This window comes from Staurois parvus, unplaced genomic scaffold, assembly GCF_062004578.1.
Source record: "Staurois parvus isolate SC_StPar_1 unplaced genomic scaffold, SC_StPar_1.0 ptg000105l, whole genome shotgun sequence".
NCBI classification, from domain to species: Eukaryota; Metazoa; Chordata; class Amphibia; order Anura; family Ranidae; genus Staurois; species Staurois parvus.
This window is the reverse complement of record NW_028317901.1, coordinates 2604727-2676815: the sequence shown is the minus strand read 5'-3', so window position 1 is coordinate 2676815 and position 72089 is coordinate 2604727. Positions and strand designations below refer to the sequence as shown.

The 72089-nt window shown below is 43.5% G+C and overlaps 1 protein-coding gene across 2 annotated transcripts; it reads right to left on the bottom strand.

Moving 5' to 3' along the window:
• Positions 1–41687: 41687 nt before the first annotated feature.
• INSYN1 (inhibitory synaptic factor 1) lies at positions 41688–66194 on the bottom strand. 2 transcript variants are annotated; one of them, XM_089671383.1, is made up of 4 exons: positions 65840–66194; positions 65060–65333; positions 51238–51727; positions 41688–42791 (listed from the first exon to the last, which is right to left on the bottom strand). In XM_089671383.1, exons 3-4 carry the CDS (start codon positions 51391–51393, stop codon positions 42201–42203), a joined length of 747 nt encoding a protein of 248 aa, XP_089527509.1. In that variant the 5' UTR covers positions 51394–51727; positions 65060–65333; positions 65840–66194; the 3' UTR covers positions 41688–42200. The 2 variants fall into 2 exon arrangements, with proteins under 2 accessions (XP_089527509.1, XP_089527510.1); XM_089671384.1 differs by lacking the exons at positions 65060–65333; positions 65840–66194 and adding an exon at positions 50807–50918 and having other exon boundaries at positions 51238–51357.
• Positions 66195–72089: the final 5895 nt, after the last annotated feature.

Genomic DNA, 72089 nt, shown 5'->3' with positions numbered 1-72089 from the left:
CAGGAATAAGGGTAGGAGTGTGGGGGGAGCGGGGAGGGAGAGAAGGGGAGAAAGGGAGGGGAGGGAAGAGGGCAGCTGGGCAGACACAAATGGGAGGTGGAGTGAAGCCAGTGGTGATGGGAGGCAGTGTAGATACAGCCCAAATCCTAAGCAAGCTGTTCAGACAGAGCCCCAGCATCTGACCTCGGAACATACTGAGGGAGCTGGAGCTAGGCAGCTATATCATGATATTCCACCAGGGTGCAAGTGGCTGTGGGCGGCCAGAACTAGAATCCTACTATCTAATTTCATTAGAGAGGCCCAAGATTAGGTAGCAGCCATTAAAACTTTTTTTTATTTTTGGATGTGCAGGTGGCTGGTCCTCATCCACCATCTGCACATCTGAAAATATAAAAAAAGTGCCATGGCTGCTACCTAATCTTGGGCCCCTCTAATAATATTATACAACACATGCACATATTGTTGACTTACTTTTATTCTTTCCATGTGCGCAGTGTGTGACAAAGCACATTGGACACCCTTCCCTCGGGCCCTATGTGCCCCGCACACGCTGCACCCTTGGATGATACGCCACTGTATAGTCACAAGTGAACAATGTGCAATAACATGCACTATATACTCATTACGGCATGCAGCAGTTGATTGATGAGCCATAGAGGTTTCATTTTGCAATAGAGATGGCTGCTTATAGGAGCAAAGCCTAAAGTGATAGATGAAGATAAATTCAGCAAAAGTAATGACAGCTCATGTGATTTAACAGAACTTCATGTTCTACATCCTGCAGATTAAAAAAAAAAAATACTTACTATGGAAAATATAGTAACAAAGAGCATATTTAAACAATATGATAAGGTTTGGAATCCAGAGTCATCTTCTGACACCCATGATAAAATTGGTCAAGTTGGTATTTGGCTGATATTTAACATAGCTGATATTCCAGTTAAGATCAAATTAATCTACTCATAAATCAGAAATGAGAGTCACTTGATCTATCCAGAAAACCTGTTTCATTTGCTGTTGTTCCCCCCTGGGATAAGCAGTACTTGCAGTGCCTGCTGGCACCAATAATTTCCGTCCCCTTCTCACTCAATTCACTTAAACATTAATTTCTGGCCAAGTCCCTGAAGTATTGGCATACAGAATTGCCTGAAGGCAGTCAGATTGTGCATGGATGGGTAATTACAGGCTATAGGCACCCTTATACACAAGTATAGCTGGGTCATACACAATACACTCAGAATTTATCAATTGTTTAAAGATATATCATTTCAGAAAATTAAATTGCCATAGAAGACATATGCTGTACATCTGTGTTGGTTGTGTTGAATTGGAGGGAGTTGAATTCCATAATTTGAATTGTCTGCTAGACCTTTACAGGTCTTCATGTTTCTTGGGTTCAGGAGCAATGACACAAAATACCCTGAAATCCATTCAAATGTTACACAACAGTGCTTGTTGGCATTAAAATAATTTTAGAAAGCACTCAAGGTTGTATTATTCTTATTAAAACATATTAAAATATGGGTAGACACTATGGGGTTGATTTACTAAAGCTGAAGCGTGCAAAACCTGGTGCAGCTGTGTATGGTAGCCAATCAGCTTCTAACTTCAGCTTGTTCAATTTTTTGGCAAAAAAATCTGGAAACTGATTCGCTACCATGCACAGCTGCACTAGATTTTGCACTCTTCAATTTAATAAATCAACTCCTATGAAACACATAAAAGCTAATATGTGTCCTGTAATAAATTCACAACCAAAGTGTTATGGAGCTTGCCCTGTACTTTACAGTAGTTTATAAAGATGGATGCTGAATTGCATCACTGGGTGAAATATAGTGTAATTTGAAAGAACACTTTAGTTCAAGTTTACGTATGTGGAATTTAAAGTTATCATTCAAGTAGCCCTATATCGACTTAAAATGCTGTTAACAGACTTGCTTGGCTTGATAAATAGTGGTAGACTGAAAACGTTGCCTGAAGGGATACTTTTTCCATGATTGGTACCTCAAGTATCTCAGGATCAATAATCTTGGCTAAAGGGGCGTATCAGCTGATCTGATCTCTGATTCTTCCCTTTAACCACTTGCCTATCGGGCACTTATACCCCCTTCGTGACCACGCCAATTTTCAGTTTTCAGTGCTCTCACACTTTGAATGACAATTGCACGGTCGTGCAACATTGTACCCAAACTAAAATTTTATCATTTTTTCACACAATGAGAGCTTTCTTTTGGTGGTATTCAATCACCACTGGGTGTTTTATTTTGTGCACTACAAAGAAAAAAGCAAAAAATTTGTTTCTATTATAAAATTTAGCAAACAGGTAATTTTACTCCTTTACTAATGTGCGTTGATGAGGCAGCACTGATGGGCACTGATAGGCAGTACTGATGGGCTCTGAAGACACAGTGTGACATTTGCCGCTTATCGGCAGTACTTTCCTCATGCTCTGACAGCGTGAGAAAAGTGCTGCCATTAATTGGCAGCTGTATTTACTCCGTGATCTGCTGTGTCATTGGACACAGCTGATCACGTGGTAAAAGGCTCCTTTGATTGGCCTTTTACTTCAGCATTGTGGTCAGCTGTGTCCGTAGGACACAGTGATCCCAGACAGCGCCGGTTGCACACCATTGGGGGCGCACGGAAGGGCGTGTTCTGGGAGGACATCATATGACGCCCTTCCAGAACTGGACAACCGCGCTGTAGCCGTCTTTTGGTTATAGCGCGGTTGTGAAGTGGTTAACAGGGATGAAATAAAGCCAGTCATAGATGGAGTGACTTTCTTTCTTGCAACCACGGGTTGCAGGAAACAAAATCACTCGATTCCCCCATCAACACAGTCAGTGTTGATGAGGGAATACCTCCTATGGAGACATTGTAAAATCGCATGTAAAATCTGACAGGTTGGTTGTGCCCAAGTTGATCGATTACCTTGGGTACATTCAGCTTGCCCATACATGGTTCATCTCTCAGCCGGTCCCTGCTGAACCAGCCAAGATTCGAATAATCTGTGGCTGGCTTAATTAAATGTCTAACGTTTAGACCAGCACTAAGGAAACAAGGGAAGCATTTTTTCTCATAAATTCAAGTATTTAGCCCCTTTTCTCAATAATTCTAGCTGATATATAGTAACTATGGCAAAAAGATTAAAACAATTGAAACACTAAGTAATGTCCAATAATGTGGATGTTATTGAAGGTCTGCAAAAATCTCCAGAGAATATGGCAGTGGTGCTACAAACACCCTACCAGGGGCGGACTGACCATTCGAGCACTCGGGCACTGCCCGAGGGCCCGGGGTCAGTAGGGGGCCCCATGAAATGCCCGTGGTTCCTTTTCTAGGCTTTTTTGGTGTGCTTTGAGTTTGGGCAAGGACACAGGGGCCCCATGATCCCCTATTGCCCGGGGGCCCCATGACTTGTCAGTCCGCCCCTGCACCCTACCCAAAAGATATAACTGATTTTCAGAATGTATTACTCAATGCAGGTTATATGTGGCAAACAGGGAAGTTGTGTTAAGCCACTGAATGAACTACTTGAAACTAAAAATGGCAACAGTGAACAATGTGACACATCATTCAATGAAGTAAGGTAATTGGTCATATCAGAAAAATGTTCTTGTGTATTTTGTGGAGCAATGAGCTGTGGCATCCTAAAACATCAATAGTATTTACTGTTTACTCTGAAACACAACCATTCACAACTAGAAAAGATTCTTGTCTGAGCAGTGAAAAATGTAATTATTTTCTTTTAGCAAGTTCACACATGCAGATGGTCGCCAACACTTAGCCCCGGTTCACACTGCTGCAACTTATCATGCGATTTATGGCATATTAAGTCATATGACAAGTCAAAGAACATTCACTTCAGTGTATGCCGTCTTGATCAATGCAACTCAGGTTGCAACCTCAATAAAAAAAAAGGTTCCTGCATGAGAGTACATCATCCCAGTGTGGTCAGTTTTCTGGCTCTGCTAGGAGCACAGCCTGCCTGTCTTCCAGTGGCCAAGACTTGTGCTGACATGCCTCGCTGCACAGCTCTTCACTGGGAAGATCAGTGTACTGATTTCTCCTTGCCTCCTGCTGACGTCCCCTGCGGTCTCCACACGCACACACACTTGTGTATCTTTACACAGCAGTTTTGCCTTACATTTCTATTTTAAACTGAATGGATTGTTTTACAAGGTAAGGGCTCACATATACTATACGTGTTAATGAAAAGGTAATTATTTGTTCATTTTTTGGCTCAAGAAAATTGTTTGCATATGTGAAAGGGGGATTAAAGCTGTCCATACACAGATTAAAATTCAGCTGATTCAACAAGAATCGGCTAAATTTCATCCAGTGTGTGGCTGTCCCTGTTCTAAAGAAATCAGTCATTTGATTGACTTCTGTCAAAAAGGACATGCTGAAAACCTTTCTTCTACCACACTGCTCAAGCAAGTTGCAAGTACCAATGGCAGTAGTGTGGTCAACCCAATTTAAAGAGTTAGGAACTGCAGAATATTGGGGTGCAGTGAAGAGGCTCTGCAGCGTAATCCCCTATTTTTAAAGTGAACTGTTAGCCAGGACAATTCGGTTGGTTGCAGGCAGGTTGGTAAGCTGAACTGGGAATCTTTATCTGTTGTTTGCCATGCATCGCCCTTCTATGTGCTCCTTGCTGAAAAGGCCAGTTATAGATTGGGGCAGTTGCAATTTGTTTTTACTGTTGATGATATGTGCACTGGACACCTTGGCTGCCATTGTGCTATATGCTGGGTGTCCAGTGCGCCCCTGTGCCTTTAAGGAGGGGTGCGCTCCCTTGCAGGCTTACCTGCCCTAAGTCTATCCATTATTATACAAGCGCTTTTACTATGGGGTCTCTCAAAATTTATAGAGATGGGAACTGAAGAATATTGGGGTGCTGTGAAAGGCCCTGCAGCTTATGCATGTATTTGCAAATGTGTGCAAACTAAACCCCTGTTTTTAACGTGAACTGTTAGCCAGGACAATCTGGTTGGTTGCAGGCTGCTTGGTAAGTTGAAGTGGGAATTTTTCTCTGTTGTTTGTTGATAGCTACACTTGTTAGGGGAGCGCAGGAGAAGAAATGAACGGCACACTTAGTTGAAGTAAAGGGATTAATTGAGAGCCTGCTGCTGGAGAGAAGAATTGGGAGCAGAGAAGTGGGTGCAGTGTTATGAGAAAACAAGTTTTTTGGGTTTTTTTGGTGTCTAGGTCCCCATGCCAAAGAGCTGATTTCCAAAGACCACACTGACAAATTAAGATGGGTTACAGATTAGTTGTGCACCAAAATGAAAATTCCCAAAACCAAAACGGACAGTTTTTATAAATGTTTTTTAAATGTAATTAATGTGGCTGGTGTTTTTGCATTGAAGTTGCTAGGGGGCGCTTTTGCATTGAATTCTATGGGACACAATTTTGCATTGAAGTCACTTAGGGGGCATTTTTGTAATAAAGTCTAGGGGACGCGATTTTGCATTGAAGTCTATGGGATGTGATTTTGCATTGAAGTTCATGGGTAGCAATTTTGCACTGAAGTCCATGAGAAGTAATTTTGCATTGAAGCCTATGGGACGTAGCATGCCACAATTTTTTCTTTCTATCAGCAAAATGCCGATAACTCTATTTTCGGCCGACAATTTTTGGCGGCTGATATATCGGGGCAGGGGCGGGCTGACAACTCATGGGGCCCCCAGGCAATAGGGGATCATGTGGCCCCTGTGTCCTTGCCCAAACTCAAAAAAGCCTATGAAAAAGGTACCAGGGGCATCTCATGGGGCCCTCTACTGACCCCGGGCCCGTGGGCAGTGCCCGAGTTTCCAAATGGTTAGTCCGCCCCTGTATCGGTGCATCCCTATTACAGATATCTATTCCATGTTCCCATGCAAATTTAAATGCCCGTACCTTGTAGATAACATCCTAGATAGACTCATCCTTTATCTAGGAATGGCCTTCATCTTTTTGATACCTGCCTGAAAAAAGCAAAGGTCTGCACTTCACAAGTTGCTTACGTAGTGTAGAAACATCTATTTGTCACAGTCATATTTCTACAGTATAAATATAGCAACTATAACAGCATTCTTGCTTTTCCAAGAGCATGACCAATAGGTTTTGGCAGCATAGTTTGTGGATATTATTAATAGCTGGTGGATTATGGTCAGATGGCACCTTTACACGGGCTCTAGAGATTTATTGGCAAAGTTTCTTTGTTGCAAATACAACTGCCTGTGCTCTTTGTCAACCCGTGCATGTGATAATGCTTTTAATGCATAAAATATAGATTTTATTTCTACAAAAAAAAAATCTTCCAAGGCCATTTGCTTTCTTTTTTTAGTTTCTGGGGCAGGCCAAAAAAATCTCTACTTTTGTCAGAATTGTTTGCAGTGGATTCAGATTTATCTTCTGCTCTTCATCCCAATTGCCATACAAAGCTTCAGACAGAGCTGCTTAATGAGGAATGTATTGTGATAAATACCTTGCCATGCCTAATAAGAGCAATAAAGCCTTTTTTGATACTGTGCTGCTGACATGTTTCAAATTGCTGCAATTTTCTTATCATGAGGCTTCACACCCACTGATGTTATGGTGTATCTTATGTATTTCATTTCTTTCAGCAAATACTGGTTTTTGTACATGCTAAACAAGATGCTTAATGTTTTCTGGTTCTCTCCATAACTTTGCAGAAATTAAAGTTATGCTCTATCCCAGCCTTTCTCAACCTTTTTAACATGGAAGAACCTTTGAATTAACTTTCCGGTCTCAGGTAACACCTGCTAATAATTCCCATGTATATCTACAGCTCACAGTAGAATTAGGCCCCTTTCACACAGGCATTCCATATATCCGTTTTTCATCTGTCCATTTAGGGATGAAAACCGGACACCCATATATTTCTGTGGACTAGCGGATGTAAACGGATGATCATCTGTTTACATCCGTTAATGTCCGCATCCTTTAACATCTGTTTTTTTTAACAGAATAAACCCTATTTTTCTTCCGTTAAAGAAAAACGAATGAAAAACAGATGTAAACGGGTGAAAACTGATTGAAAACGGATAAAAAACAGATGTAAACTGATGAAAAACTGATGTGAACTGATTTGTTTTTTCTTGGAAAAAAATGTGGCTGAACTGATGAAAAAAATGGAATGCCCGTGTGAAAGTGGCCTTAGTGTGATGGCCAGTGGGAATAATGATCCTTACATTTGTGGTACGTGGGCAAAATGCTCCTTACATTGGTGGTTAATGTGAAAAATGGCTCCTTACATTGGTGGTCAGTGGGAAGAATATTCCTTACATTGGTGGTTAGTGGGAAGAATGTTCCTTACATTGGTGGTCAGTGGGAAGAATCCCACTCTTACAGCTAGCTGAAAAGATCAATGGTGTCAGTGGGAACTTATCTGAGAGGTAGAAATTGCTCCTTGCTCAAGAAACCCCTAGCAACCACAAAACCCTGGTTGAGAAACACCACACTATTTCCTGTATGGTTGAGGCAGCTATGCGTATGTCATCTGCCATCCTGTGGATACTTTGATGTTGGATTTGGTTCCAAACTTTAGTTAAAGTGGAGCGCATTCCAAAAGGAGAAGTTCTATTTTAAGAACTTGTCCCCCGCTCCCCATTAGGAATTAAATACTTAACAAAATACATTGTGACAATATTGTTACAATGCATTTATGAATGAAGCCTGCAAATAATGGTTGCATGATTCACACAGGAGAATTTGCCAGTGCTCCTGAATCACAGAGTAGGACCAGGCTGTGAAACTGACAGAGAAGTCTTGCACTTACCTCAGGATAAGCAGGTGCATCAGCGGCAGGTGCATTGGAGTGCCCAAACTTGACACTGCGTTTCATCTGAACATCCATACAGGATTTTTTAAAAACGTACGCAGCCTATAGATAAGTCAGATTTTTCTCTGAACCGCGGGTTGAATGAAAAAAATCTTACCCTATTTCCCCATCCACAGATTTAAGGTGGATGGGGGAATCCTCCTGCTGAGCTATTGTATTCTGACAACAGGGAGACTTCCCACCATCAGAATTCCCTGATCAGCATTGCAGGCTAAAAACCTGCAGTGCTGATCGTGTGGGGAAAATCCAACAGGGTAGTTGTAAAGAAGTCTGGTTGACTTCTGTACAACCACAGTGCCCATACATTGGTTGAAATTTGGCTTGTCCCTGCTGAGCCAACCAAATTTCAATCGCTTCAGTTTCAGCCATTGCTTTAGTGCTCTCATTGATTTTACAGTTTGAAGCAGTTTTGTGACCTATGAGATCAGCTTCTCTTTCTAAGCAGGAATGATAATTCTGATTCTCAGGCACCCAGCGCTACATCATAGTAGGAAGGGTCACATACTTCCCCATACATAGTAGTAGGTGTTTTAATTCACTCTGGCTGGTGAATGGAGCTACAGGGGAGAGAAAAGAGTATAGATACACTCACCAGCCACTTTATTAGGTACACCTTGCTAGTACCAGGTTGAACTCCCTTTTGCCTTCAGAACTGCCTTAATTCTTTGTAGTATAGATTCAACAAGGAAACATTCCTCAGAGATTTTGGTTGATATTGACATGATAGCATCATGCAGTTGCTGCAGATTTATTGGCTGCATATCCATGATGCAAATCTCTTGTTCCACCACATCCCAAAGGTGCTCTGTTGGATTGAGATCTGGTGACTGCAGAGACCACTGGAGTACAGTGAACTCATTGTCATGTTAAAGAAACCAACACTCCTCTCCTTCAGCCTTGCTATCACTGAGGAGGTCACCAAGGTCTTCTCAGAAGCCCGCCTCACCACTTGCCCCCTTGACCCTATCCGCACACAACCTGGGCACCCTCCTCCTCCATCCTACGCTTCCTCACCCACATCTTCAATCTCTCCCTCTCTACTGGCGCATTCCCCTCCCCCCTAAAGCACGCGCACATCACCCCCATACTCAAAAAACCCTCCCTGGACCCCACCGACCTGAACAACCTTAGACCCATCTCCCTGCTGCCATTTACTTCCAAGCTCCTTGAGCGCTTAGTCTACAATCGCCTAAGTGCCCACCTCACTGACAACAACCTCCTCAATCCACTACAGTCTGGCTTCTGTCCCCTACACTCCACCGAAACCACCCTACCCAAAATCACTAATGACCTGCTAACTGCCAAAGCTAATGGCCACTACTCAGTCCTTTTACTCCTTGACCTCTCCGCGGCCTTCGACACAGTTGACTACCCCCTTGTCAAGGTCCTACCTTTTCCCAGAGGTTATGTTACTCCATGTGCTAGCATCCATCTTGGATTTCTGCTGAACATGGTGGGAAGCTTTTATGCCTTCAGGTCTCTGAGGTCCATCCCCCAGAGGGGTGTGGCTGAGTACATATAAGCCTGTGATCCGCATATGCTCTTTGCACTGGTGTCTTGGTCTTGCTACAGCTCTGTGTATATGGTCATGACTCTTCTGGTATTCTGACTCGGCTTGTGACTAAGACCATTCTCTGTGGTTTCCTTCGATCTGACCTTCCGTTGCTGAACCCGGCCCGTGACCTGTGGTTCTCTGTCTACTGTTCTGTACTGTTTTGTCCCATTGTTGTCGACCCGGCTTGCCTGACTACGCTATTGTCATTCTCACCAGCTACACGCCATTGGCGGCGGCCATTACCGCAGCTGGGGTGTCTCGGGGGCCGCGACCTGGTTCCTGGCTGCGTCAAGTCCATCCCCACCATCAGGGGCCCTGGTGAAGGGCAGCCTGGGACTTAGTCTCCGCTCCCTGAGGGACTTTGGTCTGTTGGTGGTGGTTGTCGTCAGCCAGTGCGTTACCCTGCCACTAGGCCTACCTGTCCGTTCCACAGCCCTGCCCTGACACCCCTCCTCCTTAATAAACTACACTGCTTCGGCATCAGAGACTCCGCTCTCTCCTGGCTCTCCTCCTACCTATCCCAATGCTCCTTCAGTGTTACCTATAACGCTACCACCTCCTCCTCTCTCCCCCTCTTTTGGGGTCCCCCAAGGCTCTGTCCTTGGGCCCCTTCTCTTCTCCATCTACACCTCCTCCCTCGGCAAATTGATACACTCCCATGGCTTCAACTATCACCTCTACGCCGATGACATGCAAATTTACCTCTCCACCCCTCACCTCACCCCTTCAGTCTCCGCCCGTATCACCCACCTGCTGAACGACATATCAGACTGGATGTCGCTCCATTTCCTCAAATTGAACCTTTCCAAAACCGAGCTCCTAATCTTCCCCCCAGCTCACGCCCCCCCCACCCTCTCCATCATGACCAACAACGCCACCATCAGTCCCACCCCGCAAGCCAAAGTCCTAGGTGTCACTCTAGACTCAAACCTATCCTTCCAATCCCATGTCCAATCGTTGGCAAACTCATGCAGCCTCCACCTCCACAACATCTCCAAAATACGTACGTTCCTAACCCCAGACACTACTAAACAACTCGTTCACTCCCTCATGATTTCACCTCTGGACTCCTGCAACTCCCTTCTCACCGGCCTACCTCATCACAGACTATCCCGCTTCAGTCTATCCTAAACTCAGCGGCCAGACTCATCCTCTTCTGCCACCCCCCTCTGTCATTCCCTCCACTGGCTCCTGATTGCCCAACGCATTAAATTCAAACTACTAACACTAACATACAAAGCCATTCACAACGCTGCCCCAAACTACATCACCGACCTGATACCCAAATACCACCCAACCCGTAATATTTGCTCCTCACAAGACCTCCTACTTTCTAGCTCCCTGGTCTCCACCTCCCACGCCCGACTGCAGGACTTCTCCAGGATGTCCCCCATCATCTGGAACTCACTACCCCAATCCATCAGGCTGTCACCTACCCTCCTCACCTTTAGGTGCACCCTGAAAACCCATCTCTTCAGGGAAGCCTACCCCACCCTCACCTAACTGCTGATCTCCTCCACTCCTCCTACCACTCCATCCCCCACAGCCACTTCCTCCTGTACCACTTTCCCCTCTCTCCTAGATTGTAAGCTCAAAAGAGCAGGGCCCTTGACCCCCTCGTGTATTGTTTTGTTACTGTATTGTCTCATGTTCTGTCCCCCACTATAATGTACAGCGCCGAGCAAACCTTTCTGGCGCTATATAAATACTGTATAATAATAATTTGAGCTTTGTGACATCATGTATTATCCTGCTGGAAGTAGCCATCAGAAGATTGGTACACTGTAGTCATAAAGCGATGGACATGATCAGTAACAATACTCAGGTAGGCCATGGCATTTAAACGATGCTCAATAGGCACTAAAGAGCCCAAAGTGTGCCAAAAAAATATCCCCCACACCATTACACCACCAGCAGCCTGAACCGTTGATACAAGGCAGGATGGATCCATGCTTTCATGTTGTTTATGCCAAATTCTGACCCTACCATCTGAATGTTGCAGCTGAAATCGAGACTCATCAGACCAGGCAATGTTTTTCCAGTCTTCTATTGTCCAATTTTGGAGAGCCTGTGCAAATTGTAGCCTCCATTTTCTGTTCCTAGCTGACAGGAGTGTGGTCTTCTGCTGCTGGTTCGATGTGTTGTGCGTTCAGAGATGGTATTCTGCATACCTTGGTTGTAACAAGTGGTTATGTGAGTTACTGTTGCCTTTCCATCATCTTAAACCAGTCTGCCCTTTCTCCTCTGACATCAACAAGGCATTTTGTCCACACAACTGCCACTCACTGGATATTTTCTCTTTTTCAGACCAAAACCCTAGAGATGGTTGTGCGTAAAAATCCCAGTAGATCAGCAGTTTTTGAAATACTCAGACCAGCTCATCTGGCACCAACAACCATGCTACATTCAAAGTCACTTAAATCCCCTTTCTTCCCCATTCTGATGCTCGATTTTAACTTCAGCAAGTCGTCTTCACCACGTCTAGATGCCTAAATGCATTGGGTTGCTGCTATCTGATTGTCTGATTAGGAATTTGTGTTACCAAGTAATTGAACAGGTGTACCTAATAAAGAGGCCGGTGAGTGTATAACCAGATTGCAGAGGATACATGGACAAAACTCAGGTTCACTTTCAGCTCGTAGTAGTAGCTCAGTCAGAAGTCTGTCTGAACACTACTAGTGTTTGGAACTATGCATGGACAAAGCACTATGATCAAATGGATATCTCCACTAATACTGGTTTCCTAGGACTGTAAAGTTTTCTGAATTCACTTTTTCTCAGCAGCAGGTGCTAGGTGTCTACAGCATGTTCATTGCATTATAAAGCTGAAAGCATTCTTCACCTATGACTGACAAGCATCTGGTATATCTGGATCTAGCACGCAACAAATTACCATGGAGGAGATCATTTAGAAAAGCTTTTAGTTCCAGCTGTGCATTTCTACCACCAACTGGGGGCATTCTGTTATGCAGCAGCAAACAGGTTCCAAAAATCATTTTCCCAAATCTGCCCATTTGAGCATTCCTATTACTTTTACCCTCCATCTCTACATTCTGTTTACAGCTTGGCATACCTACTTTGCTTGGAAGCAGCTATAATCACACATGATGGCCGAACCCCAGAAAATATACTGTAGGGCAGGATTAGCTATACTTAGGATCTCCAGGAACTGCTAAATATAAGCAAGCGATGCTCCTGATTTCAAGCATCGCTTATGATTATCGGCCCATTTCCCACATGCTGGGGGATGATAACAATTGTCTCAGGCAATTAGAGGTGTTTATCAATGCACAGGGAGGTTTTTCAGCTGGTATGAGAGGGACCAGATCCTTCACTATCTTATGGTGAAAGAAAATTCAGTTCAGTTTAAAAAGGAAATTATGTTCTGGTTTGTAAGTGCACATTAGAAATTATTATTGAAAAGTTTAAAATGAAGTATCTTTTGAATTTGCATTACCATTTTACTTCCCTGCTTTTTGTTCTTTTAAAATAACATTTCAGCAGATATGTAGATTTTTTATAGAGAAAGAAATTATCAGTGAAACACAATCACTGTAAAACATCTCTCAGCAGGAAGCACAGCTTGACCTTGTGATGGCCAAATATACAGCTTTAAGCTGGCTACATAATATACAATTCAGCTTTAGCCACACGTAAATGGCAATGACAAATTTATTGTCTTTTTCAGAGCTACAGCAGGAGCTTGAATGTTTTTGATTTGTTTTACTAATTCATTATTATATTAGAGTATGTTAAAGTGGTTGTAAATCTCTGACATGAAATATGAACAAATTATATCCCTCTATAGTGTGTACTTGCTGTAATCCAGAGCACTAAGTATCATTTCTCTCTGCTGCCTCCATCCATTGCTATCTAAATGAGTCACTTCCGACAAGTTGTCCTGACAGCTGATAAGTAAAAAAGGTGACAGTGGAGGGAGCTCCAGCACGCAGCCTGTGATTGACAGCCTCAGCTTTGTGTGCTGTGTGAAGGGAGGTGTGTCCTTTCTCTCCAATCAACTCTCGCTGAGATTTGCAGAGTGTAACTTAAAGTGTTACCAAACCAAGGACAATGCATTCACTATATCTGATCTCCCACAGTACACAGAACATGAAAATGCAATTATTTTAGTAAATATAAACTGCTAAATACCTTTTTTCATCAGCAGTTAGGGCAGTCTTGTGATTTCTATCAGTGTCTAGCAGAGCACTGGTCAAAGCTTGTAGGAGGAGTTTTCATTCTCCCCTGATTATCCTATGAGCCTGCAGGACCCCTGACCCTCTGTTTGGACAGTGCTGATTGGCCCTGTGCTGATCATATTTAGTCTCCCAAGAAAAAAAAAATATCTAGCAATACACACCAAGCTGAGCATGTTCAGCTTGCCCCCAAGGCTCTGTTCTATCAGCAGATAAGAGTGGGGATAGTAAAAGAAGGGCAGGATCAGAGAAGACAGGATCAAACATCCTTTTTACACAATGCAGAGGATTAACCCCTTAGGCCCCACAGTGAGTATAACGAGCATGCTTTACTGCATATACAGACTGATTTTACTGTTGTGGGTTTAGTAACACTTTAAGCTCTCCGCCCCCTGCCTTCTGAAAGCTGAGAATAGTTGCATAAATTCTGCACTTTGAAAAGCTATAGAGAATACATGGCTACAGATAAACAGGTACAACTTTTGTGGGAGGATTTGCTTCAGCTCTGTGTGTCTCTTGAGACTAGTTACTTTAGTTGGTATATGGAAGGGTTTGTAACCACTTTAAGTCATTAAGCAAAGGAAAAGAGTCTGCTGGCTGTTATTAGGGAGCGCAGACAGCCAGGGAAAGAGAAACAGCAGCAGTGAATAGCTGTGTGGGGGAGGTGCTATTGTCAGCCCAAGCCTGATTATTGGAGGGGAGCAGGCTGAGTTCTCGGCACAGCCAGAAAATTGACTATGCTGTGCTCTCATGCCTAGCGTGGTCAGTTTTTAATAGGTAAGCGGGGGGACTGTTAGGAACACCAGGGATTTCACACAAAGGAAGCAATACAAAGAGAAAAGGATACTTTTCTCATACAAGTACATTGTACAACAGGCACATATCAAGAATATGAAATGTTGGGTTTAAATATTCTTTAACCACTTCACAACTGCGCTATAGCCAAATGATGGCTACAGCACGGTTGTCCAGTTCTGGGAGGGCGTCATATGATGTCCTCCCAGAACACGCCACTGGCGCTGTCCATGATCGCTGTGTCCTACAGACACAGCTGATCTCATGATGAGGTAAAAGGCCAATCACAGCAGCCTTTTACCACGTGATCAGCTGTGTCCAATGACATAGGAATTCACTGAGTAAATGCAGTTGCTAGTTATTGGCAGCACTTTCCTCACGCTGTCACGGCATGAGGAAAGTATTGCCGATAACCAGCAAATGTCACAGAGGCCATCTGTACTGATAATCAAGGCACTAATGATCAGTGCCCAGCAATGCAACCTACCAGTGCCCAGAAGTGCCACCCATCAGTGCTGCCTATCAGTGCCGTTTGTCAGTGCAGCATCATTAGTGCCACCTCATCAGTGCAGCCTATCAGTGCTGCCTATGTGTGCCACCTCATCAGTGCAGCCTATCAGTGCTGCCTATCTGTGCCACCTCATCAGTGCAGCCTCATCCATGCACATCAGTGAAGGAGAAAAGTTACCTGTTTGCAACATTTTATAATAGAAACAAAGAAAAACTTTTTTTTCTTAAAATTTTTTGCTATTTTTATGTTTATAATGCAAAAAAAAAAAAAAAAAACACCCAATGGTGATTAAATCCCATCAAAAGAAAGCTCTATTTGTGTGAAAAAAAGGATACAAATACAAGTGGTTAAGAATTAGAGATGAGTGAATCGAACATGGCGAAGTGGAATTCATTTCAAATATTGGGAAATATTCGATTCGCGCCGAATCCGAAAATTAGCCAACTTTGGATGCACGAATCGAATTTTCCCAAAAATGGCGGCGACATGTGTGGCGACGGAGCGGGGATCTCTGGGAAGGCGCGCAGACAAGGTGCGCTGACCCATAATGCATTCATTCATGACATGTGATCGCATTAGCCAATCAGCAGCCAGCCAGCCAGCACTGTGTAATGGTGGAGCTATAAATTGCGGCCATCTTACAATTCTCCATTAGCCTGCGGTCATTCAAGAGAGACAGACCTCTCTGTATTAGGGACAGAGTTAGGGCCAGAGAGACTTTAGGGCCACAGAATCGTTACTTAGGGACACAGAATCGTTACTTAGGGACACAGAATCGTTACTCAGGGACACAGAATTGTTACTCAGGGACACAGAATTGTTACTCAGGGACACAGAATTGTTACTCAGGGACACAGAATTGTTACTCAGGGACAGACACAGAATTGTTACTGAGGGACACAGAATTGTTACTGAGGGACACAGAATTGTTACTCAGGGACAGACACAGAATTGTTACTGAGGGACACAGAATTGTTACTGAGGGACACAGAATTGTTACTGAGGGACACAGAATTGTTACTGAGGGACACAGAATTGTTACTGAGGGACACAGAATTGTTACTCAGGGACACAGAATTGTTACTCAGGGACAGACACAGAATTGTTACTGAGGGACACAGAATTGTTACTCAGGGACACAGAATTGTTACTCAGGGACACAGAATTGTTACTCAGGGACACAGAATTGTTACTCAGGGACAGACACAGAATTGTTACTGAGGGACACAGAATTGTTACTGAGGGACACAGAATTGTTACTCAGGGACACAGAATTGTTACTCAGGGACAGACACAGAATTGTTACTGAGGGACACAGAATTGTTACTCAGGGACACAGAATTGTTACGCAGGGACACAGAATTGTTACTCAGGGACAGACACAGAATTGTTACTGAGGGACACAGAATTGTTACTGAGGGACACAGAATTGTTACTGAGGGACACAGAATTGTTACTCAGGGACACAGACTTGTTACTCAGGGACACAGAATTGTTACTCAGGGACACAGAATTGTTACTCAGGGACAGACACAGAATTGTTACTCAGGGACACAGAATTGTTACTCAGGGACACAGAATTGTTACTGAGGGACACAGAATTGTTACTCAGGGACAGACACAGAATTGTTACTCAGGGACACAGAATTGTTACTCAGGGACACAGAATTGTTACTGAGGGACACAGAATTGTTACTCAGGGACACAGAATTGTTACTCAGGGACACAGAATTGTTACTCAGGGACAGACACACAATTGTTACTCAGGGACACAGAATTGTTACTCAGGGACACAGAATTGTTACTGAGGGACACAGAATTGTTACTCAGGGACAGACACAGAATTGTTACTCAGGGACACAGAATTGTTACTCAGGGACACAGAATTGTTACTCAGGGACACAGAATTGTTACTCAGGGACAGACACAGAATTGTTACTCAGGGACAGACACAGAATTGTTACTCAGGGACACAGAATTGTTACTCAGGGACACAGAATCGTTACTGAGGGACACAGAATCGTTACTGAGGGACACAGAATCGTTACTCAGGGACACAGAATCGTTACTCAGGGACACAGAATCGTTACTCAGGGACACAGAATCGTTACTCAGGGACACAGAATCGTTACTCAGGGACACAGAATTGTTACTCAGGGACACAGAATCGTTGAATTAAAGAGTATGTCAGACAACACGCAGAGGAGTGGCAGAGGAGGCAATGTTTCAGGAGCGAGCAGACGTGGCAGCAGAGGAAGGGGTCGAGGCAGCACTAGTTGCAGCCAGAGGCCAGTGCTCCCGGTGTCATCCAGCGGTCGTGTCTCCACCGACAACCCTGCCGTCATTGATTGGTTGGCTCGGTCGTCTTCCTCTTCCCAGGTCACCTCTGACACCTACAGCCAACGGTCGGTGGGTACGTCAGACACAACCGTTAGTTGGCATGGCCCGGGAGCAAGCCCACTGAAATCACGTGTCCTCTACTTGCCCCTGTCCTTTGGTGTTCCCTCACCAAGCGAAGTATTGCATGCTGTGGGCTCAGCCCCACTGTACAGTGAGGAAGAGCTAACAGAGGGCGGTCAGGAACGGGGGGAAACATCCGCCTCTTCAGCAGCCAGGCGAAGAAGTACTGGCGAGGAGAGTGGCTCGGTAGCCGGTCTAGAGACAGGTCTGTCTCCTGACCCACACGCAGCCGAGGGGGCTAGTAGTGAGGCAGAGACCCTAATTGATGATGATGAGGCTGATCGCACTTGGCAGCCTCGTCGTCATCTGCCAGGCCCGTAATCTGCCATGGGCCCCCGTACCGCCTCCTCATGCTGCTGCCAGGTCCTTAATCTGTCATGGGCCCCTGTACCGCCTCCTCATGCTGCTGCCAGGTCCAGAGTGTCTCATGGGTCCCTGTACGGCCTCCCATTGCTGCTGTCTCCATCGCCACACTCTGCCATGTGCCACTTTCAGGTCTCCTCACACTGCTGGTGGGTTCCATTTTGTCATAGGGTGCTGGCAGATTACGGGCCTCCCATTGCTGCTGCCAGGCCCGTAATCTGCCATGGGCCCCTGTACCGCCTCCTCATGCTGCTGCCAGGCCCGTAATCTGTCATGGGTCCCTGTACGGCCTCCCATTGCTGCTGTCTCCATCGCCACACTGTGCCATGTGCCACTTTCAGGTCTCCTCACACTGCTGGTGGGTTCCATTTTCTCATAGGGTGCTGGCAGATTACGGGCCTCCCATTGCTGCTGCCAGGCCCGTAATCTGCCATGGGCCCCTGTACCGCCTCCTCATGCTGCTGCCAGGCCCGTAATCTGTCATGGGTCCCTGTACGGCCTCCCATTGCTGCTGTCTCCATCGCCACACTCTGCCATGTGCCACTTTCAGGTCTCCTCACACTGCTGGTGGGTTCCATTTTGTCATTGGGTGCTGGCAGATTACGGGCCTCCCATTGCTGCTGCCAGGCCCGTAATCTGCCATGGGCCCCTGTACCGCCTCCTCATGCTGCTGCCAGGCCCGTAATCTGTCATGGGTCCCTGTACGGCCTCCCATTGCTGCTGTCTCCATCGCCACACTCTGCCATGTGCCACTTTCAGGTCTCCTCACACTGCTGGTGGGTTCCATTTTGTCATAGGGTGCTGGCAGATTACGGGCCTCCCATTGCTGCTGCCAGGCCCGTAATCTGCCATGGGCCCCCGTACCGCCTCCGCATGCTGCTGCCAGGTCCAGAGTGTCTCATGGGTCCCTGTACGGCCTCCCATTGCTGCTGTCTCCTTCGCCACACTCTGCCATGTGCCACTTTCAGGTCTCCTCACACTGCTGGTGGGTTCCATTTTGTCATAGGGTGCTGGCAGATTACGGGCCTCCCATTGCTGCTGCCAGGCCCGTAATCTGTCATGGGCCCCTGTACCGCCTCCTCATGCTGCTGCCAGGCCCATAATCTGTCATGGGTCCCTGTACGGCCTCCCATTGCTGCTGTCTCCATCGCCACACTCTGCCATGTGCCACTTTCAGGTCTCCTCACACTGCTGGTGGGTTCCATTTTCTCATAGGGTGCTGGCAGATTACGGGCCTCCCATTGCTGCTGCCAGGCCCGTAATCTGCCATGGGCCCCTGTACCGCCTCCTCATGCTGCTGCCAGGCCCGTAATCTGTCATGGGTCCCTGTACGGCCTCCCATTGCTGCTGTCTCCATCGCCACACTCTGCCATGTGCCACTTTCTGGTCTCCTCACACTGCTGGTGGGTTCCATTTTGTCATAGGGTGCTGGCAGATTACGGGCCTCCCATTGCTGCTGCCAGGCCCGTAATCTGCCATGGGCCCCTGTACCGCCTCCTCATGCTGCTGCCGGGCCCGTAATCTGTCATGGGTCCCTGTACGGCCTCCCATTGCTGCTGTCTCCATCGCCACACTCTGCCATGTGCCACTTTCAGGTCTCCTCACACTGCTGGTGGGTTCCATTTTGTCATAGGGTGCTGGCAGATTACGGGCCTCCCATTGCTGCTGCCAGGCCCGTAATCTGCCATGGGCCCCTGTACCGCCTCCTCATGCTGCTGCCAGGCCCGTAATCTGTCATGGGTCCCTGTACGGCCTCCCATTGCTGCTGTCTCCATCGCCACACTCTGCCATGTGCCACTTTCTGGTCTCCTCACACTGCTGGTGGGTTCCATTTTGTCATAGGGTGCTGGCAGATTACGGGCCTCCCATTGCTGCTGCCAGGCCCGTAATCTGCCATGGGCCCCTGTACCGCCTCCTCATGCTGCTGCCGGGCCCGTAATCTGTCATGGGTCCCTGTACGGCCTCCCATTGCTGCTGTCTCCATCGCCACACTCTGCCATGTGCCACTTTCAGGTCTCCTCACACTGCTGGTGGGTTCCATTTTGTCATAGGGTGCTGGCAGATTACGGGCCTCCCATTGCTGCTGCCAGGCCCGTAATCTGCCATGGGCCCCTGTACCGCCTCCTCATGCTGCTGCCAGGCCCGTAATCTGTCATGGGTCCCTGTACGGCCTCCCATTGCTGCTGTCTCCATCGCCACACTCTGCCATGTGCCACTTTCAGGTCTCCTCACACTGCTGGTGGGTTCCATTTTGTCATAGGGTGCTGGCAGATTACGGGCCTCCCATTGCTGCTGCCAGGCCCGTAATCTGCCATGGGCCCCCGTACCGACTCCTCATGCTGCTGCCAGGCCCGTAATCTGTCATGGGCCCCTGTACCGCCTCCTCATGCTGCTGCCAGGTCCAGAGTGTGTCATGGGTCCCTGTACGGCCTCCCATTGCTGCTGTCTCCATCGCCACACTCTGCCATGTGCCACTTTCAGGTCTCCTCACACTGCTGGTGGGTTCTATTTTGTCATAGGGTGCTGGCAGATTACGGGCCTCCCATTGCTGCTGCCAGGCCCGTAATCTGCCATGGGCCCCCGTACCGCCTCCTCATGCTGCTGCCAGGTCCAGAGTGTCTTATGGGTCCCTGTACGGCCTCCCATTGCTGCTGTCTCCATCGCCACACTCTGCCATGTGCCACTTTCAGGTCTCCTCACACTGCTGGTGGGTTCCATTTTGTCATAGGGTGCTGTATGGCCTCCCATTGCTGCTGCCTCCACCGCCACACTGTGGCTCCACACTCTGGTTTTGGCCCCGTGACTGCCCAAATGAGTGAAGTGTGCGGTGATTCTAAGATCGACGGCACTCATCTGCATGTCATACTGACTGACAGTATTATTTCTCTTCCCCAGCAGACTCCAAGGGCATTTAAATTAAAGGTACAGTGTTCTGCACTAATATAAAGGCACTCTGAAGCCTAGAAACACCCTTTTTATAAGTTAAATTCGCAGCGAATATATTCGACTCGAATCAAATTTATTCCGCGAATTCGCCGAATCAGCCGAATCGAATTTTTGAATACTTCGCTCATCTCTATTAAGAATACATTACAAAAATTACTGTAGCTTATCATGTTTCGTTGAATTTCCAGTGGTTGCCCCCAAAAATATGACAACCTCCCTGGCAGTATTCCCTAGTGTAGCTCGGGGTAAAGTTTCAGCACCACAAGCGGTAACCCCCGAGCTACATTCGGGAATACCTTGCAGCGCTGCTCCGGGATCTCTTCTGAACTTACCTTGTCCTGCGCTCCCGCGATGTCCCTCCTGCAGTGTCCCCGGCCGTCTCCTCTGGCCGATGCCAGCATCCGTCTTCCGGGTTCCATTCCCTGCGACGTCAAGACATATGGGGATGGAACGGCGGGAAATTTGAAAATTGTAGAAGTGACATTCACTAAATACACTAAAATCACATAGTAAAACATTACTGTATCAAACTATTTCACATACATTTTGTCCCTAGTGCTTTGTCCTGTGCCCTGCCTACATTTTACTGTTCTTTCTGCCTGGAAACTGAGAAATGTCCATGGCGTCCAAAAAGCGTCCCTTTAGGTCAAAAGCGGTTTTAGACCAGCTAGAGAACAGCGATAGAACCACTTGCAGAACTGAGTGATACTGATTTGTGGGGAAATTCATCATCAGACACTGAAAACGATTCTGCGACTTTGCTCAGTGATGTGCGAACTTGGAGCTATATTTCAAATTTCAGTGTTTTTGGTTTGATTATATTATTGAATTAAATTTATTACTATTATATTATTATTTTTTATGACTATTTATTAAATTATAATTTATGATTTCGTGTTTCAAAATTTAACATACCCGGGATGTTTACTAGACTCTTGTTCGGACAGATTTCATTGAGTTATTCCTAAAAATTACAGGCCTACAATAAAAAAATACATATTTCCATGCAAAATAAAGTACCGCTTTGAGCACAGAAATATGGACATAATCAGACCGCTAGGGAGGTTAAAAGGGAGATCCTTTTCACCATGTCACAGCTCTCTTTGTATGCCAGCATCATATGCCATGGGATGTTTCCTTCTTATTTTCACAGATAAAAAAATAGTCTGCATAACGCCAAGCTGCATGTGTCAAGGGAGTTCTTCCTTCTTGAGTCCACGCGTTCTTTGACAAATGAGTTCATGGCTGTGTGTGATTAACAGTATATAGTAGGAACATACCGTACAAGACTGTACATCCTGGTAAAGAAGGGGATGTCCAGATGATCTGTGATCTGACTCTCTTTATTGAATGTGTGTGAAACCAGCTGACAAGTGTGTTTTACATCTACAGCAAAACAACAAGCATCCAGAGGCAAATAAGCGGTGAAAGACTGTCAAATCAATCATTCTCTGCTTTTTAAATACGCCCCAATGTTCACAGTTTTAGTTTTCAGATAACTCATTCTTTACCAGAGAGAGCTGTTGATTTAGGAGTTCTGATTAGAGGAAAATAAACCAATATAGATTACGTTTCATGCTGTGCCCTGAACTGGAAAGATGGCACAAGAGAACTAACTTATTGATATGGGTAACAACTCTTCTTTGCTACATCATTTTTTTTTAGGTCAAATCAATTGAGTCCCAGTATTTGTATATCCTTATTCACATTTATCCCATCTATCCTTAAAGAGAAATTTAGGCTGTTACTATGTTGTTTTCTAAGAACCCTTAGACTCCATGCACAATAGCATTTTTTTTAAAGCTCCTAGAAGCTGTTATTAGCTTTTTTCTGCTCCTAGAAGCTAAATAGTGGTATCCTATCTGTTCATGCACACTACTTTAGGCTATTAGCATTTTTTGAGCTTCAGCATCTAGGAGCAGAAAAAAATTGTTTTTGTAGAGTTTTTTGGAGCGTTTTTCCAGCAGAAAAAAAGATAAAAACCCTACTAAAAAGCTCCTAACAGCTTTTTTCTAGCTTTTTTTCGGCATGTACGGTAAAAACGCTAATAAAATGCAAATGCTCCTAAACACTCCTAAAAGCTTCTAAACGCTACTAAAAACCGTTATTACCAGCGTTTTTTTAACCAGCATTTTTTTAACTTGCATGGAATGCATGTTTCATGCTGTATAACTATATTATGTCTCCTGGTTGCAACTATCACCACTGTATTTTAAAGTGTGTTCCTAGTCCTTTTGTCCTAAATTTAACCTCCATAGGCCTTCTTCTAGCATGGGGAAGTTTAAAGTGATGCTAAACACACACACTGATTAACCACTTGCCCTCTGAAAGGTTTTACCCCCTTCATGACCGGGGCATATTTTGCTATTTAGCACTGTGCTACTTTAACTAGCAATTGCGCCGTCATGCAACATTGTACGCAAATTAAATTTAGAATATTTTTTCACACAAATAGAGTTTTCTTTTGGTGGTATTTGCTGACCACTGGGTTTTTTATTTTTTATTATATAAAAGAGATGTACAAGGTTTAGATAGATTTAGTATGTGTTTTGATAGGTAAATTTAGTTACCACACCGTAGTCAGAGTGGCTGTGATTGTTGTTAGGTAAAAGAATAGTTTCCTTACTGTACTAAGTGAAGCTGCATTCTGCTAGTAAGGTGTGCTCAATGTTCTCAGCATCTGCCAGCCTGATAAACCCTCCTGATAAAGCCTGAGAAGTTTCTGGATGATAGGTGTGGAGTTAAGCAGATGGCAGCATGAATATTGATACAGCCCTAGCCTATCCCAGAGAGGCAGGCTCTAAAGGCATGCTGGAAGACTGTATATATTCAATGAGTACACAGAGTTCTGGGCCTTTTCCTGGAGATAATTAGTCCAGCCTTGAGGGGGCATATTGCCTTTTCCAGGCAATGCTGCTATGTCTGCTGTCATGAGGCCTCAGTTGGGTGACCTGAGGGCCTGAATACTGAGACCTGGGTGCTTCTAAGATCTGACTGAAGATCCGGTTTGGTATCATGGAAGAAGACAACTGGCTGTCCTTGGACCTTGTGAGCACAAACACCTCTGAAAGGATCGTAGAGACTTTGTGCTGCTAATACCCATCTGGAGCTAGAGATTCAGCTGTAGGTTTAGTTAAAGGAGACACCGGTTGCTCTCCATACATGGTGGACCTGTTCTAAGGTATGTCACTTTTGGATAATGGTCCACTCTCTTATACATTGTTACCATGGTCAACATCCTCAAGGATGCTCAGACAGTACTACTGAATGCCCCTGTGACTGATATCTTGAGACACTCACAGACTTTGATCCATTTTATGTTCCTAGCGGCTAAGATCACCAGAGCAACAGCCTGGAAAAGTCAAGCGATTGATCTGGCATTGATAAAGCGTAAAGTGATGTAGATCATGCTGAATAAAAAGATTGTGACTGTCCCATGGGATAAACAAACTGTCTTTGAAAAAGTGTGGAACCCCTGGTTCTCTTATGTACTGGTTCCAGGTTTCTAGGGATGGCTCTGAGACCTGTTGGTGTTGGATCCCAGGATGGATGTACCTTTACTCTCTTCTCTTTTTCTTCTTTCTGGGCTTTTCTTTCATTTCCATTCCCTACAAACTTTTTCTACTTTTAAAGTAAGTTGGTTTCCATTGTGGAGACTCTGGTCTCTTCTACTGTTCACACATTGGTTCAACACAAGTGATACCTTTGTGCCATGAGGATGGGGTGATCCCACGACCTTAGGGATATTATTGAGACAGATAGTTGTTTCTATGTAGGCTTATTTTGGCTGATCATGACTTATTTAGTGGAGCTTAGAATTATTACTATGCGTTAATCCGCATTGTCAGCTATGCTTACCCTAAGCATGACTAATACACTGGGATCTTCCTGCCAATATCCATAATACAAGTAGCCGGCAACTCAGAAAGCTTCTTAATGGAAATCTTTATTAGTTACATAAATACAGGATCCATTAAACAGACGCGTTTCGACTTCACAAAGCCTTATTCATAGCATACAAAATATCACTAAAAACTCAACATATACAGTATAGAAAATACCACCCACAAAGCTCTAATTTGGGAGTGTATCAATTAAAAGCAATTAAGATAATCACTGACACATGGAGAGGAAGCCAAGCAGAAAAAAAGCAGAAAAAAGAAATAGAGAACTGGAGATAAGCAACCTATAAGCCATAAAGTAATTATATACAGGCTGCATTATACAGGTGGAGCTAAGTGAATTATTTTAAGAAAATATTCACATCCATTCTGCTATTAAACAGTGTGGAGACCTAGTCTGAAGTATCCACCACACCTTGCGTTGAAAAAAAGGTGCGATATGTGTCCCCTCCTCTCACAGGTTTCTTAATCTGCTCAATACCAAAGAAAGAAAATGAACTGAGGTTGCCCTGATGCACCCCCCCCAAAGTGTCTAGATAGGTTAGACATGTTTTTAAAATTGTTGGTATCATTGTAGTGTTCTTAAATCCTAATTTTTAAGGACCGAATTGTGCATCCAACATATTGTATCTGGCAGATACTACATTCTATGACATATACTACCATTTTGGTATTACAGTTTACATAGTGTTTCAAAGAATAAACTTTGCCTGTCACAAAGGATGTTACCATGGTGCTTTTCTTATGTTTAGCACATTGTCTACAAGTGTTATGTCCACAGGGATAAGACCCTGACACCCGCAGCCATGTGCCAGACTTCTGATAATCCTTACAGCAATACAGACTAGGCGACAACATCGAGTCAAGAGTAGGAGCCCTCCTACTGGAAAAACTGCGCCCATCCTTCAGTATATCATAGAGTGTTTTGTCTGCATACAGAATGCGTAGATGCTGTTATTATAATATGCACAATTTGATAGTATTCAGATGAAAATGTTGTAACAAAATGCATTTTTCTCTTTGATTTTGGTTTGTCTTTATCACTGCAATACTAAGTTTTCCAAATCAAATTGGCATGCGCTATATCTACTGCTGTGGTTCTACCCCTACTGATCAATTCTTCTTTATAGCCCTGCTCTCTGTCTATTGGAGATTGTTCTCTATTCCTGATTAAAATCATCATGTGCAGAACAATTCCTTCTAGCTCTGATGAATTCTCTCATCGGTATTGCTCGGATGGTGTGTTTGGGGTGACAACTAGTGACTAATAAAAGAGAATTGCCCACACATTGTTTTTTATAGGTTTTAGTGGTCATCTCCCCACTCATGATATATCCTGTAAGGGTCCGGTCCAGATAATCAATCCATTCTGGGTGATATGATGGTTACACAACAGGATCCATTTAACTTGGAAAGTAACCAAGCAGAAGATATTCAAGCAATACTCAGCGTGCTAGACCGACAACATAAATTGTCACAAGTCTTCACCAACGATGACTGTGGTCTCACATCGAAAGCCCAGTGCAAATTTGCATTTGATAAATTGAGGACTTTGATGTATAAGGAAATGCGGATCTGGTGGGATTACACAGGTCTCCAGAGGTGTATTGATGAGAGCATGATTCCCAGAGGTTTAAGGATCAGAAAATTTCCTTCTACAATTTATTCAGATATTTTCCTCACAGAATGGAATGACATCCTTGCGACTTGTTCTCTCAACCTCATGAAGTTAATACTGTCATATGACGAAAAATTATTGGTGGAAGTAAATCAAAGCATAATCTCTTCAAAAGAAATCCTTTGCAATATCGCCAGCTTTCCTCTTATGAAAATCTGAATTTGGATCTTCTATCTAATATTAAGAATCTGGAAGACAAGATTTTGGAGATTAAAAGATCCAAATAACTATGTGATTTAAATGATTATGAGGAAGGCACAGTGTATGTTCGCAATAAAAGCAAAAGGTTTCCACAAACTATACTCAAAAAAAGATCTGTGTCTACAGCCGATAAAAGGGTTAATTTCAGCACACTAGAAGCATCAGAACCTCATTCAGAATTTTCAGATACTGCTGAAATGAAATCTCCAAACACTACCAGAAGCTTGGTGGACTAGATCTACACAAAACTCCAAAACTATTGTCCAGCAACAACCAAGAAAAAAAGGACAAGACAGTGGAGGACATGTGGACAAAGCAGGATGCAAGAAATATCCAAAATGAGGGAAGGAGGCCAAAAAAACTACAATGGATATAAAAAGTCGACACACACCTAATAAAATGTCAGGTTTGTGTGATGTAATAAAATGAGACAAAGGTATATCATTTCAGAACTTTCTTTACCTTTAATGTATCCTATAAACTGTACAACTCAGTTGAACGACAAACTGAAGTCTTTTAGGTGGGGGGAAGTAAAAATAAAAACTAAAATAATATGGTATATAATAATATGGCACTCTTTTTTGGGTACGAGTCTATCAACATGGCACATCTTGACTTGACAATATTTGCCCACTGTTCCTTGCAAAAACACACTAAATCTGTCAGATTGTGATGGTATCTCCTGTGCACAGCCCTCCACAGATTTTGGATTGGATTCAGGTCTGGGCTCTGGCCGGGCCATTCCAAAACTTTAATCTTCTAGTGAAGCCATTCCTTTGTTGATTTGGATGTATGCTTTGGGTCGTTGTCATGCTGAAAGATGAAGTTCCTCTTCATGTTCAGCTTTCTAGCAGAAGCCTGAAGGTTTTGTGCCAATATTGACTGGTATTTGGAACTGTACATTATTCCCTCTACCTTGACCAAAGTATGATGCTGCCACCACCATGCTTCACGGTTGTTATGGTGTTCTTTTGGTGATGTGCAGTGTTGTTTTTTGTGCCAAACATATATTTTGGAGTTATGGCCAAAAAGTTCAACCTTGGTTTCATCAAACCATAACACATTTTCCCACGTTTTTGGGAGACTTCAGATATATTTTTGCTAATTTTATCCGGGCTTGGATGTTTTTCTTCGTAAGAAAAGGCTTCTGTCTTGCCGCTCTGCCCCACAGTCCAGACATATGAAGAATATGGGAGATTATTGTCACATGTACCACACAGCCAGTACTTGCCAAATATTCCTGCAGCTCCTTTAATGTTGCTGTAGGCCTCTTAGCAGCCTCCCAGACCAGTTTTCTTCTTGTCTTTTCATCAATTTTGGAGGGACATCCAGTTCTTGGTAATGTCACTGTTGCACCATATTTTCTTCACTTGATGATGACTGTCTTCACTGTGTTCCATGGTATTTCTAATGCCTTGGAAATTCTTTTGTACCCTTCTCCTGACTGATACCTTTTAACAATGAGATCCCTCTGATGTTTTGGAAGCTCTCTGCGGACTATGGCTTTTGCTGTAGGATGCGACTACAAAAATGTCAGGAAAGATCTACTAGAGCAGCTGAACTTTATTTGGAGTTAATCAGAGGCACTTTAAATGATGGCAGGTGTGTACTGACTCCTATTTAACATGATTTTGAATGTGACTGCTTAATTCTGAACACAGCTACATCCCCAGTTATAAGAGGGCTGCGCACTTGTGCAACCACATTTTTTTTTATTTTTATGTTTACTCTTCAATCAGAATCTGATACGGGTAAACATTGCATTAACAAAAGTAATATTAACATCAGTGATAAATATTTTTATCCTGTTCAGGCAAGAAATGAAATGAAATGGTTGATTCTTTTCAAAACATAGTAGAAGCAGAGCTTAGCAAATTAAAAGAAATCTCACAAGCAGGGCACCACTCTTGTAGCTCTAATTTAACCACTTGCCTACCAGGCACTTTCACCCCCTTCCTGCCCAGGCCAGATTTTAGCTTTCAGCGCTGTCCCGTTTTGAATAACTATTGCAGGGTCATGCAATGCTGTATCCAAATTCTGTTTTTATCCTTTTTTTTAGACAAATAGAGCTTTCGTTTGGTAGTAGTTAATCACCATTGGGGTTTTTTTATTTTTTGCTAAACTATAAAAGACAAAATTTTGAAAAAAAAAAGTTTTTCTCAGTTTGTTATAAAATTTTGTAAATAAGTAAATGTTCTTAACTGATGTGTGCTGATGAGGCGGCACTGATAGAGGGCACTGATAGACAGCACTAATAGATGGCACTGCTAGGTGGCACTGATGGGTACTAACAGGCATCATTGATGGGCACTGAAAAGCAGCCCTGATGGGCACTGATATGTGGCACTAATAGGTGGCACTGATGAGTACTGATAGACTGCACTGATGAGGAGCCACTGATAGGTGGCACTGATGGGCATTGACAGGCATCACTGATGGGCACTGATATGTGGCACTTATGGGCACTGATCAACGGCAATGATGGGCACTGATGGGACTGCACTGATAATCAGGGCACTGATGATCAGTGCCCTGATTATCAGTGTAGATGTCCCCTCTGAGGAATGCTGCATACCGGCTCTCCTCTCCTCATGCGCTGTCAGCTGTGATTGGACACAGCTGATCACATGGTAGAGCCTATGTCATCAGCTCTTTACCATGATCGGTGATCTGCTGTGTCCTAGGGACACAGTGCACCACCAATCACCACGCCACACCTCCCTGGGGGCACGCATGCACAGCTAGAGTGGGAGGACATCACATGACGTCCTCCCAGAACAAGAGAACTCATGCCCGTCCATCATTTCTTTATACGGCAGGTGGGAGGCTGTTAAATAAGGCAGAATTAACAGCTTTAAAACATTTAAAAGATAGAAAAGACATAATTATCTGCCAGACTGATAAAGGTGGTTCCGTTGTGATTCTGGATACAGATAGCTATAGGCAAGAAGCATTGAGAAAATTAAGTGATACAGATACTTATCGCTCACTTGATGTTGATCCAGCTAACTCCATTCAGCACACTAAGAGACATCTCTTAGATATGTGTAAGGAGATGGGTGTCCTAGATCAGAACGTTTCTTAATTTTTAGCACCGATATTCCACCATCTTCCTAAAGTTCACCAACAAGACATTACCGTGCAAGGATGGCCAATTGTAGCAGGGACAGGATCCTTGCTGGAAAGGTTCAGTGAATGGGTTGATGAGATGTTACAACTGCTTGTCACACACTTACCAGGATATTTAAGGGATATTGCCCATGTCTTAGCTCAAATACATGTAATAGAGTGGTCTTCCGAATGTACATGGGTAACGATTGACGTTAAATCATTATATTCTAGCATTGGAAGCCATTTGATATCATTTGGAGCATTACAACATTTATAAATCAGAACCGAAAGAACTTTTATGTATGGCAATCAAATTCTGTTGAAGCATAATTTTTTTGATGTTTGATCAGAAATATTTTGTTCAATGTAGGAGTGCCTCGATGGGAGCCAAGTTCTCCCCCTCTCTGGCCATTTTGTATATTGGTTGGTGGGAGGAAATGTTTTTTATTGTCCCACAACAATCCATCCAGAACATATATAAACTGGTATGGTTGCTTCATTGATGACCTGATCCTAGTATTGAAGGGTCCAGTTACTGTCATTGATCAGTTCAGGGTATATTTAAATGATCTTTTGAATCTAGAATTCCTTTGTAATTATCATCCAGAACGGATTGATTATCTGGACCTGACCCTTACAGGACATATAATGAGTGGGGAGGTGACCACTAAAACCAATAGAAAACAATGTGCAGGCAATTCTCTTTTATTAGCCACCAGTTGTCACCCCAAACACACCATCTGAGCACTGCTGACAGGAGAATTCATCAAAGCTAGGAGGAATTGTTCTGCACACAATGATTTGATCAGGAATGCAGACAATGTGAATGTGAATCTTTTCTTAAAATAATTCACTTATCTCCACCTGTATAATGCAACCTGTGTATAATTATTGTATTTAAGAATGTTTATGGCTTATAGGTTGCTTATCTCCAATTCTCTATTGCTTTTTTCTGCTTGGTTTCCTCTCCATGTGTCAGTAATTATCTTAATTGCTTTTAATTGATACACTCCCACATTAGAGCTTTGTGAGTAGTATTTTCTATACTATATATGTTCGTTTTTAGTGATATTTTGTATACTATGAATAAGGCTTGTGAAGCTGAAATTCGTCAGTTTATGGATCTTGTATTTATGTAACCAATAAAGATTTCCATTAAGAAGCTTTCCAAATTTCCAGATACTTGTATTTGCTGTGAAGAATGGACACCTCAGCCAGAGCACCGGTCTCCTGTCTCCATGTTGTAAATACAGCAGTTGAGCTTGGGTAAGATTTGTGTTCTTCCTGCCAATATTATCAGCAACTGCAGTTTATATCTTCTGTACTGAATGCACTGTAATACATATCTCTATTCTGGTATGTATCACTTGTTTTTCAAAGGTAAACCAAATAAAAAATGATTGAAATGAAAGGGGACCCTGGTTGGTGTCCTGAAGAGCTTTGTCCACCTAATCTCCATCTTGAAGGGTGTCAGGCCCCCCCCGCTCCCTCTCTCTCCCACAGGCTGTCACGGTCCCCCCTGTTCCCTCTATCTCCCCCCCTAGATCCCTGCACCCCCTCTTCCCCATCACATGCCTCTGTGCTCGCACGTAGCCCACATAAGTGGTGTGCTGGATGACAGGGAGCTAAACACGGAGATAAAGGCCGCGCTCCCTATGTGCGGCCGGATTGAGTGGGTGAGGCTTGCCGCCACTGCAACCCGATGCCAGGGCGGCCATTGCCTGGCAACCGGGGAGTGTCCTGCTCCAGAGATAAATACCACAAAGTCTCCCCCCTGCTTGCTCCTCGCAACCTAGTGTGCTGTGAGAGGTCTTGTGCTGCAGCCAGACCCTACAGCCCCCTCTCAATTCCAGGACCCGTGGACTTAACCCGTTGCCTGCCAGAGTCTGCCTCCCTGCTGTGTGCCACCCCGTACTTAACCCATTGCCTACCAGAGTCTACCTCCCTGCTGTGTGCCAAGGCGGACTTAACCCATTGCCTGCCAGAGTCTGCCTCCCTGCTGTGTGCCAACCTAGACTTAACCCATTGCCTGCCCGAGTCTGCCTCCCTGCTGTGTGCCAAGCCAGACTTAACCCATTGCCTGCCAGAATCTGCCTCCCTGCTGTGTGCCAACCTAGACTTAACCCATTGCCTGCCAGAGTCTGCCTCCCTGCTGTGTGCCAAGCCAGACTTAACCCATTGCCTGCCAGAATCTGCCTCCCTGCTGTGTGCCAACCTAGACTTAACTCATTGCCTGCCAGACTCTGCCTCTGTGCTGTTTGCCAACCCAGACTTAACGCACTGCCTGCCAGAGTTCTGCCTCCCTACTGTGTGCCAACCTGGACTTAATCCTTGCCCGCCTCCCTGTTGTGGGCCCAGACAGTTTTATGGACTAACCCCCTTGTTGTCAGAACTCGGTGATCCTTGTCGTGTGCCCCACCTTGTGGTACCGACTTAACTTTTATTTTCCCAGAACCGTGCTATACCCATCGTGTGCCCTCAAAATCACTCAATAAAAGCCTTGTGTGTTCCACTGCTCTCCGCATGTCTTCTGTACCACCTACACCTCCGTCACAAACTGGTTGGCAGCGGTGGGATCAGAACATGGAAGAAGACGATGGAGAGCAATAGCCCCCTGACGCTGGACCTAGCCCGGGGTAGTGAATACAGGAACTGAATCATGGCAAGTTTGCAGGAGAGGGCCCGGGAACTAGGCCTCACTGGAAGGGGCCTGTCCAAGGAGAACTGGTCACCCCCATCGAGGAAGCAGCCTTTCAAGGGGCTGACTGCTCAGATGCCCCTCAACCAGAGACAGAACACCCTGCATCAGACAACCAAAGCCCCAGGAGCCCCTGTATCACCTGGTATGAGGAGATGGCCATCCTGGGCCTCAGAGCCACTTTGAATGACAAATGGGAAACTATCCATAGGGCCCACGAGAGAAAAATCCTGGGAGGCCTCAGAGGACGAGATTCCCTCCCCAGCTCAAGAGCCCTTGGGCCTGACCCTCCAAGAGTGACTGCTGGAGGTACCCCATGCAGACTGGATGTGGCACCTGGTCGGCCTGCCGGAGGGGGGTGGAGCTGCTGTATACCGGACAATGGACGCCCAATGGAATCGAGACTGCACGAGGGTCAAACAGACTGTGCTGGAACACTACACTGTAACCCCGGAAACCCACCAGATCCACTTCAGGGACCTTTCTTGTCGCGCTGAGCCATCTTTCAACATGTATGCACATGAGGTGTCATGGTCCTGCCGGCGCTGGCTGGAGGGGGAACAGGCCCTCACCCTTGAACACATTATCCAGGCCTTTTTGAGTGAACAGTTCTATACCCAATTGCCTGCAGAGGTGCGAGAGTGCGTGAAGGAGAGAAACCCTGCCACCCTTGAGCAGGCTGCTGCACTGGCAGACAAGGTCCTCACCATCAAGCCACATTGGAAAAAATGGGTGACCAAACCACGTAAAGCCCAGAGCCCTGCCCAACCACTCCTTGGCCTCCCCACGCCACCCTTCCAGTGGCCCATCATGCCAGCCCCGGGGCCCTCTTCAATGCCTTCCTACTGTTATCAACCGTCAGGGCCACCCCTGGACTGTCGGTGCTATGGGTGCAACCAGACCGGGCACCTCTAGGTCAGCTGTCCCAGGAACTGCTGCCCCACCCGGCCGCTCAACTACATTGAGCTACCACCACAGGAGGAGCTGCTTCCCCCACCGCCCAGCGAATGGGTGACCTCCAGAAAGGCCAGTACACCCCGGGGAGTCTACAGTGTTCATCCACTTGTCCCTTCCTACGCTGAGCAGGAGGCAGCTCCCTGGTGCCCAGCACATCACCTATGTGTGGGCGCAGGGGTATGTATTAGGGAAGGGGGGTTCAGGGCTCCAGACGGGGAGGAGAAAGGGAGCAGGGGGGACCGTGACAGCTCAGGGGAGAGATAGGGAGGGAACGGGGGGACGGGGGGACCGTGACAAAGGGACTCTGATCTTAAAGTGGTTCTAAAGGCTCAAAGTTTTTTACCTTCATTTATTTTATGTATGAAGGTAAAAAATCTTCTCTGTGCAGCTTTCCCTAGCACTCCAGCCCTCCCCCCTAATACTCACCCCCTCTCGATCTAGCCATGTGCCCTGGAGTCTCGGCTATCCTCTGCTATCATTGGCTGGGTCAGAAGCGGGAGCCATTGACTCCCACTGTTGTCAATCACAGCCAGTGAGCCAATAAGAAGAGAGAGGGAGCGGGGCCGAGCCACGGCTCCGTGTGTGAATGGAAACACGGAGCAACGGGTGCCTACATAGCAAGCTACTTCCTGTGGGGGCACCCGACAGGAGGAAGGGGCCAGGAGCGTGAGCGGGGAACCCGAGAAGAGGAAGGTCTGGGCTGTGAAACTCAAAAAATTAGAATATCGTGTAAAAGTTCATTTATTTCAGTAATGCAACTTAAAAGGTGAAACTAATATAAGAGATAGACTCATTACATGCAAATCAAGATAGTTCAAGCCGTGATATGTCATAATTGTGACGTTAAAAACCCCAAATCCACAATCTCAGAAAATTAGAATATTGTGAAAAGGTGCAATATTCTAGGCTCAAAGTGTCCCACTCTAATCCGCTAATTAAGCCATAACACCTGCAAAGGGTTCCTGAGCCTTTAAATGGTCTCTCAGTCTGGTTCAGTAGGATTCACAATCATGGCAAATAGTGCTGACCAGGGGCGGACTGACCATTTGGAAACTCGGGGACTGCCCGAGGACCCTGAGTCAGTAGGGAGCCCCATGAGATGCCCCTGGTACCTTTTTCATAGGCTTTTTTGAGTTTGGGCAAGGACACAGGGGCCCCATGATCCCCTATTGCCCGGGGGCCCCATGAGTTGTCAGTCCGCCCTGCTGCTGACCTGACAGTTGTGCAGAAAACCATCATTGACATCCTCCATAAGAAGGGAAAGCCTCAAAAGCTAATTGCAAAAGAAGTTGGATGTTCCCAAAGTGCTGTATCAAAGCACATTAATAGAAAGTTATGTGGAAGGGAAAAGTGTGGAAGAAAAAGGTGCACAAGCAGCAGGGATGACCGCAGCCTGGAGAGGATTGTCAGGAAAAGGCCATTCAAAAGTGTTGGGGACTGTCACAAGGAGTGGACTGAGGCTGGAGTCAGTGCATCAAGAGCCACCACACACATACGGATCCTGGACATGGGCTTCAAATGTCGTATTCCTCTTGTCAAGCCGCTCAGAAGTGTCTTACCTGGGCTAAAGAAAAACAGACCTGGTCTGTTGATCAGTGGTACAAAGTCCTCTTTTCTGATGAGAGCAACTTTTGCATCTCATTTGGAAACCAAGGACCCAGAGTATGGAGGAAGAATGGAGAGGCACACACTGCAAGATTCTTGAAGTCCAGTGTGAAGTTTCCACAGTCTGTGTTGATTTGGGGAGCCATGTCATCTGCTGGTGTTGGTCCACTGTGCTTCATTAAGTCCAGGGTCAACGCAGACGTCTACCAGGAGATTTTGGAGCACTTCATGCTTCCTTCCGCAGGCGAGCTTTATGGGGATGATGACTTCATTTTCCAGCAAAACATGGCACCTGCCCACACTGCCAAAAGCACCAAAACCTGGTTCAATGACCGTGGGATTACTGTGCTTGATTGGCCAGCAAACTCACCTGACCTGAACTCTATAGAGAATCTATGGGGCATTGCCAAGAGAAAGATGAGAGACATGAGACCGAACAATGCAGAAGAGCTGAAGGGTGCTATTGAAGCATCCTGGCCTTCCATAACACCTCAGCAGTGCCACAGGCTGATAGCTTCCATGCCACGCCGCATTGAGGCAGTAATTGCTGCAAAAGGGGCCCAAACCAAGTACTGAATACATATGCATGCTTATACTTTTCAGAGGTCTGATATTGTTCTATGTACAATCCTTGTTTTATTGATTGCATGTAATATTCTAATTTTCTGAGAATGTGGATTTGGGGTTTTCATGAGCTATAAGCCATAATCCTCACAATTATGACAAATCACGGCTTGAACTATCTTGGTTTGCATGTAATGAGTCTATTTCATATATTAGTTTCACCTTTTAAGTTGCATTACTGAAATAAATGAACTTTTGCACGATATTCTAATTTTTCGAGTTTCACCTGTACATAGTTCTTGTTTTTGGAGTAATGCAAACAAATTTAATTAACCCTATCCAAGTTCTCCAAAAATAAAAACAACAAAAACAACTCCTCTAGATTGGTCATTGGGGAAATAAGTGAATGAGCCTATGTGTCTGGCTGTGGGGCAAAGATTGTGGGAAACCTGGACAGTATTCCTGCGGCTCCTACGGAAGTAGTGCTACAGAAAAATGACCAAAATTTTGAAAAAAGAAAAGGATTTGGAGTTTGCCAAAACTTACCTGAGGAAGCCAAAATCCTTTTGGATGAACGTGTTGTGGACAGACAAAACAAAATGACAGTTTTTGGTAAAGCCCATCATTGTACTGTTTTCAGAAAAAGAAATGAGACCTTTAAAGAAAAGTACAGTCCCTACAGTCAAACATGGTGGCGGTCCACTGATGTTTTGGGGTTGCTTTGCTGCTTCAGGCACTAGATGCCTTGTGCATGGAATTATGAAATCTGAAGACTACCAAAGGATTCTGGGATGCAGTGTAAAGTTGGGTCTCTGTCAGAGGTCATGGGTCTTACAGCAGGGCAATGACCCAAAGCACACATCAAAAAAGCACCCAGAAATGTTTTCTGACAAAGCGCTGGAGAGTACTGAACTGACCAGCAATGAATCCAGATCTCAATCCCATAGAACACCTGTGTAAAATTCTCAAAACAGCAGTTTGGAAAAGGAACCCTTCCAATCTGGGAGACTTGGAGCAGTTGGCAAAAGAAGAGTGGTTAAACAACTCCAGTAGAGAGGTGTAAGAAACTCATTGTTGGTTACAGGAAGTGATTGATTTAAGTTATTTCTTTCAATGGGTGTGCTACCAAATATTAAATTGAGGGTGCCAATAATTTTGTCCAGTCCATTGTTAGAGTTTTGTGGAATGTGTCAGATTTGGCTTATTGTTTCTTCAATTTTTTGTGTCATACCAAACAAAAGAAATAAACATGAGAATGCTTAAACATTTCTAATTGCAACAATTTTCTGGATGAAGTGGTGCATTATTTGACAAAAATGCAGGGGTGCCAATATTTCTGGCCATGACTGTGTATCTGTCTGGGTGCAGAAATGCATATGTAATGGAAAAGTTTCAGTTTTCAAAAAAGATTGAGCGGCTGTTTGTGACCCTGTCACCAGATCAAGTTTTATTTCTAGATGATTTTATTAAAACAAGCATAAAATGTACCAATTAAATTATGCTTCATGTTTTAATGGCATAAAAAATTTAAGCATAAAAATATATAAACCTTGAACTGTTGACTGAACCTATTTAAAGTGATTGTAAACTCTATTTTAAAAATAAATAACAAACAGGTTTATACTTACCTGCTTTGTGCAATGGAATTGCACAGAGAGGCCCCAAACCTCCCTTTCTATGGTCTCCAGCTGGCGCTCCTGGCTTCTGTTCTTCTTGGTGTGCCAACATAGGCATCTGCTTCCTATAGTAGCACACCCACGGACTTGATCCTGAGCCATGCTGCCTGTGTCTATAGACACAGAAAGAGTGGCTTGACCCTGCACTCTCCTCACAGGATTTGATTGATAACAGTGGGATCCAATGGTCACTGCTACTCTCAGCCAAGCCTGAGAGAACAGGTGGAAGAGAGAGAGCTGCTACAGACAGGCACAGCATTCAAGTGAGGACTCAAGTAAGTATTGGGGGGGCATACTGCTACCTAAACATTTTTTACCATAATGCATGGAATGCATTCGAGTAAAAAATGCTTAGGCTTTAGAACCACGTTAAAGCATACTTGTCCGCATATATGTGAATGGGCACTTAAAGTGTTTATACGCTCCAAAATGCAATGAAATACAAATCCAGTGCCAAGATATTGGGCACTGGATCATGTGAGTGCATACTTGTTTTTACATTGCTTCATTTTAATAAAACTACTACACTATAAGATTTATCTCCTTTGGTATATGATGATTCGCTGCTGAGGGATATAGCCATACTGGTAGGATATTTGGAAACACAGAGGAGAAACCCACCGGGATTTAAAGCCCTGGGCAAGTAAGCACTTATGACTTGTGAACGATCAAGACAACAATTCATATATTTTAGTACTGGAGACTGAATAGTAACATTTCTTCTCCAAGGTAGCAATGCCCTGCTACAGGGAAGTAACTTTACAATGCATGCAGGGCTGGTGCTTCCACTAGGCAAACTAGGCAGCCACCTAGGGCGCACTGCCACCTAGGGGTGCCTGGGTGCAGCACTCTCTGTGTGGGACGCTGCCACATCATGATTGATCCTTCAGCTGAGGGGAGGGGCGGAAGAGGGGAGGAAGAAAGGATAGAGGTAGATGCTGGGTTCCTGGGGCCAGTGTAGCAGCTGAGCTGCTGCTCCTTCCAGTGTTCCTCTCAGACTCAGTCCCTTAGCAGCTACCAGCCAGCTTGGAGTGATTGCTGTGGAGGTCCAGCCCTTCTCTTCCCATGCATCAGCAGAGGCGGAGCAGCGCCTGCGGAGGAAAGTAATGTCTCACTCTGATGTCTCGTATCTGTGTGACCCAACTGGCCATCCATCACATGCAATGTGTCAGTGAGTGATGACATTGTCACAATCCCACAGCCTGCTCATCTAGTGCCTGCTGATCTGTGTCAGTGTTGGTTGTGGTGTGTTGTGTCATATCTGTCAGTGTGGGATCGCTCAGTTCAGGTGTTCTGTGTGTGTGGGCTGGGCTGCCTGTTGTCACTGCGTTTTATCTCCCTTCATTGCCTGGGGAATTCCAGCCTGGGATCTGTCAATCTCCACCAATCTCCACTCACTGCAACTGTCACCCTGCCACTCCCAGCCACAGATACATTCCAATAAAAGATATAAAGTGCAGTGCTGATAAATAGTTATAAAATATGAGTTCATCCAATGTAGGAAATAAATAATAGGTAGATAAAAAGTTCATATAGCATTAAATGAATAATCCTCTCAGCAGCAGATTTCTAGCAAGCTTGTGACTGGAACCAATGGTAAAATTGCGCACTCACCGAAAGCGCATAGGTAATGCGCATATGTAAATATAACCACCAAGGATCTTTTAAGTAGGCGGAATGTGTCACGTATATGGTGAGCTTCCTTCTATGGATCGGTCATCAAGTCTTGGGATAATAAGGAAATCTGCTGGATCCAGAGGTCCCCTTAAGGATGGATAGGTGCTCAGCCTGGATACAGGGCTCCCTTCCTCTGGTTGTTGAATTCGATGGGGGTTATCTGCAAGTTTAACCTCTTCAATACAGGGCACTTTTGCCCCCTTCCTGCCCAGGCCATTTTTCAGGTTTCAACGCTCTCACACTTTGAATGACAATTGCGCGGTCATACAACATTGTACCCAAACTAAAATTTTATCATTTTCTTCACACAACTAGAGCTTTCTTTTGGTGGTATTTAATCACCACTGGGATTTTTATTTTTTGCTAAATTAACAAAAAAAGACCAAAAATTTTTAAATAAAAACACGTTTTTCTTTGTTTCTGTTATAAAAGTTTGAAAATAAATAATTGTTCTTCATAAATTTAGGCCAATATGTATTCTGCTACATGTCTTTGGTGAAAATAACCCAAATTAGGATGTATTTTTTAGTTTGTAGGAAAGTTATAGAGTTCACAAACTATGGGATATACTGTATCTGAATATTGATCAATCCTGAAGTACTGACAGCCAATCTAATTTCTTGAGGTCCAAGAATGTCAGAACAGTACAGATATCCCCAAATGACCCCTTTTTCCAAAGTAGACAGTCCGACGTACTTCATAAGAGGCATGGCGAGTTTTTTGAAGTTGTAATTTTTTTGTCATAATTTTTCGGAAAATGAAAAAATAAAAACAATTATTTTCACTATTTTTTTTTTTACATACTATCACCAGTGCAGTACAGCATCATATAACTGGCATGACGGTGATCAGGGACACTGACTGGTGACAGTATGAAAAAAAATATATCTAATTAAAAAAACAATTTTTTATTACATTTTTTTTCTTTTTTTTAAAGATTTTGTTTTCATATTTCACTATGACCAAAGTAGTACAATGTTACCATAGTTACATTGTACTACTTTGGGGAAGTGATCAGTATTTTTTTTTTTTTACACAATTTGCTTATAGCAAAGAATTACTTTGCTATAAGCAAGCATGACATCGATTCATTCAGGGTTTTTTTTTTTTTTGTGCTTAGCTGTGATTTGGCCACGGCTAATCACATGACACAGCTGGGCTGTGATTGGCCTAGCTTGTGCATGTGATCGCTGTGACCATTCACAGCTAAACACACTAGTATACAATGGATGGCATGAATGAAGCCATCCATTGTATACAATTGTCATGTGACCTGCTGTGATTGGTCACAGCAGGTCACATGGTACCGGCAACGGGGCCGGTACTCAGATCTGTCATCGGCCGTGTCCGAGGTACATGGCTGGTGACAGATCGTGCCACTGTGCGGCTTTGCAGGCGCGCAAACTGCGCATGCCCAAAAGGACGCCATATGGCATCCACCCGGAAAGGTGAGGGTTTTTGCCGGCCGCCATTCGGCCATAGGCCGGGAGGGAAATGGTTAATAGCTCCATAAAGGAGCCATAAAACAGGTGCCCATAGTGTAGTATATCAAAAAACGTTTATTCCGGTAAATAAATAAATCAGAGGTTAGCCTCCCCTCTGATGATGTGCTATGCACGAAAGGCCTAAGGAGGACCTGACATAACGTGACGTCATTGCCGCTGAAGCCACGAGGAAGCCCGGCGGCCATCTTTAATAGGGTCAGTGCTGCTGAACTCTGCATTTGCCTAGGGCTCAAAATAGTCTAGCATCGGCCTTGAATGCATGCAGGTTTATCAATATGCTTTGTCACCTAATAATACTTAAATCATGTTCCCTTTATCTAATATGTTGTAGAAAGTAAATAAAACAGTTATGTAAGGCAAGGCTAATGCTATAGTTTTTACTGCCAAAAGGAAACGAATGCTACTTTTTACATGTGACTAATTGGCCCTCAAATGATCTGCCTTTTTTAAACATTTTTTTTTGTTTATTTCATTCCCACACTTCTCCATTCTTCTCTCTTCACCTTTGTTACTTCTAACCTGGGCACTGCTTCTTTCTTGCCTCAGTTTTTTATCACTTCTCCCTTTCTTTTATCTCATCACCTTGCCAGAACTTTAGCTAACTGTTAAAATAGTAAACCTGCTCATAGATGGGTCAAATTTGGGTCCATTCAGCAGGGATTGGACAAATTTCAATTTATCTATGGCTGTTTCCTTTCATGAGAAGGAGATCTAATGATTGACATCACATAAATTAGCTTGTTGTAAAATTTGTGTTTGATCAGTGCTGTAGCGCTAATGAATCAGTGTATTCTGACAGCAGAGGAGTCCCTACTGTTAGAATACAATAACAGGGTGGGGAGGATTTCCTAATCCAACTCGAATGTGTGGATGGGGGAATCACTTAATTTTTTTTTTTTTTTGATCAGCTCGCTGGCTGATTGAATAAAACAGAGCCATTAATGACCAACTTTAGCATCTTCCACCTTTGTTCACAGCTGGAGAATTGGATGGCTTTACAAGTACAGAGACATAAATTGGATCCCATGCCCTCAATAATGGATCCATGGTGGCCTCAGCTTGGACCAAACTTAGCTTCTGGTGCTTATTTTTGGTTAAATAAAAACAAAAATGCCATTACAGAACTGCAGTTCTAATCCATAATTAACCTTGTGTATGTCTACACCCACACACACCCATATTAACAGTATTTTATATATACACACAAAATAAAATGTTTCTCTAGGGAACAGAATGTTCATGTTTGAAGGTTAATGGCCTGGATATGCAATGGCACTACAGCTATGAAATTGGTAAGGTGCAGCAGAGTATATAATGACCTCTGGAGAGCAATTACCCCAGTTATAAAAGTATGTCCTTGCTGAGTGCATTTCCAGTCTGCTTTCATCTTACTGCGTACATCCTTTGCATTCAATTTAAGAGCATTAAGGCTCATTGCTTTTCATTTGGAAAGGTCTTGTTGTAAGAGAAACATACACGTTAAAACAATGCACACAGTTCAGTGACAACTTATTAAGTCAGCCTACTCAGACTGCCTCCCTTGTTAAAAACACTCGATGGACACAATTTTTTTTTCTCTCTTTAATAGTATATAGGTGATGTGAAGATTTTGCTGGCTCAGGGACAGAAAGACATATGAGGTTACAGCAGGAAATGTGAGGTTATAGGATGGGTTATGAGAGGCCGTGCTCTACTGCCCTCTCTCCCCACAGTTCATAAGAAAGGTTAAAAAGTGCACCATATATTGCCCATACAAGATTAGTGTGCAGAGATGTCACCATGACACCTATTTTATTTAGCTCCCCCTCACTGTACACACAGCAGTCTTGCTGTCATGTTTTTGTACAGTACACCCATACCCATATCCTGTTTTCCCAACCCCTCTTTATTGCCCTGATTGCTTTCACTCTTACATTTCCCTTGCTATCTAATATCCTCATTATTCCACCTTTCAACTCTGCTCCTTCTTCCCCTTTTTTGGCACATATGGTAACACAGTCTGGGTGCTCTTGTCACACACTGTCTGGGTACTGCAGTTCCTTGTGCCCCTTCGGACCCCAGAGATTCCCCCTTTGTTGCTCCGTATGGTAGCACAAGGGACAGATGCTCTTGGAGGGTCCCGAGGGGTCTCCTGGCTATAAGGGGGATCTTCGCTGTCATCACAGCAGAGTGCATGGTATAGAACTTTGTCACTGAACCTCACCCGGTCCCTGGAACCAGGTGTCCTTGCTGGAAGAGGTTTCTGCGGTGGCACAGGAGTTTCTTCACTTGACGAATCTGGCCCATTGGGTGTGGCTCCTCCATTAAGAAGCCTGAAGTCAGGGGGGCGGTCTGAGCCATCTCCGGAGTCTGAAGGTGTGGAGGCTTCTAGAAAAGAACAGAACTCCCAGCTGTCTGAACTCAGGAAATCCAGGGGTCCCAGGTCACAGAGAGGTCCTCCCTTTTCACTGCTGGATGTGCTACTAACAGTTCCTGGAGTCCAGTCATCAGTGTCTAGTTCAAACTCAAAGTCCGAGGTAAGTCTGTCTATCTGCTCCACCACCTAAAATATACATACAGAGGGTTAGTTGTTCCTATCACAGCAAGTTAATTACAACATTTCTTTGGCTGTGTGGCACCAGACTACAACGAACATCACTAGGTTATTGGAGAATGTAAGTATGTTACTGGGTGGGCTACACTTAGGGGGTGGGAGAATTTAAAGGACAACTTCACTTAAAGTTGTCTTTAGGATACACTAAAGAGCAATTAAGGTATGTTATTGACATATGATAATTGACTAATGCCAGCCATAAATGGTTGGAATCTCAGCCGGTTCAGAAGGATTTATTAAAATTAGTGTGTATGTTCCTGTAACAGCCAGGTCCTTTTATGTAATTTCCTAACCTGTCCTAGAAAAATAACAGCAGGGTTCTGCCTTGTTAAATTCGGCATCAAAGATACTTTCTTTCCCCTGACTGTACAAGCCTAATTTTAGACAATGTAAACATAGGCAATGTAAACATAAATAGTATATATACACACACATTTCAACAGGAAAAAGATTTTTATAATTTGAGTAAGAAATGGTGTCTGTGTAACCCAGAATAAACAGTATTGTTGTTCTTGCATCTGATCCTGATCTTTAAATATCAGAAATATCATTTCCATGGAAACATGCCATCTGTGTAAGCTCAATGTTCAAACCAACTCCTCCCTATCATGTCAATGAAACTAAATCACAGTTGCATGCTAGTAGCCTATAATAAGGAAGATGAAGGCTCTGGAATAAAACAGTTATTGTAGCTTATTAGGGCACAATGTTTCTATGAAGGGTAAGCCTTGAGAGTTATGTGGATTTAATGTATATGCCAAAGCAAGATTTAAATATATATATATATATACATACATACACACTGCGCAGAAAAATTAAAATTAAAGGAACACTTTGCAAACACATCAGATCTCAATGGGGAAAAATCTCATGCTGGATATCTATACTGATATGGACTGGATAATGTGTTAGCAATGTAAGGATGCCCCAACGTTTGATGGAAATGAAAATTATCAACCTACAGAGGACTAAATTCAAAGACACCCCAAAGTTCAAAGTGAAAAAATGATGCAGCAGGTTAATCCATTTTGCTGAAATTTCATTGAAGCAACTCAAAATGGTACTCAGTAGTTTGTATGGCCCCCCACATGCTTGTATGCATGCCTGACAATGTCGGGACATACTCCTAATGCAACACAGATAGTGTTCTGGGGTATTTCCTGCCAGATCTGGACCAGGATGTCACTGAGCTCCTGGACAGTCTGAAGCAGGGGCGGACTGACCATTTGAGCACTAGGGCACTGCCGAGGGCCCAGGGTCAGTAGGGGGCCCCATGAAATGCCCCTGGCACCTTTTATAGGCTTTTTTGGGTGTGCTTTGAGTGTGGGCAAGGACACAGGAGCCCCATGATCCCCTATTGCCTGGGGGCCCCATGAGTTGTCACTCCGCCCCTGGTCTGAAGTGTAACCTGGCGCTTCGGATGGACTGAAACATGATATCGCAAAGGTGTTCTATTGGATTTAGGTCAGGCGAGCGTGGGCGCCATTCAGTTGTATCAATTCCTTCATCCTCCAGGAACTGCCTGCATACTCACGCCACATGAGGACGGACATTGTTGTGCACCAGGAGAAACCCAGGACCCACTGCACCAGCATAGTCTAACAATGGGTCCAAGGATTTCATCCCGATACCTATTGGCAGTCTGGGTGCCATTGTCTAGCCTGTAGAGGTCTGTGTGTCCCTCCATGGATATGCTTCCCCAGACCATCACTGACCCATCACCAAAATGGTCATGCTGAAGGATGTTACAGGCAGCATAATGTTCTCCACTGCTTCTCCAGAGCCTTTCACGTCTGTCACATGTGCTCAGGGTGAACCTGTTCTCATCTGTGAAAAGCACAGGACACCAGTGGTGGACCTGCCAATTCTGGTGTTCAATGGCAAATGCCAATCAAGCTCTATGGTGCCAGGCAGTGAGCACAGGGCCCACTAGAGGACATCGTGCCCTCAGGCCATCCTCATGAAGTCTGTTTCTGACTGTTTGGTCAGAGACATTCACACCAGTGGCCTGCTGAAGGTTATTTTGTAGGGCTCTGGCAGTGCTCTTCCTGTTCCTCCTTGCACAAAGGAGCATATACTGGTCCTGCTGATGGGTTAGGGACCTGTGTGGATGGCTGCGTGACACATGCCCACTTCTCTCATGTTCATGCATGAGACTGCTAATTAGTCTGTCAGTCACAGAAGAGGGGGTTTGGCGGCACCATTTTGTCATGGTGTCAGGTTTCTTTCACTGTAGGAAAGACTTCTGCTGCTGTGCAGTGTGAGGTAGACTGATCATTTAAATTTTTATTTTTTTGGGGGGTTTACAGTCACTTTAATGTTTAAGTTAAAGTCTGCAGGCTTAGAAAATTCAGTTTGTAAATGGATAAAAAAATGGCTAAAAGACCGTATTCAGAGAGCAGTGAATAATAATTCAAATTGTAAATGCTCTAAGTTTATTAGTGCTGGGACCCCTACTTTTTTACCTATTTATAAATTATATAGGGTCTGGGATTAAACGTATTATTTTCGTGTTTGCAGATGACACCAAGCTATGCAGTGGAATTAAGTCCTTACAGGACGTCTCCAGCTTACAAGCTAACCTCAGTTCACTAATTAATTGGGCAATATTGTGGCAATATGAGGTTTAATGTTGATAAATATAAGGTTATACACTGGGAGGCTACAAATGTATGCATTATACACTCTAGGAGGAGAACAGCTGGAGGAGTCAGAGGTGGAGAAGCATCTTCTGTTCTGGTAGATCATAAACTTAATAATAGCATGCAATGCCAAGTTACAGTTTTCTAAACCTAGCTAAATATTTTCTTGTATTAAGAGGTATAGGATCCAAAGAGAGAGATATCATATTACCCCTGTACAAATCATTAGTAATACCTCATCTGAAATATGCAGTTCAGTTTTGGGCACCAGTTCACAAAAAAGATATTGGAGAACTGGAGAACAGTGCAGAGAAGGACAACCAAACTGATAAGATAACTGAGATCAGCTGCGAGGAAAGATTAGCTGAACTGCATTTATTTTCTCCTGAGAAGACGCTATTAAGGGGGAATATGATCACCATATAATTATATAGGTGGCTCATATAGTGAACTTGGTGTAGAGTTATTCACTTTAAGGTCATTACAGAGGACAAGGGGGCACTCTTTATATCTGCAGGAAAAGAGATTTAACCTTCACATATGGAAAGGCTTCTTCACAGTAAGAGCTGTGAAAATGTAGAATAGACTCCCTCAAGAACTAGTTCTGGACAGCTCAGTAGGCTGCTTTAAAAAAAAAAGAGCTGGATCTAGTTCTAAATGCACAAAATATAACTGGATACTAACATTCACAGGCAATAACACCAGTGGTAGTTGATCCAGGGAATATCTGATTGCCTCCTGGGAGACCAGACAGGAACTTTTTCCCCTGCTGAAGTGAAGTAGATCATGTGTTATTGTTTTTTTTTTTTGCCTTCCTCTGGATCAACTGTTGGTATAAGATTGTGTATTGGAGGTTTTCTATTAGTTTGTTTTTTTTCTATAGGTTGAAATAGTTGGTCTTCTTTCAACCTAACTATGTAACTATTTACAGTAAAAACAAGATGGGTTCTTAAGATAATACTGGTAGTTTGTAGAGGACACAGTTCAAGATCAACTAGTACTTTTTGCACCAGACATAATACTTCCAGTGGTGTATTGAAAAGACCAATAGGTAGTGAATAGGAAAAGTGGAATATAAGGTTAAAAACAATTATTGTTAAACATGCTGCCTCCCCCTCCTCCTACCTATGTTGCATAACCCATATAAAAAACAGCAGTGTAAATATACTTTTTCCACTCTGGTCCAGTCATGTGATCTACTACCTCTGGCTCACCTGTGTCAAAGAGCATCTACTGCAGGGAAGAAGAGGAAGCGCCAACAATGGATGGGCAATGGGGGCCTGTGGTTGACATCACAGCCCTGGGAATTCACAGCCATTGACCAGCGCTCCCTTACTGCTGGATCATTTGACCTGACCAGAATTAAAAACAGTATTTACACTGCTTATTTTTTTATACAGCCCAAGCAAGATAAGTAGGAGGAGGGAGAGGCAGCATTTTTAAGAATTGTTTTTAGCCTTTACTACCACTTTATTTTCTTAGTATACACTTTGTGGCCTTTTCAGTTTAACAATAAAAAAACTAAAATGAAGGAAAAAAAAATAAGTGATGATTCAGATATATTTGTGTAGTAAAAAAGATGGTTACTCACTTAGGGTTTGTTTAGGCATGCATAGCACCAAGTGACACTAACGTTGAGGGCAGTATGTGCCCAAGGAGGAAAGCTCGGGACGCAAAAGAAGTCTGTGCTTCAGGCATTCATCCCCGGGCACAAACTGCCCCAAATATGCTAGAATCATCTTTTTAATTTTTTTTTTACTAGTTAACCCCTTTAAAAGCTGATGTCATTAAATAAAAAAAACCCAGCCATTAAATTGTGCGTATCGACTGACTGCTCACAGAGTGATCATCATAAAAAAATTAGTTTAAAATAATGAAGAAAGTCAAAATCCTCCAGGTGGCTTAAATTTCATCCTAATATTCAGTAGCTTTACCATGGAATGCAAATAAAACAGGTTTTTGTTTAAAATGTTTTCATTGTTTTAACTAGGATTTAAACATTTTCCAATTGAATGCAGTTGGAAAAATGTGTAGTTCTTGGGTCAAAGCTGTATCATGACTAGTCAGTTATGAGACCTTCTGATATGGATTTTTTTATGTCTATTTAGGACAGTGACTGTCAACTTATTAGCTATAGAGGGCCTCAAATGTTGGCCCCTGACATCACCAAAGGGCAGCATATAATGTTCAATATATACAATGCTTAAGAGGACTGTCAGGAACATGAGACCTAATAGAGGAAATGTGGATGAAAGTGTGTGGACATACTACTTTTGTGGCTGAGGATATGCTTCAGAAGGCAATATGAAACTAGGAAAACGTTACATGAGGCTAGTAGAGATCAATGCTATTACCCTAATTAATGTTCCCACTACATTAGACTGCTGAGGTCCGAGGGTCGCACACTATATACCAGGTTGGGCACCAAGGATTTATGAAGTATATTGCCAGTATACTGTATATCCATCTGGCATACTGTAAGTCCTGCTATTTGGTTGCTATTTGTTATTTTCTATGCCCTGTTAGTTAACTAGAGACCGGTGAAATTTATCAGGAAATATGTTGTTTCTGGACTACCTGTAAAATTTAAGGACTCACCAGTTCTAACTTTGTTGAAGGCATATTATACCAGCTGCTAGGAGGGATTCTGTGTCTCTGCATAGTACTAAAGACATCAGGTATCTCAACCATTACCTTTCTTACCGACTTCCAATATTGCTGGTACTAAAGACTTACTAGAAATAATGGTAAGTAACCTACTGTGATATAAAAGAATTTAATTAAAGCCGAACCCCAGGCAGATATAATCACCAATTAATTCAGTTATACGTTTGCTAAAAAGAATCCATAAAATATATTTTAAAGTTCAACTCCAGAACACATGAATATGATCCCTTAGGTAAATTGCTTGTTTAGTCTAGGGGAGAGAGAAAGCACTTTTACCTTGCCCGATTCTCCGCTCCCCTGGCAGGCTCCAGCACCCCACGCTCCAGCAGTGTACCAACCCCTGGTGTCATCATGTTTGACGCAGAGCTATGGACCCTGCAGTGGTCTTGATGTCAGCACCTTAGACCGTTGGAGTGTGGGGGAGAAGATGCTGCGGGGACAGGAGTGGAAGATTAGATAAGGTAATTTACTTTAACAAGTCCCCTAGACCTAAAGAAGCACGTTTCCCAGAAAGATCATTTCAAGTTTCCCAGAGCTAGGTTTTAAATGCAATTTATGTAAATAAATTACCTTATCTAGGCATCCACTTCCTATAATTCTTTATACAGCAGCACATAGACTGGGAGAGGGAGAGGCAGCACTAGAAACTAACATGGTGTGCGTGGGAAGAACAGATAGATGATCCCTTCGAAGCCGGCCATATATGTATAAAAATTTTGGCTGGTTCAACAAGGACCGGACGAATTTTGATCCATGTATGGGCAGGCTGAATGTACCTAAGTCAATCCATAAATCGACTTGGTTACAATCAGCCTGTCAGAATTCTCTGCATGCGATTATTGCCAGCAGCTATAGCCACTAGCAGTAATCGTATTCTGCCAGCCACGAAGGCTCTCGCACCACACCGCTGGCAGAATACAATAATGCTACTGAAGGGATTCCTTCATCAATGCCGACTAAGTTGATGGGGGAAACAAGATTTTTTTTCTTTCCTTCCAACCGTGGTGAAAAGAAAGAAAGTTGCACCATCTATGGGCTGCCTTAAGCTGGGTACACACAGTCCAAATATCAACCAGTTCAGCAGGAACCAGTCAACATTCGGGCCGTGTGTTTAGCTGACCTTCCAACAGAAGCCAGTCTAAGGACCAGGTTTTTTTAAAGGGTTAGCCATTGGCTGCAAGTGCTGATTACTGTGTTCTGGGGGGGAATTCTGTCAGAACACAAAGGCACAGCTTGGGGGGAGAGATTGCTGCACTAACATCGCCTAGTTAGTATGGTGATGTCTCAGTTTTTTTCCCATTCAGCCCACTGTGTTGAACAAAAAAAAACTCAATGTGTGTACCAGGCTTTAGTCATCTGGGGCAGCACAGTGGCTAAATGGTTAGCACTTTCACCTGGCAGTACTAAGGTCGCTGGTTCGAATCACAACCCCAGCACTACCTGCCTGGAGTTTGCATGTTCTCCCTGTGACTGCATGGGTTTCCTCTGGGTACTCCAGTTTCCTCCCACACTCCAAAGACATGCTGGTAGGTTAATTGACTCCTGTCTAAATAGGCCCTAGTATGTATATGTATGAGTGTGAGTTAGGGAATGTACAATATATGTATGTAAAGCGCTGCGTAAATTGACGGCGCTATATAAATACCTGAAATAAATAAATCTGCTCTACTTTATTGTCCAGTTACAGGCCTGGGGTGGGAAGGTGACCTGGCTGTATTGCATAACTGCAATAGGGTATATTCAGTACACCAGCCAGGCTGCACAGTGTGAATTTCAGGTCTGGCTGGGATGATAGGCCAAACTTGCTGTATTTAGGGCCTGCTTTAATTCATTTCTCCGTTTCAAGATTCTCTGTATTTCATGAAAAAAACTCTCCTTTGTCTCATTCGTTGGCCTGAAAAAAAGAGCTCTAAATATAAAGCAGACAGGAGATCATTCACCTGTTCCTCTTTTTCAACGTCAGTTTAAGAGATGGTAGGCCAAAGCTGCTACTGTACTTGGGGCCTGCCTTCATCCATTTCTGAGTCACAGGATTCTCAGCATTTCAAGAAACATAAAAATATCTTCCACAATGTTCTTCTTATCGGTCTGGGAAACAGCTCTAAAAGCTTAGGAGATCATATATCTTTTCCTCTTTTTCAATGTTATTTAAAAGGATGGGAGGCCAAAGCTGCCACAGTGTCTAGGGCCTGCCTTAATCTGTTTCTGAGTCACAAAACTCTCTATATTTCAAGAAATATTTGTTGGTTTTAAAAATAGCTCCAAAACAGCCATCATTTAGCCTCCAATAATTAATTTTATTATTAGTTTTTACATTGTACTAAAATTATCAACACAAGGGGTGGAACTTGTATGACACACAACAGACACACTTGTCACTTGTCTGGTGTGTCTAGGACAGCCTGGTGTTTAAATCTCTTCTTGGCCACCAGTTTGGGGAAATCTCCCAAGCATAACACAGGTAGCAATAAGAACCTGAGGTTCTAAAGGTTCTAATCTTTCCTTGCCATGTTAAAAAATACTTTTATTGCTGGTTCCCTATTGCAAGATTTTCCCTTTCTGTTGCAGGGACATGGTAGGAACCTCAGTAGGAACCTAGTGGAATAGGGATGTAGACAGCAACACAAGCCAAACAGAAGTTCTAACTATTCCCACCTTATCTAGCTGGCTTGCCATTTTAATTCTTGCAGATCCTAAGTGCTCTTCAGTTCCAAAGAATGGAGTTCTGGCATCCAGAACTGTAGTTTGCTGGGTAAAGCAGATGTGCCTGTACAGAAATAGTTTCACGAAGATAATATATATCATAAAAAAGTTATATTAATGATTTATTGTGCTTTCCTTTTGCAATGCTATGGGGATCATAGGTAAGCAGAGAATTGTTCAGACAGTAGATATTGCACAAATTTAACTATTGCACCATAAGGTACTATAATGAGAAAATCTGAAACAGCAAGTTTATAATGAATAGCAAACTGTGGGGAATAAAAGTACAAATACATTTTATTTTTGCTGCATGCAAAGTTCTGAATGCTGAGCAAAGCTTTGTGGTGTAAACGTGTTTATTGAGATTGATTACAGTCACTCACCTCTCTCAGCTCTTTGGCCACTTGCTTGAGATCCCGTAAAATTCCCTCTAGCTGACCAATGACTGCTCGTACTCTCCCTCGGATTCTTTCCCTCTCCCCAGCTCTTCCGCTCCGTCCCCCTTGCTCCGTGGTTTTCCCCACCCCCCGAGAGCACATGATTCAGAGAGAGGCCTCCAGCCTCCTCTACAGCTTCTCTCCTCTGGGGGGAGCTCTGCATCTTAACGTCTAAACCCCCTTTGGCCCTGCACCCCCTCCCTACACTCTGCCTCCCACTGTGCTCCCCAGCCCCCTCTTCAGGAGGGCTAAAAAATGGTATAAGGTCAGGCAGACACTACTTTTGAGGCTACAGGTACACTTTGGAAACAGTGTCTGGTCTAATAAGGAAGGCAGGGGCATGAAAGAAGATCTTTGATGGGAGAGTTTCAACATGCAGCACAACTTCAACAGGTAGGATGGCAGGTCATGAAGATCCAGACTGGAGAGATAGCCCCTGTGTAAAGAAAATAATGTAACAATTATGTATAGCTATCGAAAAAGGTGCAAAGGATAAGTTACTTTTATGGAATATTACAAGGGAGTTTCACTCTCCCTTTCAGATATTTAATACTGTACATGTTATACCATATAAAAGGTTAAAATGTTACTAAACCCCGGACTCTGCATTCACTATATCCGGTCTCCCACAAAACACGGAAATGCAATTATTTTAGTAAATATAAACTGCTAAATACCTTTTTCAATTAGCAGTATATAGCAGTCTTGTGACTTCTATCAGTGTCCAGCCGAGCACTGGTTAATCTTGTAGGAGGAGTTTTCATTCTCCTTTGATTGTCCTATGAGGCTGCATGACCCCTGACCCTCTGGACAGTGCTTGATTGGCCCTGTGCCAATCACATGCACCCTCCCCCCCCAAAAAAAACTCTAGCAATACACACCAAACTGATTATGTGCTGCTTGCCACCAAGGCTCTGTTCCATCAGAAGATGAATTGGAGACAGTAGAAGAGGGAGGATCAGAGAAGACAGGATGAAACTTCCTTTTTAAATAATGCAGAGGATTAACCCCTTAGGTTCCACAGAGAGCATAACAAGCATGCTTTACTGCATATACAGACTGAGTTTATTGTTGTGGGTTTAGTAACACTTTAAAGTTAACCTGTGCCCAAACTGTGCATAGTAAAATAACATTTTCCAAACAAACAGTAAAAGCATTTTAAAACAAGGTTTTCATTTACCTCTGAAGCTATATGCATTGTGGGGAAATGTATCTTACATTTTACTGCTGTGGGTTTAGTAACACTTTACAGGAGGAGAGTACACAAACACCCAGCAAATTCTTCTTTGAGTTTAATGTCCTTGCTTCAATGAAATTATATTTCCCAAGTGTATAGAAATAAATAAATAGTTTAAGGCCCCCCACCCAGCCTTCCCTTCAGTCTTGCAAAGTTGTACAGGCTCGTCACGTGTACTGAAATGACTTGCTCTGCTGATTGCACTGCACACTGAACTTCAAATTCTCACAGTGTGCATTAAAAGTTTCAGCAAGTCAAATAGAGCCTGCTTCCTTGCCTGGCTGAAGGACATCCAGCATCATCTAGAACTTTCTTCCCCAACTTTACTTTCCCTGGCCTACCCTTTGTTTGGATTTCAGTTCTTTCAGTCATGGAGGTTCAGCATCACATGTGGGCAGGGCTGCTGTTAGAAATTATGGGACCCTGCACAGCCTAGGCCAGTATTTCTCAACCTTTTTTTTAGTCAAGGCACCCTTTAAAATTATGGACAGTCCCGAGGCACCCTTTAAAATTATGGACAGTCCCTCGGTACCCTTTAAAATTATGGAGAGTCTTGAGGCACCCCATTCTAAAATGTGAAAAATTATTCTAATAGTTTTATATAATGCAGCAACATCCACACATGTAAGACACCCAACATTAGAGGTGATTTATTCTTTCAAATCAAATACACTTCTGCACATTGGTACTGACTAGTATTCCAATGTTTCTCTTCTCCCTCAGTTTTTCTCCATCACTGAGCTAATGTACTGACAGAGAGAGGCAGGCGAAGATCAAACTAGGATGCTGTGCAGGCGGCTGACAACCTCTTTATCAACTGATGATGTTATTGGCTGCCAGGACTCTTGCGGCTAGAAAGTCGTAATGGTTCACTATGAAAACCTGTGGCTTTGTGTAACTAAAAGGCAGGCTTGTTCCACCCACTGGCTTGTATACAAGTTTTGGGCAATTTGTGGACATTTTGCCAAGGCACCGCTGAAGAAACCTCAAGGCACCCTGGTTGAGAAAGGCTGGCCTAGGCTACAGTCCCCTTTCCATATTATATGTGTTTTTGTAATGCATTTTGGCATTGCCACAAAGCAGGTTACATGCATTGGTGCAATATGGTGCCATTCATTCTGAATAGCACCCCAACACATCTTGTAATAGATGTGTCAAAAAATATTGCTCACACCATTCTCTGACAGAACAACAGGTGTGCAAAGGTGTTATTCAGAATGAATGCCACCACAACGCACCAACATATGTATCGTGTGTTGCCACAATGCCATAGTGTAAACAGGCACTAAATGTCAGTACAGACATCTGCATGGATGACAGGAGGTGACCCCAGTACATGTTAGGTCCAGGTCAACCAATCAGGGAAGCCAGGAGGTGCTTGTAAGGAATGACATAGTTGCTCCCCAAATAAGAGAGATGACATAGTTACTCCACAACAAAGAGTAATGTTATCACTGGCACCCAAATATGAGAGAAAACATCAGTGCAACACTGGGTATGTAGTAGGGAGGACAGGAGGTGATCCCATTACATTTCCAAAGCCCAAGCCTAGGACTCTCCTTCATCAATTGGGGGGACCACACTTACATCTCTGGCCAAAAAGGCTCCACTATGCTGGTCCCAGCCACCCTGTGCAGCTCACAGAAAAATTGTGAGCTGCTGGGTGAGAGCAGGGGCAGGGCTCTCACGGTGTTCCCAACCAATTACTGTGGCTCCCTCCCTCCACCCACAGCATAATAAACAAATCAAGCCGCCAACAAGATTGTTACTGGAGGGTCACAAAGGAATGCTGCAGATCCACCTAAGGCTTCTTTCACAGAGGCCTACTTTCGAGGTCTATGTTGTGCCTGCACAGATTCACAGGTGTTCCATACATCCACATGCAGCAGTCCCATTCATGTCATTCATTCATTTGTGTCAATTGGGATGCTTCAGCTCCACAGACATAGCTGCTGCTCCCAAATTTCACCTGTGTGGGTGCAGGCGCATGCGGGTGGACGTCCCCAAACCCACACTGTCTGCATTCGGGAACACACACCCGCACCCACACAGATGGCACACTGGCAGCATCGGCTGTGTCCGTGTAGGCACTGCATCTCAAATGACATGAATGGGACTGCCTGCATGCATGTGAACAAGGCCTAATTAATTGGATGTCACTGACCCTCCAGCACTCCAGCGACAGCCAAGGAGTTGGAAGGATGTGCAATATTCTGATGCGACCGTTTGACAGCTGCAGGAGAGGCGCCTGAGCTTAATGCTCTACACTGTGCAGGACTCTTCCTGCTTTCAAGGTAAACTTGGGCCCCCCAGCTGATCCAATGGGACTCAAGCCCAGTATGCTAGGGCTGGCTGTATCTTGCTGTTGGCACCCCTGCATGTGGTTATCACCTACAGCATTCTAAATGTAAATCCTGACTAAGAACTCCCACTCATCCAAACTGACATCCACCCATCAAAGAAGTTTGACATTTGCATAACTCTTCCCTATAGCCAGACTACTGCTTGCATCAAGACTGAGGGCTTTTACCCCTGGTTCACATATATGAGGCCATGCGGGACACGTTTTGCAGAGGCACTAGAGCCCATTCATTTGAATGGAATCCTGTGCCCCGTGACACGCTAGGAAGAAGTCCCTGCACTTGTTCTGAAATCGCAGCCCGCACGGGAACCTTGGTTCCCAGTACTGTTGCGTTTTTCAGTTCGGGCGGAGTACCATTAGAACTAATGGCACCCTCCCGCGGGTCCACATTTCTCTGTGCGGGTGGTGCGGCTGCACGGATTTTCATGTAGTTCTGTAGAGGTGTAGAGGCACCACCTGCACATATGTGAACCAGGGCTTAAGATGAGTACTGAGGCAACATACTATGTTGTTTTAGGAAGCTATATACAGCACCTTAATGACCCCTCTCGCTAGCTATGATTTGCCTGCATTGCATAGAGGAGCACTGACAGCCAGTGATGACCTCAATGGATCTATATTAAGGTATGTAAACAGAAAAATTTTATTTTTTAAAAAATTCCTTTTCACATTAATGAGATAGCAAAGTATGGACCAGGGAAGGCAAAAGATAAGCAGAATAAACTTCAGCTTTAATACAGAGCCACCAAATGATGTCCCGTTAGACAGCTGATACACAATGAAGTCACATGCTGTCAAAATTATTTATCTTTTCATCCTCACAGAACTGACACAGAAAAAGGCTCAGGGTCAAGAAGAACTGAAGTGAGTGGAATAAGTAAAAATAGGAGAAAATAAGCAGTTGAGTAGTGAATGACTCATATTTTGTGCTACAAGATAAATAATTTGGTTGGGTTTGGGTCGTTTAGTTCTACAAAACCATGATTTTACAGTCAAATTAATCCTAAATGCAGCAGTAAGACTATATTGTGCCTAATGATGGGTAGGGATAGTTGGATATACCAGCACAATCATACTGCTTTCTAAGCATTCTGGAAGCTATTTTTGTTACAGACATGCAATCTCTGGCAGCAAGTTTAATGATGAACTGGCCAAATTTGCTCAGTGGGGGGCCCCATCAGCACCCTCTCATCCAACATCTTTCAGTTGAAAAATAAAAGGTGCCAGGTAGAACATTGCCAGCCAAAAAGACCAATCAGATTCACAGTTCACACATTTTGACAGCTGGTGGTGCTGGCTGTCAGAATAAAATAGCCACAGTGATAGATTAATCTATCTGCATTATTTAGAAAAGATGGAGGAATCTGTTAGATCTTTTTCCTTATTTTTTATGGAAATAGATTTCCAGGCCTTTCGTCTGTGCAAGAATTTCACCATACAGCCAATGAGAGATGATAAGCATTATACGTATAGCTAACTGCTTCCCCTTCAGACCTGCAAATACACCTGTCCCTCTGCTTGGGGTCACATGACATTTCAGAGCCACAAATAAAGTCAGTGATGGAAGATTTCCTTAATTAGGCCATGTGACTGCAGGTCTAAACAAGGAGCAGTTCATTACATAATGCCCAGCATGTTCTGCTGACTGTAGATACCCCTCTGATTGAGGTTTGGATGGGAGAATATTTCAGCTAAGGGCCACCAGTTCAACATTTCTTATTTGTGCCCATAGAGTCCTTCTAGCCCTTTCTCCCATCAGGTTATTCCATCCCTGCCAACCAGTATGATTTTGGGAGGAAACCTGTGGGTGGGGACCCAGAGAGATCACTTGCTAGTGCTCCCAAAGGCAGCCTGAGGTTGCCATTTAATGCAAGGTTGGCGTTAATGCAGCACTCCCATGTATAAGCAATGCTTCTGCATAGAAAACATAATTCACTCCTTGTGGATTGTGGCACCGTTCTTTAACTCAATATGCTCTGTACAATTTGGATAACAGTTCCTCAATACACATATTACTCGTCCCTTTATATTGTGCAGCATTTTTCCGACAGTAACGCTGAGCTTGTACCGGACTCCACCAGCACATTTACCGGCCACCTCACTCCCAGTGACATTGATTTGTATGTTTCGCTTGAATACTAGGAAGCTGAACTCTTGTAAATATCCCATGCTTATTATCTCCCGAGGCCTCACTCCATCTTTGGTGATGTCAAGGCTGGGTTCTTAGGATGCCCCGTGCCGTGAGTTGTACCCAGTATTGGGGTTCTGATTACTAATGAAGGAGCCTGGGCACACAAGCTCCTTCACTAGCAGGGCCTCTTTCACCTTTGCCAAGTCACCACTTCCCAACTGGCTGGCTACGTATGCACTCGACACTAGTACTGTAGTCATTACTAATGGCAATATAGCATCCTTTGAATAGCTGCACTGCATGTTAGACATTTGTACTACATCTTCTCTATTTTGTTTTGTCCTCTTATTTGGCCTTGTTCTTTGTGATATGCCATAAATGCATTGCACCCCTTTAAGATTGTCTTCAAATAACTTCAGACCAGACCAATAAATGTTCTTTACTGAAATTGTTTAAATATAACAAATGAATAGTTCAACAGGATATCTTCAATACACATTCTTGTACACAATCTACTAAGTGCCCCTTAGTTAGTCTCCTTGTGCCCCTGAATGCCCCATGAGGTAGTCATACATTAATTAGGTGAGAAAGTCCTTTTAAGTCTTTAAATCTATACCTCTGGAACCCCAACTGGGTTCCCACAGGGGGCGAAAATTTCACATCTTTAGCAGCACTCTGTTCCTTGACCTGGAATCATGCCTCTGACCGTCTTACTAACTATGGTGCCCTGAAGATGTGGTTCCCTCCTTTTTTGTTTAACCCAGCAGGGGGCTGCACTTCATCAAAAAAGCCAGGGAAAACCTAGCCAGCAGTGTTAATTTATTACCTCTCAGGGAGTACCACCTCAGTAGGGCAAGCACAACTAAACAGTGCAATAGTCAAACACAGAAATCTCACCATAGACATCAACTGAAAGTAATAGATCCTTTTAAGAAAACAAACATGTAACATCAACCTGCTTACAAACCTAAGTGAGTATCTGAATGTAAAATACAGAAACTTCATGCAATAGGCTTCAATAGCAGGAACTGAACTTATGATTCCAACCCTGCAAGGCTAATATGCCTAAATACCTAGTTATCATGCTGCTAATTAGTTATGCAAGGTAAAATGTAAAACCAATCATTGAACTGCTATTTAACAAAAACTGCAAATGTTTTAAAATAAATCTGTCCATAGATAATTCATTGTTTTTTCATTCAGCCAGCGAGCTGAACAATAAAAAAAATAAAACAGATTCTTCCATTCAGAAAAATGAGGAAGATGGAGGAATTCCTACACGAGGACATTGTATTCTGACAGTGAGATTGGACACTGTCAGAAAACACTGATCATTGGCTGCAGCCAGGGCCACTGATAAGGGTGTACTAGTCCCCCTGTATATGGTCTGGGCCCCATAAGTTCAACCAGGGGACCCCAGGCAGCAGAAAAAAAGGGAACCTGGACAGGAAGGGCAGCATATACTGGTACCGATTCTCTGCAGTTCCCCACTGCAGCAGCTGAAACCTGGCTTCTCCTCCTCTCCCTTCCACTGCTTTCACCTGCTGCATGGAGGAACTACAGGTTATCAGTACTAGTAAATGCTGCTTCTCCTGTCCAGGTTCCTTTTCCTTCTTCTGCCTGGGCCCCCCAGTGTGCTCCCTTGGTTCTCCCATCAGTGCTGCTATCCCTCCTCTCCTTCCCGCCTGTTGTGGGGTATCATTTCAGTATAAAGAGCGGGGGAAGGGGCCAGTTAATTTATCATATTTACCAACCCCTTCCTTTTCTGAATGAACACAGTGATCATTCACTTTGTTCATTCATAACGGAAGCATAGTAAACTGTGTTTGTGATGCTTCAGTTTGTGAATGAACAGGAAGATCTGTACAGATTTATTCCTGTTCAGCTATTCAGTGCAGCTGAGGCTGCAGAGATAGAGATTTCTTTTTCTCAAAAATGAGGCATTAGATGTCTGTACGAAGCCCCATGGTTTCTAACAGTGGCTCTGGCTGCAGTCAATTGACTGCAGCCGCTGATTGATAAACGCTTTCCAACCTGTTCATTCAGTGAAAGTTGATCTAATGATAGACTAAAGATTAATAAGAAAGAAAAAAAAATGAAAGACTGCTGTTGAACAATGTTGGTCACATGCTGAATAAAATTCATCCAGTCCCTGTTGAACCAGCCGAATTTCGATCTATCTTTAGAAAGCTCACTAAATGTAACTTACAAAGAGATCTCTCTGATTCCTCACATGAGAGTTGAATGAGTCTGCTTCCTATAGTCTGTTATGTGCAATTTTGTCTTGGCTTGCATGTATCACCAATTACATTAAAAATTTCAAGGCAGATTTGAATGAAATTGGTGACTATTAAAACATCCAAGTACTGATGTTTTGATGAATCAGACATTCTGTATGTGAGAGACAGCAAAGAGCCTATTATGGGAGTGCTTGGAAATGTCTCCTTTGCATTACAAATGGGTGAGCACAATGGGTTCCAAAATTAGTTAAACAGCAACAAAAAGGTAATGAAGCATAACTGTCTAATGGATAAGGTCCTAGGTAGCTTGGCTGTGTGTTTCAAGAGCACCTGTGAAGGCACATATAAAATATGTAATTGGTATGTTTCACATGGACTTCAGTTTGTAAAGGAGCAGTGTGAACAGCAAGCTTTTAGAAAGCATTTGCAGACCTTTTAGCAAGCTTTGCTGAATCTTTTAAAGTATGATTAAGCTCCCGTTGGTAAATGCAGAACAAAGATCCTAATAGGAGTACTGATTGCCACTTTAAACAAGCAGCTAGCAGGCTTCAGCACTACTTGAAGCTTGCAGACACCTGCTAGCAGCCTATTTAAATGTGATACTAAAGGTTCCAATTAAAAAAAAACAAACATGTTATACTTACCTGCTCTGTGCAATGGTTTTGGCCCCATCCCCACTACCTCCTCACTTGCTGTGATTGATAGCAACAGGAACCAATGACTACCACTGTTGTATCTCAGCCAAGGAGGAGGGAGAGACCCAGGAGAGGACTTGGCTCAGGTAAGTATTATGGTGGGCTGAGAGGGGAGCTGCAGACAGAAGGTTTTTTACCTTTACACATAGAATGCATGAAGGTAAAAAGACTTTCAGCCCTTACAACCAATTTATTTAAAGTGAAAGCCAGCGCTCCCCTTAAAGGAGAAATACAGGCAAAGCATGTTTGGCTGTATTCCTGTGGATCAGAGGAGTGCAGTGCATTCTGCAATACTGTGACCTGTTTTCAGCTAACAGCGGGTTAAAGTCCTCTGTCGGCTGACATCACTCATATGGTCGGGATCCACCCGGGAGCCTGGACCAGCTTCTCTTTTAAGATCTGTGTACACCATTTTCAAACAAGAGCTGATGTGCACTTTAAAGGCTTAGTGAAAGCTGCTTGAGGCTTGCCGAAAGCTTTGCAAAAGCTGGCTGAAAGTTTCATAAAAGCTTGCTGTTCACACTGTTCCTATACAAGCTGATGCTCGAGTGAAACAGGCCATTGTGAATTGGTCATTTAAGGCAAATGGCAGTGTCTGCACATAGTCCACCCCTAGGTACAGTGTATATATACCAAGCCTTGGCTTCTTACCACTCTCCTCCCTGTAGCATTACTCCCTTTCTAGGCTCTGGTGTCAGCTTTTGCCAGAGCCTAGATAGGTGGATGATATAATCCCCCCCCCCCCCAGATACTTGATAGTGTTTGGACCTGGTGATTGGCTGCTCATGCCCAAGCACTGTCACACAGGGAGGGTCATGTGTTCCCCCATATCTGGAAGCCTGCTCCATTAGGAGGAGCTCCTGCAGGAAAGGGAGGTGACAATGGAGCATGGCTATATAAGTTCACATACCTGGTGCAGACACTATATTTTTTCCTTAAATAGGGTGAGTGATTGTGTCTCTCTAATGGTGAAAGCTCTGAAATTGGCATCCTTACTTTGGTTCACTTCTGAGAAGTTTGCAAAGTCAAAAGTTGTTCCAAGTTGTTCAGAGTGACTCAGTATGGAGTAAGGCTACGTTCACACCTATGCAGGTTGCATTTGAGTTGTTTCTGCATTGCGTTTTGCGTTGTGTTTTTGCACCTGCGTTTTTCAGGGTTTTGTTTTATTTTTTTAAATTTCTCTTGTTGCTAGGCAGATTTAAAAACGCAAAAATGCAACAGAAAAGCAGCAAAATCACACACAACTTTGTGCATTCAAAAAAGTCCCTCACCCTTTCTAAAAAGCACACTGGGTGAAAATGCAGAGATGTGAACATGTCCCATAGGAAATCATGTTAAATGGACTGTACCGCGTTTCTGCAAAATGCTGTGGAAAATGCTTAGGTGTGAAAATTAGTAACAATTAAAACCCCATAGCTTTTAAAACAGCAATGGCAGCTCACATATTTCTTTTCTCATAGGTTCTCTTTTAAGTTATCTGCTACAAGGCTTCAACTACTTCTGTCTGCCATTATAGTCATAGTGATGTGTGTGCAGCTAGTAGTAGTCAGTTACATTCTACTGGATTTATTTTGTAATGTTAAAAATATTTCCCCACTCATTCAAATAGTTTCCTGTTGAATAGCTACTTGAATGAATAGGGGAACATCTTCAAAATTACATACCAAATCTAGTTAAATTTGACTACTATTAGCTTTACCATGACTTGGATAGATGAAAACCGTCACAGATGATGTGTGTGTAAATGACCAGTACAGATTTCACATCTAAAATAACTATCTTTGACAGAATTATGGAAACCCTATTTTTTTCTCCATTTTTGCTTCTGTATCAAAATTTCTGGAGAAAAAGGGTAATGGCATATTCTTCTAAATTGTGGAGTTTCCTTCTCTAGTTAAAAAAATTCAGTTATTTGTAAATGAACGTTTGATTTTTAAATTTCTATGCAAAACATAACTTTGATATTAAAGTATGTAACCATATACTACAGAAGAGAGCATGTAGGCATATAGATATATCCAATACAAACAAATTCTGAGGTTTGGCCACACCATAGGCTCAGTTGGTCTGTGGGAGGGCAGAGCTAAAGTCTGGACAGGTATTGTTCCAAAGCACTTTCAAAGCAACCTTGAAACTTTGGCTATTATTGAAATTAAAGTTATGATACCTGTCCCCATGGGTATCAAAATACCAATTCTGATTAGGGTCTATAATGAATTATAGAGACATGAGACATTTGTATGTCTTCCAAGAACCTTTTATAATTGTGGTGCAAGTGTTGTAAGACCTTAGATAAATGCTGCACAAGTATATAGGTTCAAGAAAAGTAAAGAAGGAAATTAAAAAGAAATATTATGTATACTAGAGAGTAGTGTGCTTGAGGCTGGCCCAGTAAAGGCAGTGAAATGTGACAAGCTTGATCTCTATCCAAACCTTGGGGCTGCAAGTCCACCAAGAGTGCTACTTTTCCTAAATGTATACTGAAGAAACATGACTGTGAAGTTCAGATTTATTGGGCAGGATGGATAAGACCAACCCTCAAGGAATGGATTTGAAATGATCAGCATAGGATTTTAGAAAGATCCTAAAACTGGTACTGAGATTATTACATTCGCTTTAACTCACTATCTCCTACAATCCTCCCTATGGAGTGGGTTTTACTTTTGCATAGCATGCTGTGTATACTTTAATGAATGAATTCTGCCAGTTGTAGTTGTGCGTTAAACTCTCTAACGAGTAGTTGCCATAGACACAGTTATCATTAAAGTTAGTATATAAATACCAAACCTACCAAATTACCTTTAAAAAAATACTGACATCAGTACATTTCTGTGATTAGAGTCAATACCTAAAGAAACAGGACAGGTAATCTATGAAAGGAGTATTGGGACTAATTATTTTTGTGCTGTTAAAGCACATTTAAATGAAGCAGCAACAGGGTCTAAACAAGCCCACCAAATTATTTCAGGCCCCATTCTCCCCAAGAGATCTGAAATGACATTTAATTTATTGGTTTAAAAAGAATCATTATATGAACTAACTCCATAGTAGCCCACATGGGTTTGATGAGGTCCCACTGCAGTATCCTCCAACCCACTTCCATCAACAAGCTATATACTTATAAAGCATTTGACAATCCTGTTTATAATTCAGGTGCGTACCATTGTTAAATACAGCACTGCTGAATGAAGTACAGAGGATTTTGTTTGAAGCAAGGGCACCTTCCCTGGAGCCATCCTATAGCTGGCAGTGGGGTGAGTATAACTTATGGTGCCTGTAGTTACATAGTTCCATCCTACATAGGATGTTGATCCAATGTTAGGCACCAGAAAAAAACTACCAAAAACAATATACACATATTTTTAAAAAAAAGATGAAGCAAAACAAAGTTAGCTTGTCAACCAGGATTGAAAAAATGCAAATCTGTTTATAATAAATTGAAATTAACTGTATGTAAGAGCCCAACACCAACTGAAATATAATCATAATAATCATAGATATGTATCTTTATAACTTTATACCTGCTTGCTATTCTGTGGCTAGAACATTTGAAAATCCAATAATATATTTATATCATAAAGAGATTTGGAGAGCTATAATCATGATCTAAATAAATGGCGGAGCTGTTTTACAAAATTTAGGTCATTTGAAAATTGCATGCACTTGGCTTTGCAGGTTTGGTTAGGTCAGGTTCACCACAGCACAGCAGTACATTTTCATCATCTGTGAGGAGCTAGGGGGGTCTGTTATTATGGTAAGGTTCTACCAAATCCATACAGAGATACACATAGGTATCATTGTGAGCTATCTGGACCTGCATAGAATGCCATCCTGTGCCACCCCACACCTAGGTTCCCTCCATCTTCTACTATTGATTAATTTATTATAAGGTATACTACATGAATATATAAAGTAAACATCTCTGATTTTTATGTTGGACATTTCTGCCTTTTTAAAAACTGCCAACTGGAAGCTTGGCAAGTGTCAGGGTGACAGGCCAGCAATGTTTATTAAAGCTTATTGCATGGTAAATTATTATTCACACAATGCATTACATAGTACTAGATTCAAACTTTGATTAATAGCTCACAATGACAAATTTGGGTATCCCAGATTAAGGGCTCTGAATCTGACATCTGTTGAATAATATGGGCTTCGCACTATACAGTCTGTTTTGGAACAATGATATGAGATACTGGTTCATGTATGATACCACTTTTTATGTCAACTTCACTGACCGTGATTAGCAGGAGAAACTTTTTCTGTTAAGATCCCCACACATACATTTCACCCAGGTTCCAAATAACCTGAGGTCACTCATGGAGTTAATTATACCAGCAATGACACATTTTGATGCTGTTACTAATATATGAATATGTGAATCAACCAAACATGTTAAAAATTGTTAAGGTGACTGCTAGAGTCAAGAGTTAAAGATTCATGGGGCACATTCAAGGAACTTAGACAACAGAATATATTTAGCTCTTTGACTAAGATAAGAGATATCAAATTAGGGTTGTAGGGACTAATTGTCATTAGATAAGGAAATAATAGTGGACATTCATTATGGGAGGTATAATTCTGTTGTCTCTGTATAATTTGCACGTTGATTGGTAACTCCCATTGCCATACTAATATTTTATAACTGTCTAAATACTCTCGACTCTGCAAGATTTTCTCTTAAAGTGCTTAATTTGTCAAAATAATATATTTATTTTACTCTGAAGATTTTATTTTTGGCTACCATATCCATTTATCTTTGCATTACTATTTCTCTGAAGGAGGGTTTTAGTTAAGGTGCTTGGCTATTTATGTTATTTTATATGCTAGTTACAAAAGTAGGGAAGTTAATATGGAGAGATTACCTATGCAATATATTTATGAGGATATGAAGCTCAGGCTACATGTTCCAAACATCTGTTGGCCTTCTTCCACATCTATTTCCTTGTGTGTGCTTTTCCTCCTCATTCTGTTCCTCCTGTGTGCTCGAGATCTTTTCCCCGATCAACCACACTGCTTCTCCCTCCACCCCCATCCTCCATATCCCTCTCTTCCACACATCTTGCCAGGCGTCTTGATTATCAGATTGCTATCTCCTCTTACCTGCTAATATAGCTGGGTGGTCTGTCTTTGTTGTTGAATGGAGGTACGCTACAAAGTGTCCTTCCCTTCTTTAGTGTCCTGAGTCGAGCGTAAAATGACATCCAGGTAATCCCAGAAGCACAAGCTAATATAGCTTTCCTTTCCCTTCCCAGATGTTCCTCACTAGGCCACCAGAAGAACAGATGTTGTCTTTGTGTGTTCAGTTCCAGATAGCACACAGGAAAGGGCTGATTGTATAACTGGAAGGAGAGCGGCGAGAATGTGGTCCTCCAACCTATTTAGAGAAAGATAAATTATTGGTATTGTCCCCTCATTCCTGCTATTCCTGTAATCATTTTACTCAGTGCCCTTCTCTATTACCCTTCACCATTTTTCATATCCTAATGTTTTCGTTACATCTACTTGTGCTATTTCCATATCATTTTCCCTGCAATGTCTGCTTCCCACTAACCGTATATCATTTACCATCATCGGCCACATTCCATCAATCTCAACCCTATTACCACTGTTTCAGCTTACGAAGGTATAATATGGCTAACGTACGGCATACTTATATAACACTACAATGTAAATCATTTCTTATTTCCTCTGCTTTTATTCTATTATTTCAAGGCAATATATGTACATTCAACCCTCCCCTCCAATTATACATGTGTGGCCTCACTCCATTATCCCCATTTCAATAATGTGCATATTATTTCCATTTTCAGTACCCCTTGCACCCCCCTCTTTTTTTTTTTCTTTTTGCTGCCCCTCATATACCCCTCTTATCGCCCTCACCTTCCAGAAGGGATGATTGTCCCTTTATTCTGCATCTGCCTTTCTCCCTCCTGTGGAAGACAAGAGCAGACGCACAGCTCAGGCCTCATCTCTTCCTCTCTGGTGCTGATGCTGTAACACCGCTGATTCAGTGCTGGATGCTTCAGCTCTCTGCGACATGCCTCCTTCTCTATCCTTCTCTCCTTCACGATTTCCCCTGCTGGCCTGGTGGAGGAGGGGTCCCTCTCACTCTCCTCTTTCTCTCCCAGGGGATGCTATCGTTGCTATGTCTTTGGGTTCTCCCTTGTCAAACACAGAGACCAGAGCGTGTACCCCAGCTCAGCCAGCGAGAGGAGGGGGAGGGGGGAAATGATGGGGAAGGAGGGAGAGAAATACTGAACATTGTTTAATAGACATTTGCAGAGTATTACTCCTATGCAGAGTATTACTTCTATGCCTCTCAGCAGGTAGTCGCCTACTTTCTTACTTGTCCTGTACTAGGAATTGCAGGATTCTTATGCATATTAACTATTTCCCAGCCACACACACACACACATTATATGACAGGTCATGGCCCCAAAATCCATCCTCGCTATGGGCCTGTAAGCTGTGCTGCATTAACCCCTCCCCTGCTAGCGAACCGCAATGTTTCCTTAACTCTTTCTCCCATCAGCAGTCAGGCCATGTAGTGTGTTGTGCTAATTATCTTTCCAATACCTGCAGAATATTGCTTCATTACATGCTCCATTCTGAAAAAAAAAATAGAAATGCTGAATGAAGAAGTGATATACTACGTACGCTGATGGCTTTTTTCATGCTTCTCCTGTGCTTTGCTCTTTTGTTTTTAGCAATTGAAAGAAATTGGCAATTGCATTTGCACTGTTTCCCTCATATGTACATAATTTACAATAGCAATTGCGTAGTTCTAGCAAATTGCCAGATTTTGTGTGGGAAGTCCCAGAGCAACACTTTGTAAATCTTCCATATTGAAGACTCGTCTATTACGCTGTGATAAAAATGGCGAGTTTACTCTCCTCTTTATAAAAGTTGCAGAGTATGTCATATGCTTTATGATTATCCCAAAGCTGCAGCATGTTCAGCAAATCTCCCCAAGCTGGGCTATGATAGCTCTGGCTTATGACTGCATCATTCATCCTGAAGTTCTTTTGCTGCATCACATTTACAAATGTTGTTGTATAAATACTACAACATTACAGTATAAGAAAAGAAAAAAAATCTGTAATGTTCTGAAGAGATAGTATATAAAATCTGAAGGATTCATGATGGTTGAAACCCCATGGTTTAATGGGTGCAGGAGCAGGTATACTCTATTCTTCAACCCCTTCAACTTCTTCAACACTACTCAGTCTGTTCTAGTTATACTGCACACCAACTCATCCAGAACGTCTGGACATTGGACATCTGGGCATTGCATTCACACATTTTCAGCTGAGCTGAGTGGAAAATTGTCAGCCCAACAGCGCCTGCATCAGATGCAAACACTGTTCACGTATTCTGACAGCCGGCAGAATGCAATAGCCTGTAGAATGAGGGAATCTATTATATTTCTTTTTGTTCAGTTGCGGGCTGTACGAGAAATATATAGATGTATGGCCAGCTTAATTCTTCATACAATTTTTATACACACTTTGTCTGAAGCAGTTCATAAATTATATACTTTTTTTCTTTCAACTAGTCGGTTGAACAAAAAAAAAGGGCCAATTCCCCCAATCACTCATGAGAAGGCTGGGGGAATCACTCCCACTGTGCTATTGCGTTCTCACGGCGGGGAGCCTCCCCCCCTGTCAGAACACAATGTTGCTGGATATAGCTGGCAGCACTGATTATTCAGAAAAAAAACCTGCCAGGTTGGTTGTGCAGAAGTCGATCAATGGATTTATTTATTATTTATTTATTACAGGTACTTATATACCGCTGTCAATTTATGCAGTGCTTTACATGTATATATTGCACATTCACATCAGTCTGTAGCCGTCAAGGAGCATACAATCTAAGGTCCCAAACTGACATTCATACATACACATACTAGGGCCAATTTAGACAGGGGCCAATTAACCTAATAGCATGTCTTTGGAGTGTGGGAGGATCGACTTCTGTACAACCATGGTGCCCATACATGAACTGAAATTCAACCGGTGCCTGCTGCACCGGCCAAATTTTAATTAATGTGTGGCTGGCTTTAGATTTCAAAAATTGTGCTGCTCAAGAAAGCCATGGCCCAGTAGGCACACAAAACTCCCTACATCATCCACTATTTTGCTTGTTAGTGCTAAGTTTACCATTAGACACAGTAAGCTTGCCTATATTGGTGGCAGAGGCAAAGGGGTGACTTTTTCCTATATAACTAGCAGCTATACATTTTTCTTTCATCATTACTAAAAATACAGTCATCTCACATAAGTGTAGCGCTACTCCCATAGGAGCCGCAGGATTACTGTCCAGATCTTCCTTAAAAGCTTTGCCCCACCACCAGGCATATAGGCTCACTCATATGTTTTTTCAATGACCAGTTCAGAGGTTTTGTTTTTTTGTTGTTTTTTTTTTATTTTTGGAGAACTTGGATAGGGTTGAGGGAGATAAGTGGGATACCCCAAAAATAGAACTATATACATTTGAGGACTTTATCTAATCTTCAGGATAAGCTGTTTCTGTCCTTGTTTGAATCAAACAGTGGACTTCAGTTTAAGCCTGGAGTAGTAGTAGTTGTAGTTGTAGTAGTAGTAGTAGTAGTAGTAGTAGTAACTGCTTTAGAGCCCCAGAGCAGTGTCCCTTTAAGAAGTAGGTCAGGTGCACAAAGCTCTTTGGAACACCAGTCGATGTTCCCATTGCTAGACCCTCAGCTGACTTCCTAGCCCCGGAGAAGGGTAAAACAGCACACATTCTCTAAGATCATTTAAGGATGTCTGTACTCACAAGGCCCAAGAGCAGCTGGATGCCTTCCTCTGTGATACCAGACCAGGTCTTCAGTAGACAGCCCCTCAGTCAGCATAGCAGAACCTGGGTCTCAGCATTCAGGCCCTCAGGTTGCACACCTGAGGCAACATGGCAGTAGCTGCCTGGGAGGGCAATGTGCCCTCTCCCAACCTGGACCAATCCTGGACAGGAAAAGACCCAGAGCCCAGTGTGCTCCCTGAATATACACAGTTACCCAGCATGCCACCAGAGCCAGTCTCTCTGTGATAGGCTGGGGCTGTATCAATATTCATGCTGCCATCTGCATAGCTCCTAAGTTTCTTAGATGCAGAGGGAGCTATCAGCCTGACAGAAGCTGATCACACTGAACAGACTTTACTAGCAGAGCAAGGTATCACTGATACAGTGTGCCAGTTATGCCTAGCAACAAATTTCAATCACACTGACTACAGTGTGATAACTAAAACTAGCACCTACCTAAGAGGGTGCTACATCAGCTTTTTTATTCACCACAACAATATTCAGATTATACATATTAGAACCAGGTAAATGCTTTTCCTAGTAGAGGGATGTTGCTTTTAGCACAAAAGTTCGTATGTCTACAGGCTGTCAAGTCAAACTCTGCCTATACCTGTAACCCTGCTTAATATCTGTTTTATCCAGAGCCATGTTAAAAAAAGAACTGGCCTATTACATAAGATAGTTGTGTTACAGCCAGTGCCAGGACAGGGTCAACAGGTGCGCAGGAGGAAGATGGTAAACTGCACCCCCTCCCCTGTTGCGTGGATGCAGAGTTCCCCCTTCTCCCACCCCCAGGTACACAAAGCTCCCCCCCCTTACAGAGATCCCCCCCAACTCTAGCTCCCCCCAAGAACAGAGGTCCCCCCTCCTCCCCAGTACACAGCTCCCACACCCTGTAGCACCCCCCAATGTACAGAGCTCCCCCCACCTTCTAGCACCTCACAATACACTGAACTCCCCGAACCCCCAATACAAAGATCTTCCTCACCTCCCAGTACCCCCTCAAAACACAGATCTCCCCACACCTCCCAGCACCTCCCAAAACACAGAGCTCCCCAACCTCCTAGCACCCCTATTACACAGAGCTCCCCCCTACCTTCTAGTACCCCCCAACACACAGATCTCCCCCCACCTCCTAGTATCACCCAAAACACAGAGCTACCCCACCTCCTGGCAACCCCTAGTACACAGACCTCCCCTCTCCAGCTCCTTGCACTCCAAAATACACAGAGCTTCCCCACCTCCTAGCCCCCCCAACACACAACACTCCCCCCAACTCCTAACATCCTTCAATATGCAGGGTTCTCCCGACCTTCTAGCACCCCCAATACACAGTGCTCCCCACACCTCCTAACACCCCCCAAAACACAGAGATACCCACCCTTCCTATCCTCCAACACACAATGCTCCGCCCACCTCCTAGCGCCCCCAATACATAATCTCTGCCCACCTCCTAGCACCCCCCAATGCACAGTTCTTCCCCCATGTCCTAGCCTCCAATACACAATCTCCCCCCACCTTCTAGCCTCCAATACACAATCTCCTCCCACCTCCTAGCTGCCCATTACACAGACCTCCCATGGCTGCCGAGTACAGAAATAATGCAGATTGAGCCATGCCTGGCAGATGCTCCTCTGAGGAGGTGCTGGCACTTGATGTGTCATATTTAAAAACAGAATCGGCACAGTAAACCGCTTCAGTGTTAACAAGTGACAGCGGCTGGTAGGGAGCAGAGGGTTAGTGCCAGAGGTGGCAGTGCAGAGTGCCACTGTGCTCTGGATGAAAAAAATCCCTGCTGACAAGAGTGACACTGCACATACAGCCAGTGCTCAGGGCAGGTGCCCCTTTTTCCCCCTACCTCCTCCCTGCTCTATTTACAGATATTCTTCCAGAGGCCACCGATGCTATAGAGCAACTTCCAGAGACTACCCATGTGAAAATTGCTAGACAGCCCATGATATACAGAAGAAATTGTAAAATTTTTGCTATCTGGTGCAGCCCATGACATCACCGAAGGGTCACACATAATATTTAGTAAATGTAATGCTACAGAAAGCCAACATACAGGAGATGGTCAAAGACTATGGGAATGTTATGATAAATGCTCAGAGACTACAGAGATGTTATAGGGGTTGTAACCATAAACCTGACAAGCTTTGAGCTCCGCTCCAAGCGATCATCTTGTAATACTCTGGTGACTCACACTAATTCCGGGTACCATCTCTGTGCACATACATGGAAGAATGAATGCTGAATTCCTGAGAAAACAGCATGGGTGTAGTGGAAGGTAAAAGCTCTTCAGCCTGGCTCGTTCCAGGCTATGCCCTCTGATGTATTTCATCCCATATGACTTTGTCATAAAGCCATAGAGACTAATGACTTATGGAGTCTTTGACTATGTTATAGGGGTTGTTGGAGACTTGGGACATGCTTCAGGAGACAGTCATAGTCTGAGAACACACTATGTGAGACTGCTAGTGATCACGGCCAGCACAATCACTTTACAAATCCTTGCTTTCATCTGTGTTCCTATAACCTACGTAAAATAATTTGTGCCACATTTAATATTTCTTTCAACAAGATCCATTAAGAAAATTAAAGAAAAAAAAAAAAAGACATAACTTGAGGAAAAGGTTGGAGAGCGCAGAAAAAAAACAGGGTGTTAAAGAAATAAACTAAGACAGTCAGAACACGTTAACTTCACTGACCTGAGTGAGAACCAAGGTATCAAGAACACAGACTATTGTCAGCATAGGTCTTGATGGCTGCACAATGAGTGCCAAAAAGCCACATGTGGTGCACAGGCTGCAGGTTAGGCATCAGGGATCTAGAGAAATTTGGTTATAGAAAGAGAGAGACTACCAGAGTCTACAGCATGCCGAAAAACAGCACAGAGAAAAACTACCGAAACAGTGCCTTGTACAGATAACCAGACTAACCAAGAGAGCACCCACAGAAAGAGAGAAAATATTATAACTAAACTGTATATAAAATACAAAAAGACATAAATCCTAAAAACCTCCCTGCTGAATCAGTTACATTAACAAAGTGTGACACTGACTGGTTTGTACACATTATACAGAATAGAAAATGTGTTGTCGGGATGTCTCCACATACTAATTAGACATGAATTCCAATATAGGCACTGGGCTCAGAATGTATTCTATGTTTATACAATAGATTATGATAGGAAATGAAATAAGTATACTTAATTGAGGATTTTAAAGAAATTAGTTAAATGACACAAGTACAATAACTTGCCAAAAGGAGGTCAGTCCACACTCTTTGCATTTGAACCATGTGGTGCCATATGTGC

What these genes read in the sequence shown, in the direction of transcription:
- INSYN1 (XM_089671383.1), bottom strand. Translation starts at nt 51,393, where the DNA reads ATGTGCTCTCGGGGGGTGGGGAAAACCACGGAGCAAGGGGGACGGAGC. An exon ending in TGGCCAAAGAGCTGAGAGAG is followed by an intron (nt 42,792 to 51,237) that starts GTGAGTGACTGT and finishes TGTATATTTTAG; the next exon opens with GTGGTGGAGCAGATAGACAG.